The 72,089-nt window shown below is 47.3% G+C and overlaps 1 long non-coding RNA gene across 1 annotated transcript; it reads right to left on the bottom strand.

Annotated features, from left to right (window-relative positions):
• Positions 1-37,982: 37,982 nt before the first annotated feature.
• LOC142923138 (uncharacterized) lies at positions 37,983-61,205 on the bottom strand. The gene is made up of 5 exons (XR_012940543.1): positions 61,034-61,205; positions 58,783-58,869; positions 53,117-53,316; positions 46,800-46,883; positions 37,983-46,522 (listed from the first exon to the last, which is right to left on the bottom strand). It is a non-coding gene; the product is annotated as an uncharacterized LOC142923138 (long non-coding RNA).
• Positions 61,206-72,089: the final 10,884 nt, after the last annotated feature.

Below are 72,089 nucleotides of genomic sequence, written 5' to 3'. Positions count from 1 at the left end.
CCCATCAAGGTGGTACTCGTACTGCTCGCCTCATCGAGAGGAATCCAAATATATGAGTGGTTACGCTATGGGATATGAAATGGACGAGCGACCAATAAAACAACATGTATTATGGGGTTGAATGCTTTTTGCTATTCACAAAATAAAACAAAAGCAGTCATGCAAACATCGAATTTAACACAGCACAGCAAACCAGTTGCACCATTCAATTCCGCTCGTCCAGGCGGGGAGAATTCAATCACATTTATTCGATGCGACGTTTCTTATGGGATTTAATAAGCGACAACATTTTGACCCCAAACCGAGAGGATTCTGGGATGTTTGTGGTTTTTTGGTAATAACTCTGGAAGGAAACGTCGCAGACCCATCAAAGTGGTACTCGTACTGCTCGCCTCATCGAGAGGAATCCAAATATATGAGTGGTTACGCTATGGGATATGAAATGGACGAGCGACCAATAAAACAACATGTATTATGGGGTTGAATGCTTTTTGCTATTCACAAAATAAAACAAAAGCAGTCATGCAAACATCGAATTTAACACAGCACAGCAAAACCAGTTGCACCAATCAATTCCGCTCGTCCAGGCGGGGAGAATTCAATCACATTCATTCGATGCGACGTTTCTTATGGGATTTAATAAGCGACAACATTTTGACCCCAAACCGAGAGGATTCTGGGATGTTTGTGGTTTTTTGGTAATAACTCTGGAAGGAAACGTCGCAGACCCATCAAGGTGGTACTCGTACTGCTCGCCTCATCGAGAGGAATCCAAATATATGAGTGGTTACGCTATGGGATATGAAATGGACGAGCGACCAATAAAACAACATGTATTATGGGGTTGAATGCTTTTTGCTATTCACAAAATAAAACAAAAGCAGTCATGCAAACATCGAATTTAACACAGCACAGCAAAACCAGTTGCACCATTCAATTCTGCTCGTCCAGGCGGGGAGAATTCAATCACATTTATTCGATGCGACGTTTCTTATGGGATTTAATAAGCGACAACATTTTGACCCCAAACCGAGAGGATTCTGGGATGTTTGTGGTTTTTTGGTAATAACACTGGAAGGAAACGTCGCAGACCCATCAAGGTGGTACTCGTACTGCTCGCCTCATCGAGAGGAATCCAAATATATGAGTGGTTACGCTATGGGATATGAAATGGACGAGCGACCAATAAAACAACATGTATTATGGGGTTGAATGCTTTTTGCTATTCACAAAATAAAACAAAAGCAGTCATGCAAACATCGAATTTAACACAGCACAGCAAACCAGTTGCACCATTCAATTCCGCTCGTCCAGGCGGGGAGAATTCAATCACATTTATTCGATGCGACGTTTCTTATGGGATTTAATAAGCGACAACATTTTGACCCCAAACCGAGAAGATTCTGGGATGTTTGTGGTTTTTTGGTAATAACTCTGGAAGGAAACGTCGCAGACCCATCAAGGTGGTACTCGTACTGCTCGCCTCATCGAGAGGAATCCAAATATATGAGTGGTTACGCTATGGGATATGAAATGGACGAGCGACCAATAAAACAACATGTATTATGGGGTTGAATGCTTTTTGCTATTCACAAAATAAAACAAAAGCAGTCATGCAAACATCGAATTTAACACAGCACAGCAAAACCAGTTGCACCATTCAATTCTGCTCGTCCAGGCGGGGAGAATTCAATCACATTTATTCGATGCGACGTTTCTTATGGGATTTAATAAGCGACAACATTTTGACCCCAAACCGAGAGGATTCTGGGATGTTTGTGGTTTTTTGGTAATAACTCTGGAAGGAAACGTCGCAGACCCATCAAGGTGGTACTCGTACTGCTCGCCTCATCGAGAGGAATCCAAATATATGAGTGGTTACGCTATGGGATATGAAATGGACGAGCGACCAATAAAACAACATGTATTATGGGGTTGAATGCTTTTTGCTATTCACAAAATAAAACAAAAGCAGTCATGCAAACATCGAATTTAACACAGCACAGCAAACCAGTTGCACCATTCAATTCCGCTCGTCCAGGCGGGGAGAATTCAATCACATTTATTCGATGCGACGTTTCTTATGGGATTTAATAAGCGACAACATTTTGACCCCAAACCGAGAGGATTCTGGGATGTTTGTGGTTTTTTGGTAATAACTCTGGAAGGAAACGTCGCAGACCCATCAAAGTGGTACTCGTACTGCTCGCCTCATCGAGAGGAATCCAAATATATGAGTGGTTACGCTATGGGATATGAAATGGACGAGCGACCAATAAAACAACATGTATTATGGGGTTGAATGCTTTTTGCTATTCACAAAATAAAACAAAAGCAGTCATGCAAACATCGAATTTAACACAGCACAGCAAAACCAGTTGCACCAATCAATTCCGCTCGTCCAGGCGGGGAGAATTCAATCACATTCATTCGATGCGACGTTTCTTATGGGATTTAATAAGCGACAACATTTTGACCCCAAACCGAGAGGATTCTGGGATGTTTGTGGTTTTTTGGTAATAACTCTGGAAGGAAACGTCGCAGACCCATCAAGGTGGTACTCGTACTGCTCGCCTCATCGAGAGGAATCCAAATATATGAGTGGTTACGCTATGGGATATGAAATGGACGAGCGACCAATAAAACAACATGTATTATGGGGTTGAATGCTTTTTGCTATTCACAAAATAAAACAAAAGCAGTCATGCAAACATCGAATTTAACACAGCACAGCAAAACCAGTTGCACCATTCAATCCTGCTCGTCCAGGCGGGGAGAATTCAATCACATTTATTCGATGCGACGTTTCTTATGGGATTTAATAAGCGACAACATTTTGACCCCAAACCGAGAGGATTCTGGGATGTTTGTGGTTTTTTGGTAATAACACTGGAAGGAAACGTCGCAGACCCATCAAGGTGGTACTCGTACTGCTCGCCTCATCGAGAGGAATCCAAATATATGAGTGGTTACGCTATGGGATATGAAATGGACGAGCGACCAATAAAACAACATGTATTATGGGGTTGAATGCTTTTTGCTATTCACAAAATAAAACAAAAGCAGTCATGCAAACATCGAATTTAACACAGCACAGCAAACCAGTTGCACCATTCAATTCCGCTCGTCCAGGCGGGGAGAATTCAATCACATTTATTCGATGCGACGTTTCTTATGGGATTTAATAAGCGACAACATTTTGACCCCAAACCGAGAAGATTCTGGGATGTTTGTGGTTTTTTGGTAATAACTCTGGAAGGAAACGTCGCAGACCCATCAAGGTGGTACTCGTACTGCTCGCCTCATCGAGAGGAATCCAAATATATGAGTGGTTACGCTATGGGATATGAAATGGACGAGCGACCAATAAAACAACATGTATTATGGGGTTGAATGCTTTTTGCTATTCACAAAATAAAACAAAAGCAGTCATGCAAACATCGAATTTAACACAGCACAGCAAAACCAGCTGCACCAATCAATTCCGCTCGTCCAGGCGGGGAGAATTCAATCACATTTATTCGATGCGACGTTTCTTATGGGATTTAATAAGCGACAACATTTTGACCCCAAACCGAGAGGATTCTGGGATGTTTGTGGTTTTTTGGTAATAACTCTGGAAGGAAACGTCGCAGACCCATCAAGGTGGTACTCGTACTGCTCGCCTCATCGAGAGGAATCCAAATATATGAGTGGTTAAGCTATGGGATATGAAATGGACGAGCGACCAATAAAACAACATATATTATGGGGTTGAATGCTTTTTGCTATTCACAAAATAAAACAAAAGCAGTCATGCAAACATCGAATTTAACACAGCACAGCAAAACCAGTTGCACCATTCAATTCCGCTCGTCCAGGCGGGGAGAATTCAATCACATTTATTCGATGCGACGTTTCTTATGGGATTTAATAAGCGACAACATTTTGACCCCAAACCGAGAGGATTCTGGGATGTTTGTGATTTTTTGGTAATAACTCTGGAAGGAAACGTCGCAGGCCCATCAAGGTGGTACTCGTACTGCTCGCCTCATCGAGAGGAATCCAAATATATGAGTGGTTACGCTATGGGATATGAAATGGACGAGCGACCAATAAAACAACATGTATTATGGGGTTGAATGCTTTTTGCTATTCACAAAATAAAACAAAAGCAGTCATGCAAACATCGAATTTAACACAGCACAGCAAACCAGTTGCACCATTCAATTCCGCTCGTCCAGGCGGGGAGAATTCAATCACATTTATTCGATGCGACGTTTCTTATGGGATTTAATAAGCGACAACATTTTGACCCCAAACCAAGGATTCTGGGATGTTTGTGGTTTTTTGGTAATAACTCTGGAAGGAAACGTCGCAGACCCATCAAGGTGGTACTCGTACTGCTCGCCTCATCGAGAGGAATCCAAATATATGAGTGGTTACGCTATGGGATATGAAATGGACGAGCGACCAATAAAACAACATGTATTATGGGGTTGAATGCTTTTTGCTATTCACAAAATAAAACAAAAGCAGTCATGCAAACATCGAATTTAACACAGCACAGCAAAACCAGTTGCACCATTCAATTCTGCTCGTCCAGGCGGGGAGAATTCAATCACATTTATTCGATGCGACGTTTCTTATGGGATTTAATAAGCGACAACATTTTGACCCCAAACCGAGAGGATTCTGGGATGTTTGTGGTTTTTTGGTAATAACTCTGGAAGGAAACGTCGCAGACCCATCAAGGTGGTACTCGTACTGCTCGCCTCATCGAGAGGAATCCAAATATATGAGTGGTTACGCTATGGGATATGAAATGGACGAGCGACCAATAAAACAACATGTATTATGGGGTTGAATGCTTTTTGCTATTCACAAAATAAAACAAAAGCAGTCATGCAAACATCGAATTTAACACAGCACAGCAAACCAGTTGCACCATTCAATTCCGCTCGTCCAGGCGGGGAGAATTCAATCACATTTATTCGATGCGACGTTTCTTATGGGATTTAATAAGCGACAACATTTTGACCCCAAACCAAGGATTCTGGGATGTTTGTGGTTTTTTGGTAATAACTCTGGAAGGAAACGTCGCAGACCCATCAAGGTGGTACTCGTACTGCTCGCCTCATCGAGAGGAATCCAAATATATTAGTGGTTACGCTATGGGATATGAAATGGACGAGCGACCAATAAAACAACATGTATTATGGGGTTGAATGCTTTTTGCTATTCACAAAATAAAACAAAAGCAGTCATGCAAACATCGAATTTAACACAGCACAGCAAAACCAGTTGCACCATTCAATTCCGCTCGTCCAGGCGGGGAGAATTCAATCACATTTATTCGATGCGACGTTTCTTATGGGATTTAATAAGCGACAACATTTTGACCCCAAACCGAGAGGATTCTGGGATGTTTGTGGTTTTTTGGTAATAACTCTGGAAGGAAACGTCGCAGACCCATCAAGGTGGTACTCGTACTGCTCGCCTCATCGAGAGGAATCCAAATATATGAGTGGTTACGCTATGGGATATGAAATGGACGAGCGACCAATAAAACAACATGTATTATGGGGTTGAATGCTTTTTGCTATTCACAAAATAAAACAAAAGCAGTCATGCAAACATCGAATTTAACACAGCACAGCAAAACCAGTTGCACCATTCAATTCCGCTCGTCCAGGCGGGGAGAATTCAATCACATTTATTCGATGCGACGTTTCTTATGGGATTTAATAAGTGACAATATTTTGACCCCAAACCGAGAGGATTCTGGGATGTTTGTGGTTTTTTGGTAATAACTCTGGAAGGAAACGTCGCAGCCCCATCAAGGTGGTACTCGTACTGCCCGCCTCATCGAGAGGAATCCAAATATATGAGTGGTTACGCTATGGGATATGAAATGGACGAGCGACCAATAAAACAACATGTATTATGGGGTTGAATGCTTTTTGCTATTCACAAAATAAAACAAAAGCAGTCATGCAAACATCGAAGGACAGGTGGGAAAGTTCTACCCTTTACGATGTGGACCAGACAGCACTTAAAGGGTACTCAGAAGATGCTCTGTTATATTAGTTTCAGTGGGCCATTCTCTAGCACAAGGCTTGCATCATCATCACCACCCATCAACATTGCCAGCTATCTAAAACACACTCACACACCCACACACTCACCATGATACTCACACACTCACCCTCAAAAACACGCCCCAACCATCCTACTCTCACACACATCATGAAAGTCACACATGCACCATTACTCACACACAAGCCTACAAACTCACGATGACAACAGCCGTAATTTGCCACTACATGACGGTGATGTCATCACAACAACCCAGGTGCCATGGGTTGATTGCTGTGCCAGGCTAGGTGCAAGAGGAGGTCATGGGACAGATACTGATGCTATGGGTTGCCTGCTGTGCGACAATCCCACTTGGGCGACAGCCAAGGCCAAAGGTCGGAGTGCAGCCAGAAAACTCCTGAACCTGCACCACCTAGAGAGAAGGGGACATGGAGACATGGGGAGAGAGAGGAGGGAGGGAGACACGGGGAGAGAGAGGAGGGAGGGAGACATGGGGAGATAGAGGAGGGAGACACGGGGAGAGAGAGGAGAGAGATACGGGGAGAGAGAGGAGGGAGACACGGGGAGAGAGTGGAGGGAGACACGGGGAGAGAGAGGAGGGAGACACGGGGAGAGAGAGGAGGGAGACACGAGGAGAGAGGGGAGGGAGACACGGGGAGAGAGGGGAGGGAGACACGGGGGGAGTGAGACAAAGGAGGCACCTGTGGGCCAGATGCCTCCTTTGTCTCCCCCCCCACCACCGCCACTGCTGATGTGTCCACACCGCGCTTGGTTCACACCTTCTGGCTGAGTCGACGTAGAGGAGGCCCAGCCAACGAGCCACCACTTCAGAAGCTCGCGAGCCACCGACGGTGACCGTGAGAGGGAATCCAAATCAGCCTCTCGCCACCCACAATGCACAGCGCAGCCTCCACTCGCCCCGGCCTCAGCGGAAGTAGCAGCGGGGGGAGGCGAGGGGGGTGTGGTGGGTGTGGGGGGTGAGGGGGGTGTGGGGGGACATGGGGGGTGGCGCAGGGGGAGTTATGGGGTTGAGGCGTTATGCATAATAAAGGTTTATTTGGGTTAGTCTCCAACACACCGATGTGCCAAAGTAGAAACTAATTGGCACTTTTGTTCACGTGACAAACTTTATTAATTGGCCGTGTCGGGTGGTGACGGGTTTTAAGACATTTATATTTACACGATCTTACCGCATAAAAAAGCGTTTATTATGGGATTGGAGAGTTGGGGGTTTAGAGGGTTACGGGTTTAGTGGTATAAGGGTTTGAGGGTTAGGGGGTGTTTAGGGTTTGGGTTGTAGGGGTATAGGGGTTTAAACGGTGAGGGGATTAGAGGGTTAGGTGTTGAGGGTTTGGGGTTAGTTAGATGTTGAGAGGGTTGGGGTTTAGATGGGTTGGGACTTAGGTTAGGGATTTAGGGTTGTAGAATGTTAAGGTTTCGAGGTTCACAAGGTTAAGGGTTCTGAAGTTTACGCTTTAGAAAGATATGGGTTTAGAGGGTCAGGGTTTTAGAGGGTTTGGTTTTTAAGGGTTTAGAAAGTTAGGGGTTTAGAAAGTTAGGGGCTCAAAGAGTTAGGGGTTTGGGTTCAGAGGGTTAGGGGGTTAGAGGGTGAGGGGTTTAGAGGGTTAGGGTTTTAAAGGTAAAGAGGTTTAGAGCGTTAGCGGTTTAGAGAATTTGTTTTTTAAGGGTTTAGAACGTTAGGGGTTCAAAGGGTTAGGGGGTTGGATTTAGAGGCATAGGGGTTTAGATGGTGAGGAGTTTAGAGGGTGAGGGGTTTAAGGGTTAAGGGGCTTAGAAAGTTAGGGTGTGAAGGGTGAAGGGGATTAGAGGGTTATGGTTTTCAGAGTATAGGGGTTTAGAGGATTAGAGGTTTATAGGGTTAGGGGTATAGAGGCTTAGGTGTTTATAGGGTTAGGGTTTTAGGAATCTATGGGTCTGTGATTAACACGAACCCTATGGGAGACCCAATGATTAACACTGAACCCTATGTGAGCCCCAGTGATTAACACTGAACCCTATGGGAGCCCCAGTGATTAACAATGAACCCTATGGGAGATCCAGTGATTAACACTCAACCCTATGGGAGACCCAGTGATTAATACTGAACCCTATGGGAGACCCAGTGACTAACACTAAACCCTATGGGAGACAAAGTGAGTAACACTGAATCCTATGGGAGCCCCAGTGATTAACACTGAATCCTATGGGAGCCCCAGTGATTAATACTGAACCCTATGGGAGACCCAGTGATTAACATTGAACCCTATTGGAGACCCCGTGATTAACACTCAACCCTATGGGAGACCCAGTCAGTAACACTGAATTATTTTAGATACCCAGTGATTAACACACGAACCCTATTGGATTCCCAGTGAGTAACACTGAATCCTATGGGAGCCCCAGTGAGTAACACTGAACTCTATGGGAGACCCATTGATTAACACTCAATCCTATGGGTGACCCAGTGAGCAACACTGAACCCTATGAGAGATCCAGTGATTAACACTTATCCCTATTGGAGCCCCAATGAGTAACACTGAACTCTATGCAACTCTCAGTGATTAACACTGAACTTTATGGGAGACCCAATGATTAACACGAACCCTATGGGAGACCCAATGATTAACACTGAACCCTATGTGAGCCCTAGTGATTAACACCACGAACCCTATGGGAGCCCCAGTGATTAACACTGAACCCTATGGGAGACCCAGTGATTAATACCAAAACCTATGGGAGACCCAGTGATTAATACTGAACCCTATGGGAGACCCAGTGATTAACACTGAACCCTATGGGAGACCCAGTGAGTAACACTCAACCCTATGGGAGACTCAGTGATTAATACTGAACCCTATGGGAGACCCAGTGAGTAACACTCAACCCTATGGTAGACCCAGTGATTAATACTGAACCTTATGGGAGACCCAGTAATTAACACTGAACCCTATGGGAGACCCAGTGAGTAACACTGAACCCTATGGGAGACCCAGTGATTAACACTTCATCCTATTGGAGACCCAATGAGCAACACTGAACTCTATGGAAGCCCCAGTGATTAACACTGAACTTTATGGGAGACCCAATGATTAACACCGAACTCTATGGAAGCCCCAGTGAGTAACACTGAACTCTAAAGCCACCCACTCCCGAGTGTGCTGATTCAGTCTTCATAGGTGCTCGCTAACAGCACATTCCCCAACAGTCTCTTCAGGCTAAAAGGGAATCTCAAACGGGGAATGTATTTGACTTTGTGTGAGAGCGAGTGAGTCAGAGTAAATTTGTGTGAGGGTGAGTTTGTGAGAGTGAGTGAGCTTGTGGGTGTGAGTGAGCTTGTGAGAGTGAGTGAGTTTGTGAGAGTGAGTGAGGTTGTGAGAGTGAGTTTGTGAGAGCGAGTGAGTTTGTGAGAGCGAGTGAGGTTGTGAGAGTGAGTTTGTGAGAGCGAGTGAGTTTGTGAGAGCGAGTGAGCTTGTGAGAGTGAGGGAGTTTGTGAGTGTGAGTGAGCATGTGGGAGTGAGTGAGTTTGTGAGAGTGAGTTTGTGAGAGTGAGTGAGCTTGTGAGTGTGAGTGAGCATGTGGGAGTGAGTTTGTGAGAGTGTGTCAGCTTGTGAGAGTGAGGGAGACTATGAGAGTGAGCGAGTTTGTGAGAGAGAGTGAGCTTGTGAGAGTGAGTGAGCTTATGAGAGTAAGTGAGCTTGTGAGAGTAAGTGAGCTTGTGAGAGTGAGTGAGTTTGTGAGAGCGAGTGAGTGAGTTTGTGACAGTGAGTGAGTTTGTGACAGTGAGTGAGCTTTTGGGAGTGAGTGAGCTTGTGAGAGTGAGTGAGTTTGTGAGAGTGAGTGAGTTTGTGAGAGTGAGTGAGTTTGTGAGAGAGAGTGAATTGGTGAGTGTGAGTGAGCTTGTGAGAGTGAGTGAGTTTGTGAGTGTGAGTGAGCATGTGGGAGTGAGTGAGTTTGTGAGAGAGAGTGAGTTTGTGAGAGTAAGTGAGCTTGTGAGAGTAAATGAGCTTGTGAGAGTGAGTTTGTGAGAGCGAGTGAGTGAGTTTGTGACAGTGAGTGAGTTTGTGACAGTGAGTGAGCTTTTGGGAGTGAGTGAGCTTGTGAGAGTGAGTGAGTTTGTGAGAGTGAGTGAGTTTGTGAGAGTGAGTGAGTTTGTGAGAGAGAGTGAGTTGGTGAGTGTGAGTGAGCTTGTGAGAGTGAGTGAGTTTGTGAGTGTGAGTGAGCATGTGGGAGTGAGTGAGCTTGTGAGAGAGAGTGAGTTTGTGAGAGAGAGTGAGTTTGTGAGAGAGAGTGAGCTTGTGAGAGTGAGTGTGTAGTATAGCGGTTAGTGTGTTGCGCTACGAACTTGGCGACCCAGGTTTGATTCCCTCTAATGGTCAACACTGGTGACGATTATCTGAACCAGGCATCCCGTAGGTCAACACAGCCTCAAATGAGTGTCTGGTGAGGTGTGTGCACCCCACCAGGCACTCATTTGAGGCTGTGTTGACCTACAGCCAACTTCGTCTCCCTAGTGGAGATGTGCACACACCTCACCACTAGGGAGACGAAGATGGCCGTGCGTGGTGCTGGCCACCCACCCCCTCGTGTTCCATGCTGGCTTTCATAGGTGCTTGCTAACAGCATTTGCCCCAACGGTCTGTTATGGCTATACGGGGGATCTTTATCATTGTTCCGTGGTTATTTCTGTTTGTGGGTGTTTTTGTGTGTGCGTTTGTGGGTGGGTGAATTATTGAGTAGATGAGTGGGTGACCAAGTGAGAATTGGTGGATGAGAGAGTCTGTGAGTGAGTGCATCTGTGAGTGAGCGGTTGAGCGAGTGGATGAGTGAGTAGGTGAGTGAGTAGGTTAGGGAGTGAGTTAGTGAGTGTGTACATTTGTGTGTGAGTGGGTGAGTAGGTGAGAGAGTGGATGATTTGATAAATGAGTGGGTGGGTGAGTGCATTTCTGAGTGAGTTAGTGAGTGGGTCAGTGAGTGGCTAATTGAGTGGGTGAGTGAGTTTCTGAGTGATTGGGTGGATGGGTGAGCAGGTAAGTGAGTGGATACGTGAATGAATAAGTTAATCATTGGCGAAGTTGCTGAATGAGGAAGTGACGGAAGGAATAAATGGGAAAATATGGGTGAGTGAGTGAGTGACTAATTGAGCAAGTACATAAGCGAGTTTGTGAGTGTGTGAGTAAGTGAATAAGCAGGTTATTGATTGAGTGGATGAGTGAGTGGGTGAGTGACTGATGGAGTGAGTGAGTAAGTGATGAAATTATTGGGAGGGTGAGTGGGTGATTGATATTCTGAGTTCGTGATTAAGGGAATGGGTGCTTGAATGAGTGGATAGGTAAGTGGGTGAGTGAGTGTGTGGGTGCGTGATTGAGTATGTGAGCTGTTGATCGATTGTGTGGGTGAGTAGGTGAGTGAGTTCATGAATGAGTGACTGATAGACTGGGCGAGCAAGTGAGTGAGTGGGTGAGAGAGAGTCTCCAAGTGAGTGGGTGAGTGGGTTGTTGAATGAGTGAGTGGGTGGTTGAGTGAGTGGATGAGCAATTGGATGAATGAATGAATGGGTGAAATTATTGAGTGGGCGAGTTAATGGTTGCGAGTGAGTCAGTGGGTGGATGAATGAGTTTCGGAGTGAGTGGATGAGTGAGCGAGTCTGTGAGTGAGTTGGTCAGTGAGTGGCTGAGCGAGTGGATGAGTAAGTAGGTCAGTGAGTGGGTGCGGATGAGCGAGGTAGTTTTTAAGTAAGTGGGTCGGTGGTTGAGTGAGTTTCTGAATAAGTTAGTGGGTGAGAGCTTTTGAGTGAGTCTGTGAGCGATTGAGTCTGTGAGCGAGTGAGTCTATGAGCGAGTCTATCAGAGAGGGAGTCTGTGAGCGAGTAAGTAAGTCGGCGAACCTGTGCGCGCATGGGTAAGTGGGCGAGTAAGGGCATGAGTGAGTGGGTAATGATTTTGTGAGTCAGTTTCGGAGCGTGTGAGTGGGTGAGTTTATGAGTGATTCTGTGAGTGGATGCACGAGTGGGTGAGCAAGTGGGTGGGTAAATGGGTGAGAGAGTTCTTGAGTTAGTGCCTGAGTGAGTAGGTGAGAGATTGGGTGAGCGAGTAAGCCTGTGAGTCGTTGAGTGGGTGGGTGCACGAGTGGGTGAGTAAGTGGATTAGTCTGTGTGAGTCTATGGGTCTTTGTGTAAGTATATTGTCTATGTTTCAACGGGTCTTTGTTTGAGCTAATTGGTTTCTGTGTGAGTCAATGAGTCTATGTAAATCTATGGATCTATGTGTGAGTTTTGGGTCTCTGTGCGAGTCTATGGGTCTGTGTGAGTCTATGGATCTATGTGCGAGTCTTTGGGTCTCTGTGTGGTGCACATAGCCTGGCATGTGAGTAGGGGGTACCGTAACCCTGTGTGTATGTGGGTGGGGTACCGTAACCCTGTGTGTATGTGGGCGGGGCACCGTAACCCTGTGTGAGGGGATCTTCCCCCCCCCCCCACCCGGGGCAGAGGGAGGATCTTGAAGGTGGACCCGGAAGCGCTCGGCTTGGGAGACAAACCTTCCTCTTCCTGCTTCGTGTTGTTGTGCTGGGGGGTAGGGGGTGTGGAGAGGGAGGAAGGGAGGAGGAAGAGAGGAAACTAAACTATTTATATTTTACCCAGTGAGGCCCACCGAGCTACACAGCTCTTCTTCAGAAGAGAAAAGGCCAAAAATTATCAGTCAACGAAGTGGCTTATCATTACGTCGACATTTATAGAAACCAAACACTCTGAACGCGACCACAGGGAGAGACACGCAAACTCAAAATATCTAGCAGGTGTGAGGGTAGGGATCGAACCCACGACCTCCTGTATTACAGGCAAGGTAGTTACGGGAGAAAGGAGAGGGATAGAGAGGCAGGGAAAGAGGGAGGTAGAGGGGGTGGGGGAGAGTGGAGGGAGAGAGGAAGGAAGAGTGGGTAGTGGGTAAAGGGAGGGGGGGGCAAATAAGTCAAACTCACAGTATTGCTTGCACTCACCATGATACAATCACCATCAAACTCACACTGCCACATACCATCACTCACATCCTCACCACGAAACTCACAGACCCACACACACTCACCCTCGTAAACACACCATTACCATCCAACTCACACACACGACATGATAGTCACACACTCATCACAATTACTTACACACAAGCCCACCAACTCACAACGACAATGGCCGCCATTCGCCACTACGTGGCGGTAATGTCATCACAACAAACCAGGTGCCATGGGTTGACTGCTGTGCCATGCTAGATGCAGGAGGACAGGGGACAGACCCAGGTGCCATGGGTTGACTGCTGTACCAGGCTAGGTGCAGGAGGTCACAGGACAGATCCGGGTGCCACAGGTTGACTGCTGTTCCAGGCTAGGCACAAGAGGTCACGGGACAGATCCTGATGCTATGGGTTGACTGCTGTGCGACAAATCCACTCGAGTGACAGCCAAGGTCAAAGGTTAGAGTGCAGCCAGTAAACTCCTGACCCCTAAACCTTGACCACCAAGAAATAAGAGGGGGATGGAGACACGGGGAGAGAGAGGAGGGAGACACGGGGAGAGAGAGCAGAGGTAGGAGGAGTGTGCGTGGAGGAAGCGAGAGCTCCTCTAGAGATGCAGGAGGTAAAGATGGCCCAGAATCAACGACGACTGCAAGGTATGCTGGGAGGCAAGGTCATGTGACCAACGCGGCACAGGGGCGGCAGTGCAGGCTGGAGCCATCGCTGTTGGAGCCGCATGGACAGAGGACCCAGAACGCATCCTTCATCCCAGCACCTGCAGCAACCACAATCACCATCACAACTATAACCAAAACAACCATAAAATAACCACAACTAAAACCACACCTCCAATTAGCACGGTTGGCTGGGTAAGGTGCGATAGAAGTTCAAAATACATACAACTACCAAAACAACCATCATAACCACCTACACCACAACTATGACCATTACAACCACCACCTACACAATTATAACAAATATAACCACAAAGACCACAACCGCACATTTAACCACAACCTACACAACCACAATTATAACCACAACCAAAACCACCACAAGCACCACAACCAGAGCCACAATTACCATAACAATCAATAAAACCACCTACAACACAACTGTAACCTCAACCACCACCACAACCACCATCATAACCATCGCAACCACCACCATAACCAAACAACAAAAATATTAACGCAGATACTACACAACCACTGCATGAAGGGTCTTTATCCCTCTGTGGGTGGGTGGGTGAGTGGCTGAGTGGGTGGGTGAGTGGATGGCTGAGTGAGTGGGTGGGTGAGTGGGTGGCTGAATTGGTGGGTGAGTGAGTGGCTGAGTGAGTGGCTGAGTGAGTGGGTGGCTGAGTGAGTGGGTGGCTGAGTGAGTGGCTGAGTGTGGAATGGACTCGAACCTGCACCTCTGCATTGCAAGTCCAGTGAGCTCACGGCCCGCGTGTGGAGGGGTAAAGTGTGGCTACGCCCAGCGTGGAAGAGGAGACCAAATACTCCACATCGCGGCCTCAAGTGGAGGCCATTTCTGCCACGACAACAAATCCGTCCCTCCAGAGATACAAAAAACTAAATTTAACTCATCCCATCAGCCGCAATCTGGCAGTGCCTCTCCTCATCATCATCATCAGCAGCAGCAGGGCCGTGAACTCAGCAGGCGCCTAGCGCGTGACGGCTGTGGGCCAGGCGCCTCCTCTGCCTCCCCCGCACCACCGCCACTGCTGCTGTGTCCACACCGTGCAAGCTTCTCGCCTTCTTCGGGCTGAGTCGACGTAGAAGTGGCCCAGCCAGCGAGCCGCCGCTTCAGAAGCTCGCGAGCCACCGACGGTGGCCGTGAGCGGGAATCCAAATCGGCCGCTCGCCACCCACAATGCACAGCGCCGCCTCCACTCGCCCCGGCCTCAGCGGAAGAAGCAGCGGGGAGAGGGGGCGGGGTGAGGGGGGTAAAGGGGTGGGGCGAGGGGGTGTGGCCATGGGGGGGAGGAGCTCCGGTGGGGGGAGGGGCTCAGGGCTGTTTACGTCGCAGTGGGCGTGGTCTCATGGTACCGCCCCCTCGTCTCGAGCCACGCGCTTCCCCCTGGCAGTTTGTCCGTTGGAGAGGCGGGGAGAGCATCTGGCGAAGGTGAGGAGCGGTGAGGTGGTGTGAGTCTGTGTGTGTGTGAGTCTGTGTGTGTGAGTCTGTGTGTGTGTGAGTCTGTGTGTGTGTGTCTGTGTGTGTGAGTCTGTGTGTGTGAGTCTGTGTGTGTGTGAGTCTGTGTGTGTGTAGTGGTTAACGCGCCGCGCTATGAACCCGGTGACCCCGAGTTGGATTCCCGCTCAAGGCCAACACCGGTGACGATTATGTGAACCGATCCTGGGCCTCCCCTAGGTCGACTCAGCCTCAAATGAGTACCTGGTGTGGTGTGTAAACGTCGCCACTAGGGAGACAAAGGCGGCCGGGCGTTGTGTTGGCCACCCACGCCCTTGTGTGCCGTTCTGGCCTTCATAGGTACTGCTGGCTAACAGCACTTGCCCCAACAGTCTATTTCATCTATAAGGGGGATCTTTATCTTTGTTGCTAGTGGTGTTGTTGGTGGTGTTGATGGTGGTGGTGTTGATGGTGGTTGTGTTGGTGGTGGTGGTGTTGTTGGTGGTGCTGTTGGTGGTGTTGGTAGTCGAGTTGGTGGTGGTGTTGTTGATGGTGGTGTTGTTGGTGTTGATGGTGGTGGTGTTGGTGGTGGGGTTGGTGGTGGAGGTGGTGTTGTTGGTGGTTTTGATGGTGGTGGTGTTGGTGGTGGTGTTGTTGGTGGTGGTTTTGGTGGTCGTGGTGGTGTTCGTGGTGTTGGTGGTATTGATTGTGGTGTTGTTGGTGGTTGTGTTGGTGGTGTTGATGGTGGTGGTGTTGGTGGTTTTGGTGATCGTATTGGTGGTGTTGTTGATGGTGGTGTTGATGGGGGTGGTGTTGATGGAGGTGGTGTTGATTGGGGTGGTGTTGTTGATGGGGGTGGTGTTGGTATTGTTGGTGGTGTAGTGATGTTTTTGGTGATGGTGTTGATGGTGGTAATATTCTTGTTGGTGGTGGTGCTGGTGTTGTTGGTGGTGGTGTTGTTCGTGGTGTTAGTGGTGGTTCCTACGATCCGTCTTGGCTTTAAACAGGCTGGATTGTGTGAGGGGCTCACAAATCCTTGAAAGATCTGGACACTTTCCCACCAGTAAGCTCCTCCGGCAGGCAAGGCTGCGTTGGCTGGGTCTTGTAGCCCGAATATTCAAGCAGTTTTTTTGGCCGCATAAAGGTGGCTAAACGGGCATGACATGGGCTGTCGAAAATATGCACTGATGCTGTCTGGGAGGATGTGGAGCTGAGTGGACTTGCAGAAGAGTGGTATCAGCGGTGTAAATAGCATCCTTCACGAGGAAGCTCGTGAAGGATGCTACTGGGCAGTTGGAGGCAGTCGCCCTCCAACAACAACTGAGGGCAGAGGAGTGACGCTCACAACGAGTGGCGGATAAAATTCAGCAAGTTGGCACAGTTTGGGATACAGCTGGTGTATCTACCAGTCATCTCAGCCAACCTTTGGAACCTGGGTCTATCCCGTGACGTCTTGACAGCCTTTGGCACTTGACGTGGCCTAAAAGTGCACCTGGCCCGGCACAGGCGCCGTGGTGACATTACCACTACTTTGTGGCGAATGTCGGTTGTTGTTATTTTTGTGTTTCGTGTTGTGAGTAAGTGGTGATGATGTGAGTCTGCGTTGATGATGTGGGTTCATGGTGAGGATGTGAGTCCTCGTGTTGAGATCTGGGTGCCGTCACGCCCCCTCGACTATTTGTGATCCTCGCCTTCGTCTCCTGCTCCGCATGCAGAGACCCGGACTGTGCGAGAGACGCTGCGAGTTCTGTGCACCCTGCTCTGCAAGTTGCCACCATGGAGGTACGTGTGGCTCCTCCACTCGTGTGGTGAAGTATGGATGGACGTGTGCTCTCCACTTTGCGTGTGGCTACCTGTCACCTATCCATATACCTGAGTGTGCATCTGCTTGCCTGCCTGAGTGTGTGTGCATCTATCAGAGTATCTCCCCCGAGATCCTGTGTACCTGCCTGTCTATACGTGAATAATCTACAGTACTTTTATCTATCCACTACTGGATGAAGGCCTCCTTCCCTGAGACCCTGCTACCACCCCTCATGATCCTGGGATTGAATAATCCACTAAGCGCCGATTTTGTCGCTCCATCTTTCCGGCAGCGGTCCTCTCAGACATGCTCCGATACTTGGCTGCAGCTCCGTTATTGTTCTTGACCATCGGCCATCGTTGTTCCTCCTGGCCGTGGCATTTCCTGGTCCAGGCCCACTTCTCTTAACAGTTTGAAGGATGCCATTCACCTGCGTGTGTCCTCTAAATCCACACGCGTCTCATTGTAAATGCAAGTGTGACATCAGATATCGGCCAAATATCCCAACGCTGAGAACTGACAACATCTTGGCAGGACCCTCCTGATTGTGTAGCCCAGGATCTCAGAGATCCTGGCTCAGTGCTCGCCTCCTGCGCTTTCCCCAACATCTTGCTAAAGCTTATGTGGTGGACCTTTGTCTTTATGTGCGTGTAGATGAGCCGAGCTGGAGAGGCGAGGAGTAAGGGCGAATCTTGCACCACGTGGAGTGCGCTGTCCCCAGAGGGCACCGCCTCCGCCTGCAGCAAATCACCGCAAGGTAAGAACGGTAATGAGGGATGTAACAGAGGGTCATGGTGAATGCTGTAACATCACGATGGCCATGTTGTATGGTGGATGTCACAGTGGCCATGATGCAGTGGAGATTTCATAGCGGCCATGATGCATGGGTGATATCCAGGTGGCCAAGTTGCATGGAGGACTTCATGCTGGCCGTGTTGCATTGGGGACTTAATGGTAGCCATGTTGCATGGGGGACTGCATCATGGTGGCCATGTTGCATGGGGATAATTATGTGTGCTCTGGCCTCAGCACATCACGCGCTTTCAGATGCGCTTCCGATATTAGGAAGCCACTGTAGCTGTTCACTTTTAAATCATCTAGATTGAAAACTACTTTCTTTAGAACTTCTTTTCATGTGTAGTTTATTGTCCTTCCCCCGAGTATCCATTTGCCACCATTGGCTACGTACGGTGCAAAAGAAGTTCAACATACATACAGACATAACGGTATTGGCCAAAACATCCCAATCCTGAAATATTTTCCTACAAATTGCTCAAATTTGGGATCACACGGCTGTTGTTGTTCTTCTCATGTCTGCAGAAATCATGGCTCTCTTTGGCCCTCACTTGACCAACCGTGAGAAGCTGGAACTCGCAGCCATGCAGGAAGTGTGGTACTTTGCACTCTACAACAAATCTGCTGGATGCAACAATGGTGGATACGACGACTACAAACGAAATTACATTGTGGTGAGGCTCGCCACAAAACACCAACTGTGGGGGCGGTCACAGGGTCCATCAGTAGCGGGGTTTGCGGCTTCTTGTTATTGCACCTGAAGTACCAACCAGGGCTATCACACACACACACCAATGCACTTCAGAATCAGAATTTGTATTTCCGAGTATAGCCCATTGTGCCAAGAAGCTATTTTTTTAAGGGTGACTGAGCCAGCAGACATCAGAATATTCCACAATGACAGATTTTAATAAAACTTAATAATTACAGAAAATATTTTAGAAAATTACATTCTCACTTAAATCTTGACTTAAAGCTTTCATGACTAGCAGGAATTCGTATTATTTGGGTCTTTCAGTAAAGTCACGTATATAGGTTCAAAGAAAATAACAAGAAACAAAAACTATGACGTTTCGATCACAGGAAAAGGGGGGTTAGCTTCCAAAGGCAAACTGTTTATGAGGGTTTAAAATGGGCGTAGCCCAAATGTCAGCAGCCAATATTAATTCAAGTGGTGGGCAGCCAACTCGGTAGGATCTGAAACACGGAATGGACCGATTCCTGGGCCGTGGCTGATCATTGTTTTAATGCGGTGGGCTCACACAAAATGTATTTCTCCAATACGAAGGTATTTTGCAAGCCCACTGGCTATCAACAAAGATTCGTTCATGAAGCCATCCATATACAGTATATAGACACAGACACAATTTCAACCGAGATGGATACAAACTGAGCAATCATTGGAACGATGTTATCAACCAGTTTAAGTCATAACTGGCTATGATCTTCCCATCCTACCACCTTCTGATGTTAGTTGTGCTTAATGCCCATTTCGAACTTGCGCTTTCACAGGATTCACAGGAACACAGCCACTTCGCGCGCCAACCCCTCGGTTGCGGCTCTGCAATCTTCAATTAACATGCTCATCTCTAATTAACATGCTAATCTCTCATTGACATGCTAATTTTCACCTGGCAGCCCTTTGATTTGTTTTAGTTTTTGTTATTTTCTTTGCATCTATCTACGTAACTTTACCAAAAGACCCAAATAATATACATTCTCACTTCTTAAACTTTGTGATTTGAATTATATTCACTTTAAATTATTGTACCTTTTGTGCAGTTCCGGCATGAGCACCTCCACTACCGCTATGAGGTGCTGAAGAAGATTGGAGAAGGAGGTCAAGGCCAGGTGATCCAGTGCCTTGATCACAAAAGGAACAACCTGGTGGCCATTAAGATCCTCGTGTCACCATCGAGGTAAGACTTCAGAGCCGCCCCGTCACGAGCCCGATGTTGTTAAGTTCGTTGCCACGGGCAGCCGTGCGATGCAGTGGTGACACTTGTGCATCAAAGTGAGAAGGGGGGCCTGGGTTCGACTCCTGATTCGGGTGCCCTCCTGTATGGAGTTTGCATGTTCTACCCCTGTTCTGCATCAGTTCCTTCTGGGTTCTCAGATTTTTCCTCCCTAAAGCTTAAAATACACACACAGTGTAAACTAATATTGGGGATAAAACATCCCATTGCTGAAGGATTACCTGCACATTACGGTAATTCCTCATTTAATGCTGTACATACATTCCTGAAAAGTTCCGCGTTCAGCAAAAAAGTATTGAGCGAAAATAATTTACCCATAAATAATGTAATAATAATGTTTGGCGAGATACAATGCACTCATACACCTTGAGATGACAAGACCAATAACTGAGGGTATACCGTCATGTTACTTTATCATTGCGAGCAATGTATCATTGCAGCTCAAGAAAGTAGTTCGTTGTTGTCTACTCACAAATAGTGTTATAACGGGCGGGTTCCTTGCTTTAACAGGCATGTTCCACGTTTTAACAAGTGTGTTTTGTTTTAAAACGAAAAGCGTTCCGTTATGCAATGGGCGCGTTCGTGTTATTACGGGCACATTCCGCGTTGTGCGAAAAGTGTGCCCTAATGGAAGAGCCACATTGAAGCGAAGATGCGTTGTGTTAACATGCGTTTGCATTTAGATTTCTCAAATGACCAATCCGATTTGAATGGCTCTTCACTTCCAAATCCTATCGGGTGCCCTACATCGGCTCCTGCTCCTACTGTGGTAGCTCCTCACCAATGATAGTCGAGTGTACTACTGGAACTCATGGTGCTGTTAGACCTGGTGAATTCATATGTAATTAATTTATTCTGACTAGAATTTGGCTCTGGATATCCCTTAAGCAAATATAGGATCTTCATTTGTGGACTTCCTCTGTGCAGCTCCAAGGAAGAAACATACCAGAAGATGGAACTCCAGATAGCTCTGGAACTTCAAGGCAAGGGCAGTGATGAAGATTTCAACGTCATCAAAGTCCTGAATAAATTTTATTTCAGAGGACACCACTGTATCGTCCTGGAGCTGTTGAAGTATGTACCGCATGCCGCCCCCCCGCCTCCGCCAATAATGTGGTTAACTAACTTAACAAACTTTTGTTATATTCTTAGTTTTTTCGGTAAAGTCACGTTGAAGAGAAACAACAAAATAATAAAATATATATAAAACAATAAAAAAATTCTCACGACGTTTCGACCATAACTCAAACGGTCATCTTCAGGTGTGTTGGTTTGCATAAATTTATTTGTAAACGGTGCATTTATTTAATTATAAAAAACGTTGGTGTCACGCGCAGCGATTTGGCAGTTTGCCCAGGACTAGTCCATCTATTTTTTTTGAAAAGAGGAGGGGGGAGACGAAATTTTTTATAATGTATGCTGTCTGAAAGCCACTGTAAGCGTGAACAATTAAGAACTGAAATGGTTTATCAAATCTTTCCAATGATTGCTAAGATAGAATCCATCTTCTCGGTTGAAATTGTCTCTGTGCTTGTATATGTGGATAGCCTCATGAACGAATCTCTCATGGAAGCCAGATGGCTTACAAAGAACCTCCGTCTTGGAAAAGTCAATGGCATGTGAGCCTACTGAATTAGAACAATGATCTGCTACGGCCGAGGTGTTGGTCCTAGAACAATGATCTGCTACGGCCGAGGTGTTGGTCCTACCGTGTTTAAGGTCTGCTTTATGTTCACGAATGCGGTCCGAGACATGGCGTTTGGTTTCTCCAATGTAACTACTACATAAAGCAGACCTTAAACACGGTAGGACCAACACCTCGGCCGTAGCAGATCATTGTTCTAATTCAGCAGGCTCACATGCCATTGACTTTTCCAAGACGGAGGTTCTTTGTAAGCCATCTGGCTTCCATGAGAGATTCGTTCATGAGGCTATCCACATATACAAGCACAGAGACAATTTCAACCGAGAAGATGGATTCTATCTTAGCAATCATTGGAAAGATTTGATAAACCATTTCAGTTCTTAATTGTTCACGCTTACAGTGGCTTTCAGACAGCATACATTATAAAAAATTTCGTCTCCCCCCTCCTCTTTTCAAAAAAATAGATGGACTAGTCCTGGGCAAACTGCCAAATCGCTGCGCGTGACGCCAACGTTTTTTATAATTAAATAAATGCGCCGTTTACAAATAAATTTATGCAAACCAACACACCTGAAGATGACCGTTTGAGTTATGGTCGAAACGTCGTGAGAATTTTTTATTGTTTTATATATATTTTATTATTTTGTTGTTTCTCTTCAACGTGATTTTACCGAAAAAACTAAGAATATGAATTACTGCAGTCACGAAAGCTTTAAATCAAAACTTTCGTTAGTTTTTTAGAAGCGACCTGGCCACAAATAAAAACTTAACAAAGTAACATGTATATTCTTGGTTCTTCGGTAAAGTCACGTAGAAGGGAAACAATAAAATAGAAATATAAAACAATAAAATTCTCATGACGTTAAAAATAACCGCCACTTTTTTCAAATTTTCTTGTTGTGGTTTTCACACCTGATGATTGCTTGTGTTGCAGTCGAAACATCGTGAGAAATTTATTGGTTTATATTTTTATTATTTTATTGTTTCCCTTCTTCGTGACTTTACCGAAAGAAGAAAAAGAATATGAATCCCTGCAGTCACGAAAGCTTTAAATCAAAATTTAAAAAGTAGTATGTAGTTTCTAAATGTGGAGGGGAAAACCAGTGAACCCACAGAAAAATCCACGTGCCCACGGGGAGAACATGCAAACTCCAAATGTACAGGCGTCACGGTGGGGATCAAACCTACAACCTCCTCTATACCAGGCGGGGGAGATGTCATCTCGCCACCGCGGCAAGCTGTTAATTTTGAGATTGCCACGCCACCCATGCATTGCAATACTGTGGAGCTGCCATGTGTCATGGGTGCATTGGAGGCCACTTCTCTTTTCTCCATTAGCCCTGCCACTTTTACCAAGCCACGCCTCCACTCAATCAGCAGGGTGGCTGGATGGCAGTGGTGATGCTTGTGTCTCTCGGCGAGAATCCGAGCTTCTTTTCTGTGTGGAGTTTTTTTATCTTCTCCCAATAGATAGCCCTCCACCACCCGGCAACAAAGCCAATGATATAAAGTTGTCAAGTTGGCATATATGCCAATTTAATTGGTCTATTGGCAAACTGACGACCTCAACCCACACGGAACTATAACTCTTAATATTGGTCATGAACGTGCACATGAACGTACAATATTAACATGATTTTCGTTATCAGAATCAGTGCAGCATTGTAGGGGATGGCACTGATGCTGTGTTTTTGTTGCTGCTTCTGCCTCTCTCGCAGGGAGAGCCTTCATGAAGTGATTAGAAAAGCGGGGCTCCGGCGGTTGGACATGGCGATGGTGAAAACCTACACCAGGGGCATCCTCAAGTTCTTGTGCCACATCAATTCCAGGAAAATCGTCCACGCGGACATCAAGCCAGTGAGTGGACACAGCGTTCAGCTTTCACTTTGGTGCAGAGGTGTATCTTTATTGGGGACTCGTTCCACAGAGAAATCCGGCCATGTTGGTCACAAGGTTGATACGTTAGCTCTGCCCTTCTCACTGGAAGGAGGCAGGGTCATGCTACCTCTGGTGAAGATGATCTGGTATGAATTAAACTATAGTGTAGAGTCGTGTCGCTCTTGGGGACTCACCAAAGACAAAACCGGCAACGTTGATCAGCGTTGCCCCAAACCCTGGGAGACACAAAACGGAGTCAAAAAGAATAATTTTCAAGACTTGCGAAACTTACATTTTGGCCTGACAACTGCTCGTTATCGAATTCCAATCTGCAAATTGAAAACGTCCAAAGACAAAGGTGCAGTGGAAAGCATCACGGAATCCTTGCACTCTCTTGTGAGTGGCTTTTTGTCTGTAACTCGTTAACGGGCACTCATCCGGCTGTGAGCTCCATGCAGCTCTCCTGTTGGAGCAACGGCAATCGGTTGTCAATAGAGCCACCCCCTTTACTTTGATGGTGCCTGAGAGTGCTTTGAACGTGACACGCCTCTACTCACATCTCCAATTTTGACGCACTTGAAAGGGGCACCGCCCAGTGACAGCTGTCAGAAAACAGCGAATATTGCACTTGACTGACGCTAGTCGACAGCGCTATGCCTCATCTAGTTCCCCTGTTTAGTGCGTGTCGTGGTATGTGATTGATCCACTGCTGGCTGAATGATATTGGCGTAACCTCTGAGTTTGTATTCATTCTACCCCTCCTGCAGCAAAATGTTCTCGTCAAAGACACCGTGACTGGCACCGTGAGGATCACGGACTTTGGCATGAGCTTTTTCGTGGAAAATCAACGTGAGTGACCTCACCTGGGTGTGTGAGTGTCTGCGTGTGTGTGTCTGTATGGCTGTCTTTATGCATGGGTGTCTCTGCGTCTGGGTGAGTGTCTATATGTTAGTGTTTGTCTGAGTGTGTCTGTGTGTGGGTATCTGAGTGTCTGTACATGTGACTGTTTATGTGTATAATGATGATGCTGTTTAAGACAGTGTGTACACACGCACCAATGTTTGTTGTTCTTGTGATTATTGTACAGCTATGAATGTTGGTGGGACCCTAGAATACTTGGCTCCGGAGCTGTTGCTGGGTTATAGCTTGACATGTGGAGTGGATATGTGGGCGCTGGGCTGCACGGTGGCAGAGTTGGCGACGGGCAGGAAATTATTTCGGTCCAACAGCCACGGAGATCACCTCCCGCGCTGCATAGAGGTATTTCCCACACGGCGTCTGTCCGCTCGTGATCCCCCTCTCTTTCCGTGGAGTCGTGGGCTATGGGGGTGGCAGGAGGGGGGGTGGTCACTTGGTGATCTGTGAATAACGGCCGTCATATGTTGTGTGTACACGTGTGTGTCTTGTATGTGTAGGGGAGCGGTAGTGTAGCGGTCAGCCTGCTGTGCTAGAAACAGAGTTCGATTCCAGCTCATGGCCAACACCAGTGACGATTGTCTGAACTGTCCTGGGCCTCCTCTAGTTTGAGTCAGCCTCAACTGAGTACCTCGTGGAGTGTGTGAAGTACCTGGGTCAATGTGGCCCGCCACTCCTGTCTCTGTGCGCCACAGTGCTGGCCCTCAACAAACGCTGCTGCTTTTGCTACTCGATCTAACAGCACTTGCCCCTACAGTTTACGGGTGACCTTTGTCTTCATGTCAACCATGTGCAGATTCTGGGGATGCCTCCAAGGTACTTGGTGAATGCAGCACCCGACAGAATGCAGTTCTTTGGTGAGTTGAAGCGTGGGGTGAGTGACAGACCGGATTCAGTTTTAGGGAGTAGCCTCAGGCTGTTGTTATTTTGTTTTGGAGGGGGCATTTTTGTATTTTTAATTCCTTGGGTGTGTGGGTGGGTAAATGGGTGTGTGGGCAAGTGGGTGGGTATGTGGGTAAGTAGGCGAGTAGGTTGGCGGGTAATTGCGCGAATGGATGGGTGAGTGTGTGAGTGAGTGGGTCAGCGGGTCAGTGAGAGGGTGGGTGAGTGGGTGGGTAGATGAGTGGGTGAGCAATTGGGTAGGTGGAAGAGTATGCGTGGGTAGGTGGATGAGTGGGTTGATGGATCGGTCAGTAAGTGAGTAGGTGGGCGACGTGGTGGTTGGTGACTTCGTCTCTCTCGCTGTGCATGGCTCCTGCAGACCATCGGGGGAAGATGTTCTGCCCAGGCATTAAAAGGGTGCCGGGGAGCTTCCCACTGCGCAAGGTGCTCAAAAGCGACGACCCGGAGTTTGTCAAATTCATCAGCTGCTGTCTGCGGTAAGAACCACCCACCACTCCCCCCCCCCGCTCCCCACGAGGATTCCCTCCTCCAATTGATCGGCGACCGCTCTGCACCGATCACCAGGAAGATGTGGAGCTGAGTGGACCTGCCAATAAGCGGTGCCACTGGCCCTCTGTTGAAGTTAGCCCTCTGTGGAGGAGTGGGAGGTCTGTGCAAGCCACTGCTGGGTATCAGAGGGCACCCACTGCTACTGCGGCTTCCGCTGCTGCTGTGCGTTCCTGGACCTCGTGGGAAAAGAAAGGAACATCAAAGCTCTCAGCATGCCTCTCTCACCACATGGCCGCGTGTGTCCCCCGTGCATCTCTCAACAGATGGGATCCGAATTGTCGCATGACGCCAGCGCAGGCGTTGGCTCATAGCTGGCTCCGGACCGCAGCCACCAGCACCACCACGGCCAGCAAAGCCACCACCACCGCTGCTGCTCCTGGCAGTGTGAAGCGCTCTGGAGCTGCTAAGCGACGGTAAGCCACTATCTGCTTGTCCAGTGGTCAAGGCAGTCTATAGGAGGGTGCGGGGCCTGAGGCAAGTTACACCGTGTGGACTTTCGAATCGCGGAGAAATCCTCCTCTTTCGGTCTTAAATAGAAGGATGAATGTAATGTCATCACTTGTGAGCCAATCCGGAGCGAGAGCCTATGTGTTAAACGGAAATATCATGTCTGACACCGTGACATCGTAGCGCAGGGCCCCCCAAAGCTCAGGGCCCGGGGTCCTCACCCCCATACACCGTACCCGGGGGACGACTCTGGTCCTGTGTGTGTTTAATATCGATTTCTCTTCATTCTACTTCTACGCTTATTTAGCCAGCAATAGCCTCACTCAGTCTCAAGACTCTTTTTCAGGAGGGTCCTGCCAAGTTGTTTGCTGTACAGAACAAATCTACTGCTACTGCTGCTGTACGATCCCAATTGAGTGATTTGGAGGTGCAATTTACAACACTGGCGGAGATGTCCATCCAACACTGGTTGCACGGCGTGTTTCTGAGGGTTCAGTTGCCAAACCCAGAGGAATGGAAGTTAAATTTTAATGTGCAATTTTATTGAAGGATTGTCTTGGTGTGGTGTGAGGCTGTTTTTGTTGCTGTTGAAAAACGACAGGATTTTATTGACTTATGCCATTTGTATTTATACACTTTATTATTATTTTTAGTGACTCTTATAGACTTTGTACTCCTTTTGTTTTGTTTGTTGTTGTAACTTGCTGACTCTGTGCCTTGATGGGACATCTGTGAAAGAAGAGCTTCATAGCTCATCAGACTCCTCTTCATCCAGTCTAAATAAATATTCTGATTCTGGAAACCCATGCGGGGGGGGGGGGGTGCAGGGTAGAGGGGTTGGTAGAACACACTCCACATTCCACATGGAGAAAGTGGCCCATGTATGGGAATCAAACCCAGGTCCTCTCTGGCTGTGAGTTCCAGCCATAAAGAACGTGTAGATTCCATAATTGGTTTCTGGGTGAGGACAGATAATGAAGCGGCAATTTCTTTGCCATGTTGCCCTGCATCCACTGAGACACCGCCAGACTAATGCCCATTTCGTAACCAGACTCACGGTGGGCAAAGCTGTGCTGCATTATTGCGGCACTGTTAATTATCTGGGTTAATCTTCTGTGGCACAGAGTTAGTCCACCCATGGACGATGGGGGGGAGGAGGGGGGGGGGGGACTGATCTCTGCTGGAGCAGGAAGTTGGAACGGTGTCGTGCGCATCTCTTCACAGAGTGGAGCCGGCACAGCGCCCATCCTGCTGGCTCGCCCAGACCTCTAAAGCGAAGTTGAAGGTTGTGGAGGAAGAATGGACCCTGGTGGAGGAGCTGGTGGTGCAAGAGGAAGAGGAGACACTGGTGGAGGAACTGGTGGTACAGGAGGAGACCCTGGTGGAGGAGTTGGTGGTACAGGAGACCCTGGTGGAGGAGTTGGTGGTACAGGAGGAGACCCTGGTGGAGGAGTTGGTGGTACTTGAGGAGACTCTGGTGGAGGAGTTGGTGGTACAGGAGGAGACCCTTGTGGAGGAGTTGGTAGTACTTGAGGAGACCCTGGTGGAGGAGTTGGTGGTACAGGAGGAGACCCTAGTGGAGGACCTGGAGGTACTGGAGGAGACTCTGGTGGAGGAGTTGGTGGTACAGGAGGAGACCCTAGTGGAGGAGTTGGTGGTACTTGAGGAGACCCTTGTGGAGGAGTTGGTAGTACAGGAGGAGATCCTGGTGGAGGAGTTGGTGGTACAAGAGGAGAAGAGGAAGCAAGGGAGCCTGGCCCGCATAGGGAGAGCCATCCGCTCACTCCTCCGACGCGTGCTGCTTTGTGGTGGCCGGTCCACTTCACAGTATGCGTGGTGTGAACCATGACCACGTTCACCACACTCACCACACACACCCTGCACTCACCCACCCTGTGATACCCTCCACCCACCACCCACACCCTGCACCCACCACACACACCCTGCACCCACCCAGTCTTTGATACCCCGCATCCACCACATGCCACACACACCCTGCACCCACCACACACACCCTGCACCCACCACACACACCCTGCACCCACCACACACACCCTGCATCCTCCACACACACTCTGCACCCACCACACACACCCTGCACCCACCACACACACCCTGCACCCACCCACAGCGTGATATCGACTACTCAACATACTCCACACAGAGGGTTAGTGGTTTAAGAGGGTTAGTGGTTTAAGAGGGTTAGTGGTTTAAGAGGGTTAGGGGTTTAAGAGGGTTAGCGGTTTAGGGGTATAGGGGTTTAGAGGGTTGGAAGTTTAGATGGTTAGACATTTATTGGACTAAGAGTTTAGGGGTTTACAGGTTTAAAGGATGATGGGTTTAAGGGTTTAGAGGGAGGGGTTAAAAGGGTAAGGGATTTAGAGGGTTAGGGTTTTAAGGGTAAAGAGGTTTTAGGGATTTAGAGGGTGAGCGTTTTCAAGCGTAAGGGGTTTAGAGGGTTAGGTGTTTAGATGGTTATTGTTTTCGGGGTTTCGGGATTTAAAGGGTTTGGGGTTCAGAGGGATAGGGTTTTAGAAGGTTAGGGTTTAGAATATTATGGGTTAAGAGAGTTAGGGATTTAGATAGTTAGGTGTTTAGAGGTTTAGAGGCTTTATGGGTTTTGATATGTAGAGGTTTAGGGGGTTAGAAGTTTAGTAGTTTATAAGGTTATAGGTTTTAGAGTTTTGGGGGTTTTTAGGGGTTTAGACGGTTAGGGGGTTAGAGGTTTAAGGTTTTATGGTATAGGTGCTTAGTGAGGGTTTTAGAGGGTTAGGGGTTCATTGGGTTAGGGTTTAGAAGTTTATGAGTTTAGAGAGTTAGGTGTTTAAGAAGTTTAGAGAGTTTATGGGTTTCGATTGTTAGATATTTATTGGTTTGGAGGGTTTGACATTTAGAAGGTTATAAGTTTAGGGGTTTAGATGTTTGGGGGATTAGAAGATTTGGGTTTTCAAAGTTTAGGGGTTTTGAGAATTAGAGTTTTATAGGGTGATGAGGTTTAGGGGTTGAAAGGGTTAGGGGTGTAGAGGATTTAAGACCTAGACTTTCACAAGTAATATTATTCATAATAAAGGTTGTTTGGGTTAGTCTCCAACACACCAGTGTGCTAAAGGAGAAACTAATTGGCAGGTTTTGTTAATGTGATAAACTTTGTCTGTTTAGAAATAAAATAAAACAAATCACAACGTTTCGATCGCAACACAAGCAGTTGTCATCAGGCAGAGGAGTCAGCCTCTAAAGGCAAACTGTTTATAAGGGTTTGGGGATAGACGTAGCCCAAGTGTATCAACAGCACTAGGAGCATGGACGGTGCACGAGCGCCAATGCAGCAACAATGCCAATGCAGCAACAATGCCAATGCAGCAACAATGCCAATGTAGCAACAATGCCAATGCAGCAACAATGCCAATGTAGCACCAATGCCAATGTAGTGGGTGAGAGAGCTTCCGTGGCAAGAGGTTAGATAGGTAAGAAAGAGGAGAGGAGCAAGGGGGGAGAGAGGGAGGGGGGAGTGGGGTAGGGGGATGGGGGGGGCTGCGTGAGCGCTAAGGGGAGAGAGGACGTGAAGCTGGGGGGGAAGTGGGCGGGGCTGCAAGTGGGAGGCTGGGAACGTTGGGGATGCAGGCTGAAATTAACTCGGAAAAATAGACTAGTACCCGGCAGATATGATGGAACAACCATAAACAGTTAAGGTTTTACTTGGTTAATAACATCCTTCCAATGATTGCTCAAGTTGTATCCATCTTCTTGGTTGAAGTTATGTCTATGTTTATATATCTGGATGGCTTCATGAACAAACCTATGATAGCCCGAAGGTTTGCAGAGTACCTTGGTCTCGGAAAAAACAATATCATGCGAGCTCACAGCGTTATAGCCACGGCAGAGGAATTGGTTCTGCCGTGTTTCAGATCTGCCTTGTGTTCGCGAACACGGTCCGAGACGTGTCGTTTCATTTCCCCAATGTAATTGCTACCGCAGGTACAACTCAGTTTGTAGACTCCAGAAGGGATTAGATCACGGATTTTGTGTACTGTATTGAATCGGACCTGGATCTTGTGTTTGTTTACGATTTTGGACATCTTTTTGGTAACACCTTCTATGTATGGTAATGTAATGGTTTTGATTGGCTTCTCAGGGGGTTGTTTCTCCAATGGTTGGAGAAACAGCTTTGCGAATAATGCGGTCCGAGAAACCATTCATCTTGAGGGCCTGGTGTACGTGTTCCAGTTCACTTGCTCGATGGTGTTGGTCGGAAATGCAGTGGGTCCTATGGTGTAGTGTTTTGATGAGGGAATTCTTCTGTGGCGGATGGTGGTGGGAATTAGGTTTCAGATAGGAATCTGTATGGGTGGCTTTCCTGTAGACAGAGTATCCCAACGAGCCGGTCAGGTCTCTTCTCAAACAAAACATCCTGGAATGGTAGCTTACCATCCTTCTCCACTTCCATGGTGAATTTGATGGATGGGTGTATGTAATTTATGTGGTTGAGAAATTGGGTCAATGCTGGCAAGCCATGTGCCCAAATGGCGAAAGTGTCATCTACATATCTCTTCCACAAGGAAGGATCTAGGGTGGATGTCTGGATGCCATCTGTTTCACATTTCTCCATGAAAACATTCACTATCACTGGTGATGAGGGGGAACCAATGGGGGTACCTTCATTTTGTTTGTAGAAAGTACCATTCCAGGTTAAGTAAGTGTTGGTAAGGCAGTGCCTAACCAGAGTAGGTACATCAAGATTCAGTCCATGTTGGACTAAATCTTCAATTATTGCTAAGGTTTCAGGTACAGGAACCGTGGTGAACAGAGAAACTACATCAAAGCTGACTAGCAAATCATCTGGGGACAGTGAAATTCTCTTGATTAGAGAGGCCAAGTGAGCTGAGTTACGTACTGCTGAGGTAGTCTTGCCCGTGAATGGAAGCAAGTTATCAGACAGAAAACGGGCCAGTTTGTAGGTAGGTGAGTTGATAGTGGAAACAATTGGCCGAAGTGGAGTACCTTCTTAATCCGTGATCTAATCTCATCTGGAGTCTACAAACTGATTTGTGCCTGCGGTAGCAGCTACATTGAGGAAACAAAACGACATGTCTCGGACCGTGTTCGCGAACACAAGGGACATCTGAAACACGGCAGAAGCAGTACCTCTGCCGTGGCTGACCATTATTATAATGCTGTGGGCTCGCATGATATTGTTTTTTTCCGATACCAAGGTACTCTGCAAACCTTTGGGCTACCATCAAAGGTTTGTTCATGAAGCCATCCAGATTTATAAACATAGACATAACTTCAACCGAGAAGATGGATACAAATTGAGCAATCATTGGAAGGATGTTATTAACCAAGTAAAACCTTAACTGTTGATGGTTGTTCCATCACATCTGCCGGGTACTAGTCTATTTATCAGAGTTAATTTCCCTCCGCATCCCCAGCGTTCCCAGCCTTCCACTTGCAGCCCCGCCCACTTCCCCCCCAGCTTCACGTCCTCTCTCCCCTTAGCGCTCACGCAGCCCCCCCCCCCATCCCCCTACCCCACTCCCCCCCTCCCTCTCTCTGACCTCCTTGCTTCTTACCTATCTAACCTCTTGCCACGGCAGCTCTCTCACCCACTGCATTGGCATTGTTACTGCATTCGCATTGTTGCTACATTGGCATTGTTTCTGCATTGGCATTGTTGCTGCATTGGCATTGTTGCTGCATTGGCACTCGTGCACCGCCCATGCTCCTGGTGCTGTTGATACACTTGGGATATGCCCATCCCAAACCCTGATAAACAGTTTGCCTTTAGAGGCTGACTCCTTTGCCTGATGATGACAGCTTGTGTTGTGATCGAAACGTCATAATTTATTTTATTTCTAACTACTTGACTTTACCGAAAAAAACCAAAGAGTATGGATTCCTGCAGTCACGAAAGCTTCAAATCAAGATTTACTAATTGGCTGTCGCATGGTGGCGGGTTTAACGACACATTTATATTTACACAATCTAACCCAACAAACCATTATTATGGTATGAGAGGGTTAGGGCTGTAAAGTGTTATGGTTTTATTGGTTTAGGGGTTTAGAGGGTGAGTGGTTTAGAGCAGCGGTCCCCAACCTTTTTGGCACCAGGGACTGGTTTCGTGGAAGACAATTTTTTCATGGACCAGAGGTGGGGGGGTTCATCATTGGGTCTTTCCCCTGTTTCAAAGAAACTCTCCAGCGATGTTTGTTTTTTACTTATTTTCGGCTAGGGTTAGCTTGTGGGCTTACCAAAACTGCGCAGTGCGGGAAAGAGGCGCGGACGGAAGTGGTAAATAAAATGGGCAGGCCACGCGCGGATTAAAATAAGTGTCGGATTCTGACTTTTCATAAGGAGTGCGCAACCTAGATCCCTCGCATGCGCAGTTTACAGTAGGGTTCGCGCTCCTATGATAATGTAATGCCACCGCTGATCTGACAGGAGGCGGAGCTCAGACAGTAATGCGAGCGATGAGGAGCGGCTCGCCCACCGCTCACCTCCTGCTGTGCGGCCCGGTTCCTAAAATGCCAGGGGTTTTGAGGGTTTAGAGGGTTGGTTTTTAAAGGTTTAAAAGGTTAGGGGTTGAAAGAGTTAGAGGTTTAAAGCGTTCGGGGTTTAGTGGGTTAGAGTTTCAAGGGTAAAGGGGTTTAGAGGGTTAGTGTTTTAGATGGTGAGCGGTTTATATGGTTAGGGTTTTAGTAAGTTAGGTGTTTAGAGGTGTAGAGGGTTTATGGATTTAGATTTTTAGTGGTTTAGAGGGTTAGGACTTTAGTCGTTTATAAGGTTATGGGTTTAGGAGTTTAGAGATTTCGGGGTGTTTAGGGAACTAGGGATTAGAAGGTTATGGGTTTGAGAATTTTCCAGGGTCTAAAGGATTAGAGGGCCAGGGATGAGAGGGTTTAACACCTACACTCAACAATATTATCTGTAATAAAGGTTTTTTTTGGGTTAGTCTCCCAACACACCGGTGTCCTAAAGTAGAAACAAATCGGCATTTTTTAGTTACGTGATAAAATTTATGAATTGGCTGTCGTGTGGTGGCGGGTGTAACGACACATTTATATGAACTTACCCCAAAAACCCTTTATTATGGGATTAGAGAGTTACATGTTGAGAGGGTTAGTATTTAGGGTTATAGAGGTTTAGAGAGTTAGGGGTTTAGAAGGTTAGGTGTTTAAGAGGATTGGGGTTTAGATGGTTTGGGATTTAGAAGGTTAGGGATTGAGGGTTTTAGAAAGTTACGGTTTTGAGGATGAGAAGGTTAAGGGTAGAGTTTTAGGGTTTAGAAGGTTACAGGTTTCGAGGGTTATAGGTTTAGAGGGTTAGGTGTTTAGAGGTTTAGCGGGTTTATGGGTTTCGATTCTTAGAGGTTTAGAGGGTTAGTAATTAAGGAGTTTAGGTTTCTTTGAGTCTAAGGGGTCTGTGATAAGATAAAAAAAATTGTTTAGTTTCATTTGTATATTTGTAGATAATTTGTATACCTCTCCTGTCGTGTTTTGTATTCTATTTTTGTTGTCACATTTTGACCCCCCTGACTGGACATCTGTGAAAAATATCTTTATCGCTCGTTAGATTCCTGCAGTACAAATACATATTTTTTATTCTTATTGGCCTCGAGTCTATGGATTTCGGTATAAGTTTTTGGGTCTCTTTGAATGGATAGATCTCTGTGAGGCTATGGGTCTGTGTGTGAGTCTATAAGGTCGCTGTGTGAGTCTATAAGGTCGCTGTGAGTCTATAAGGTCGCTGTGTGAGTCTATGTGTGTGTGTATTGCAGTGTGTGGATGTCTGTTGGAATCTATGGGTCTCTGAGTATGGATGCTTTTGTGAGTCTTACATGTGTAATGAGCGATTTCCGCGACATGTCGTGTAGAGGGTATTTCTTTTATTCATATACGTTCACAACACCGTATCTCTTACTCTGAATACAACACTGGATGTTAGTATCTCTACGGGCTACACACACACATGGCCGATCACTCGGCGTGGTTCCACCATCCGCGCTCGGCCAGGCCGCTGGCTGGTGGCGTGCCGGGGAGGGTGATGGAAGACGCAGGAGATGTTCCACGTGGTCGGACGACAAAGAGAGATGACGGCGAGCAGCGACACAGTCCGGACCCAAGAGTCCTTCTCCGCCCCCGCTTATATCACCGCAAGCGCGGCTGGGCTCCGCCACTGGCCACGCCCTATCGTGAAACCTTCGAGTGGGTTCCCGGAGCATCCCGGCCAGCCCCACCCATTACCTTTGGCCCAGATGCCTCTCCCTTTCGGATTGGATGTTGTTTCAGCGGTGCCCGTACCCGTGCTTCCCTTTTTGTAACCAGCAGGTGTCATCATGTCATTGGACATGCACAAATTGAACTTAAAAAGGGCATTGAGGGGTGCGGAATCAGAATTGAATATTAACTTCCTGTAATGTTTTATAATAATATATTTACTCCAGGAAAGCCACACTGAGTCATAGTAAGGTCCTGAATTGAGTTTTCTTTTTAAGATATTTCGACCAATGAATGACGAGCGCTTACACAAGTGGGGGGAAACCGGAGCACCCAGAGAAACTCCACGGTTACGAGGGGGAAACACTGTAAACCGTGGAGGGGATCGTCGTGGCGGGAGCTGGGCGATTGACAGCCGCAGTCGATCGCGTGGTGGAAACCGCGCGATGAACAGTCTCCTGGGGTCATTACACATGGATGAGTGAGTTTCTTAGTGAGTGACAGAGTGAATTTGTGAGTGAGTCCGTGAGTGAGTGGGTGAGTGAGTAGTGAGTAAGTTTATAAGTGAGTGGGTGACCGAGTTTGTATATGAGTGAGTGGGTGAGGGAGTAGAGTGAATGAGTGGGTAGGTGAATGATTGAATAATTGAGTTTTTGAGTAAGAGGGTGGGTGGTTAACTGAGTTTGTGAGTGCATTTGTGAGTAAATCATTCTTTAATGATTGGCTGAGTTGCTGAATGATTGACGGAGGGAATAAATGGAAAAAAATATTGAGTGAGCGAGTGACTGCTTGAGCAAGTGGATGAGCGAGTTTGTGACTGAGAGGTTGAATTATTTTCTGAGTGAAGGAGCAGGTTATTGAGTGAGTGGGCGAGTAAAACGGTCCTTTTATGAGTAAGTGAGTGTCTGAGCGAGTTGGTAAGTGAGTTTCCGATTGAGTGGCTGAGAAAATGGGTGAGTAAGTGAGTACTTTAATGAGTGAGTGAGTTATTGGATGAGTGAGTGGGTGAATGGGTGGGTGAGTGAGAAGGTGAGTTTTTGAGTGAATGGGTCGGGGTTTGTAGGAGTTTCTGAGTGAGTGGATGAGTGAGTGAGTTGGCCAGTGAGTGGCAGAGTGAATGTATGAAGAAATAGGTCAGTGAGTGGGTGCGGATGAGTGAGGGAATTATTTGAGTCGGTGGTTTGGTGGTTGAGTTAGTTTCTGAATTAGTGGGTGAGTGAGCTTCTGAGCAAGAAGTGTGAGTGAGTGTCTGAAAGCGAGTGAGTCTGGGAGCGAGTGAGTCTGGGAGCGAATGAGACTGGGTGCGAGTGAGTCTGGGCACGTGTCGTTGAGCAAGTGGATGAGTGGGTAAATGTTTGGGTGAGCGAGCATTTGAGTGTGTGAGTGGGTGATTTTCTGAGATAGTCTATGAGTGAGTGAGTGGGTGAGTGAGTGGCTGAGTGGATGTGTGAGTCGGTGAGGAATCGAGTGAGCGAGTAAGCTTGTGAGGGAGTCGGTAAGTAAGTGGGTGGGTGCACAAGCAGTGAATAAGTGGGTGAGCGAGTGGATGCGTCTCTGTGTGAGTCTTTGGGTCTCTGTGTGAGTCTTTGGGTCTCTGTATGAGTTGATGGGTATCAGTGTGAGTCGATGTGTATGTCTATGGGTCTCTGTGTGAGTCTTTTCTCTGTGAGAGTCCATTGTCTGAGTCTGTTTGTGAGTCTATGTGTCTTTGTGTAAGTATATTGTCTCTGTGTTTCGATGGGTCTCGGTGTGAGGCTATATGTAAATATAGGGGTCTCCATGGTCCCAATGCCTCTGGGTCTTAGCGTGAGTGAGTTTGAGTGTGAGTCTATGTCTCTCTGTGTGAGACTTGTCAAGACTTTTGGGCGACCCTGTATAATAACCAATTGTCTTTTGACTTTTGGGCCACCCTGAACAATAAATCAATGTGTCCTGACTTTTAGGCCACCCTGTACAATAACCCTATGTGTCTTGGCTTTTGGGCCACACTGTACAACAATAACCCCGATGTGCCATGACGTTTTGGCCACCCTGGACAATCACTCAGTGTCCTGACTTTTGGGCCACCTTGTAAAAAAATTACCTTATGTGTCCTGACTTTTGGGCCACACTCTACAATAATAACCCAATGTGTCCTGACTTTTGGGCCACACCGTACAAAAAAATAATGCGGGAAGGAATCATCCTTAGGTAATAAAGAAGTTTAGACAGACTCAGCTTCTTAATCAGTCCGGAGCTCCGGACTTCAGGAAGCCTCCAGAGAAAGATGCTGAAGGAAAGCGCTGGCGAGTTCACGAAGGATCGCAGCTTCCCGGGTCCGCTTGCAGGCTCACCTTGTAGGGGAAGTGTGGCCACCGAATGGAGAACTTGGGAACTGGTGAGGAGACGGAGCATTGTGGGAGCGGAGAGCAGGGAGGGGCATGGAGGTCAGACGTTCCACGGGAGGAGGCGAGTCTCGTCCTAATGCCTACGGGATGGAGGAGAGCACCGGGCTCACTGAAACGGGGGCTTCCATACAAAAGAATCGACGAGAATAAAAAAAAAACAAGGAAAGAATCGAGCATGTTGTGAGCATTGATAGACAGTGAAGTATCCAGAGGCGTGAGAAGGGAGGCTTGCTACAAGGGGTAGGAGCGGTCCCCTTCATCGCTCCTTCTTCTCTCGTGATTAGACTGCTCTTTCTCTCCATCGCGCCGCTCAATGTTTACTTTCAGCCGGAACGGCTCCGGATCGCTGCACCGGGAATTATTTTGCCACGCCACATCAATCTCTCTTAATTTGGTCCTCATAATTTTGTATAAACCTGTTTATAGACTTATAAGATTATGAGGACGATAATGAAACATTATTATGGAAAGGCATACCTTACACTCTAGTGGTAGTGCCTTACGCCGATATTTCCCACTCCGAGCCAGCCTACAGTAGCATCCTGGGGGGAATGTAGAGCGAGGAATGTAAAGCCCTGCATCTACAAATGTGCAAAACGTCTCGAGGCTGTGAAATGGAGATTTGGGGGTGTGCCTGGCGCTGTTTAAAAGATACCACCCCGCCCCCATCAGAAACCTCTTCCCTGCAGCTGTCCCATGAGAGTGCTATGGTGAGCGAGTGGATGACTTGAGCACCTGCCAGCAAGGGGATCCAGAGAAGCGTCATAGCAATTGTAAGAAAGGAGGACATGCGAGTGTGCCAACACTTGTTTCGCACAGTACAGGTACATGGTGCAATACGTGCGTTTGGGAAGCGGTGATGCAGTGCTACGCGCATCACGCTACAAACCCGTCGACCCGAGTTCGATTCCCACCCACGGCACGCATCAGTGGCGAGCGACATCTGGACTGACCGGCACCCACGCTTTCCTAACTCGCACTCACCAGCGTGGTGAAATATGGTTAAATGACCCCCCATTATGAAGGCGATGTACGGGAGGGGCCTTCATCCGTTGTTGTGCTGAGAATGACTGCAATGGATTTTATTTTTGACCAATGTTGCAATATCATGCATTCAGGGAGTGGCGGTGCAGTGATTGGTGGTCTCAAGCTGCATTTCCAAGAGGGTCCTGAGGGCGAGGGCAGGAGCTGAATTGGTCATCGTGTGTAGCAGCAAACTGGAGTGCCCGAACAAAGCCTACGTATATGGAGGGGATTACACTCAAGGAACTAATTTTATTTGTGTTCATCACGGACAGTCCCAAAGACCCAAACACACAAAACAGCCAGCAAAAATCATGACTATTAAATGTGTCACTGATAAAGAGGTAATAAGTGTCTTGAATCAAGCACGGTTATAGGAATATTGGAAAGTACAGGGGGTACATTTTACGTGTGTCTGTGCGTATATTGTGTCATGTCGGATGTGAGGAAATTCTTCTTCAGCCTTTGCAGTCTGTCACGAGAATGATAAAATGCACCACGTGACACCCAAGTGTTCACCAAAAGCTGGTAACGAGACAACGACACGCACAAATCTGCAGCCTTCTCTCTCAAGTGATATAATTTTGCCGAGTTCATTCCGAGCCGACGTTGCTCCCCCATTGGTTGTGTAAACACGGCGGCGTCTCCCAAGAACTTGTAAACAACCCGCCGAGCCCTCCCAGCCACAGTCCTGTTCCGAACGAGCCTGACGGCACGCGGCTCGTCGACGCGAGCCTTCGATTGATAACGGGGCGCAGGAGCTCACTCAGCAGACTCCCTGGCGGCATCGCGGCGATGACTACAGCCTCAAGCTAAACAAGCGCAGAACCTGCAGATCGCTGTGACATGGAAAGCGCGGCTCATCATAAAGACAAAACCGTGGGAGCGCAGCGTGCGCTGTGCACATTTTCCTCGGAGTAGCCCTCGTTTACAGGAGAACATAACTACGTGTAATGCACGTACAGGAGAACATACGTCCGTGTCACTCGACCACTTCGAGCATGCCGATTAAGGAATTCCCCTCCTCACGGTGTGTATTAATTTGTAAAAATGTCAGGATAGTTTTTCAACTGGTCTTGTGCATGATTGGTTTTAGTCAAATCCATTGGTGCTAAACTAGTTTTGCGCGGAGGGAGCCACGTGGTCCCCGACCCCGCCTGCAGATGGGCCACTGCCGGTAAGTGTGGCCCATCTACGGCACTACACAATTACCGTTACAAAAACACGTCCAAAATATAAAACGTGCAAAATATTGAACACATACACAAGAGTATACATACGCACCGAAGACGAAAAGGTGATGATTGATTTTGTTGCGGTACATTATATTAGACCACGCTTACAAGCTAAAGCATACAGATGATTATTCAAAGTGTGTGACTGAAATTATAACATAACAACCTCGTTTTCTAGAAACATTCCGCTCAACACGAGTGTCCTTAAATGCGTTCATAAAACAAAGTCAGTGCAATATAAATTTGCAAATCTTAGTCCAAATCAAACTGGACATCACCATTTTGATACTTTAGACTGTATGTCGCTGTTATATCCTCTAAACTTTCAGCAGTTTAATGGACATAACCGGGTGAATATTTGCAAATTAACAGGAAGCACGGAATTATGCATGGAGATGTACATCTGTATTCAAACAGAAGCATACAACGATGCAGTGAGATGTACATACATATTAAGGTGTAATTACAATGTCCAGATTAGCTAAGCTATGTTGATTCATATGCGGATTGTAAATGTTAAAATTAACAATTGAATGCAAAGTCCATGATAGGCCAAGTCGAGAACAAAGGATTTGGATGCTACAGGGGAGTTATAAGGGGCCTAAAATGAGACCTCAAGACCATTTGGAGAGTAATTTTACTGAGGATAGACGCTCGACTCCTCGCTCTGTAGATTACTCTTCTCCTGCGAGACCCAGCCTGGCGCGCACAATTGCGTGGCGTCTGGTTGGCGACTTTGCTTCGGGAAAGTTAGTGGCGATCTCTTCAGACGGGTTACAGGGACATCGATACGCCATGCATCAACACATACTTGACTTTGTTAGTGGATGAACTTGAAATCGCGTGTAGTCCGATTTACGGGACGCTACTGTGTCTCGGTTAGACGTTAGTGAGAGTTTGCTTTTTGGCGATTTGATCCAGACATCAATGTCGGGATGAGTCACCCTGCGGTGTATTGCGAGCGTATCGGGTGGTCTCAGAGAAACGCAGGGTGGGTGATCTAAAATATTCAAAACAAACCAACCCTCTTGAAATGCCTCAAGTTTTGGCTGATTAAAAATGTAACAGTGGCGGCGATAAAGTGAGCCTGCAAAAGTAGGCACGTACCAAAAGCGCCGCATTTACATCCCCGCTCTAACCCCACAGTCCTGCCGAGCTGCTACTTACAGCTGGAAGCTTTCATGAATTCAACAGTTAAAAAAACAATACGTAAACGTCAAATAATCATACTGTGTATATATGAATCCGTTGAGAGGGCAGATCCAGCAGTGGATAGTGTGATTTTAATACGACCACAATGTGATGCTAGTGATAATGCAATTCAAATCCCACAGCATGCAGTTTGCATATATACATACAACATGTATTCATTCGAGCACAGTGTGATTCTAATACAGGTAATTACGAAAGGCACTTGACTTATCGGCCTTGCCTGCATCCCAACACCGATGTTCACCTTCAGTGCAGGCATGAACAACCACCATTCCACGCTTGGGGCATACAGCTTCCTACAGCTCACCGATGTTCACCTTCAGTGCAGGCAGGAACAACCACCACTCGACGCTTGGGGCATACAGCTTCCTACAGCTCACCGCCACGGTCCCATGCCCCCTATATTGCTTTGTTCAGAAGAAGAGCCACTGCCACTCTCCCTGTTGTTTGGCATTCCCCTGCCACGAGTAAAGTTCTGTAAAAACAACCCCATACTTCATCGGCGGTGGCAGACGGTAAAGCTGTTGTAAATGTGAGGAATCGCCTAGAGGGAAGGCTGATAGCCATCACAGCGGCCCACGAGGTCTCCGGACTGTTGCGAGGGGCTTTTAACCCCTCAACATTCAATGCACTTACCGTGAAAACGCGTAGACAATATATACACACATACGTACACACAGCACTGTACATACACCACAGTGTAAGTACACACGATACTTTCTGCTATAGGCTGACAATGGTTATAATAATCTACAACACTTACAAACTATACAATCCAAATGGGTAAGCACAGCAATTATAACCATTTAAAATGATCGAATATAACAATTCACCTTCGTTGTCTAGACACACAGTGATCAACAAGAGTCCTTACATATATTCATAAAACCACGTCAACACGCTATGAAGCATGCACCTCTTAGTTTAAGTATATCTCGATAAACATTGTAATATTTTAGACGGTATTTCACAGTTTGGGCCGATGAATTGATAGAAGTTTACTGGCCAAAATAAATTTGCAAACTAACAACATGCACATGATTATGCAAGGAGATGCTTATTCGTATTCAAACTAAAGCGAAAAATGATGCAGTGAAATGCACATTACTATTTAGGCTTAGCAGAATGGCCACATGAGCGTAGGTATGTTGCTGGATATAAGGAGCGTTACTTCATAAATGGGAAGAATAATCCGAACCAGTGTGCCGAAGCAAAGGCAAAACATTGAAGTATGAACTTGAAAAAGACTTCATGCAAATCAACTAAACGAATAACTTCACTACTCATTAAACATGAGGTCAATATTCTTGATATTGTTAATAATTCCAAACGTTTGTAGTGGAAACAGAGAATGAATTAGAATGGCACGCTTTTTTTTCAATACCATAACGTACTTCAGTGTTGTGGGGCATATAAGATTCATATCGTCAGTTTAACCTTTGAAAATAATCACAAAACCTTGCTATCCTAGTCTACTACTGTTCGTATGTACATGAATCTGTATTGCTGTGTATGTCCACGCGTGTGTTTATTTACACTCGTTTATGTGGATATGTACATGCGTGAATGTGTGTATAGGTATGTACAATCATTTGTTCGCACATTTGTTCGTGTAGTAGAACGCAATCCCGGTGTACGTACACTGCAGTGTATGTACACTCGTGTGTGTATGCGCACTCTTGTATGCATGTGCACCCGTGTGTATGTATGAAGCGGTGTGTATGTACATTCGTGTATGTTTTTACAGCGCTGTGTATGTCCACTCGTGTATGGGTGTACATGGGAGTGTATATGTGTACTCGTGTATGATTGTGAATTGGAACAAACAAATTATTTTTCATTGTGTCGTACAAAGAATTGAGGGGCAACGTGGTAATGAATGCGCCACCACGACAGGGAACTACAGGGATGAGACTCCCCGCTCGTGGTGCTAAATTAATGAAAACAGCGCCAGAGCAGACAGAGCCCCGCCCCTACAGCTCGTGAGTGTGACGTAAGGAGTGTGACGTAGTGAGTGTGACCAGCGGACCGCCACGATGCTACCAGGTAAGGGTAAACTTGTGTGATGGAGATGCTTCACCTGAAACTCGCCTCCACACGTGTTCGCTATGAACATTGTAGCAATAAGGGACGATCAGTCATCTTTAACATAGCAGGTCTTTATTGTTCTGCAAGTATATTAACGTTAGAACTCGTAGAAACACATGCACACTCGTGTGTGAATGCACACCGCTTTATAGATAGTCGTGTTTGGATGCACTCTCGTGTGTGTATGTCTACTCGTCCGTGTTTTTTTAAGGAAGGATATGGTAGCAATAACGTACGATTAGTCATCGTTAAAAAAAATTAAGGTCTTGATTAATATGCAAGAAAATTCACGTTAATACTCGTATCGAAATCTTTATTAATACGCATGCTCAAACAGGAAAGGAACTAGGCAAATTATTTCCCAATAGGAATTCAACAGTTAAAACATAATCTCAAAATCAAAGACGTAAACGTCGATTTCCCCAATTGACATCCTTTTCGACTGAAGCCATTCGTCTAGAAGTCCAAGCCATCAAACACAGGAACAACGAACGTACAATCCACGCACACTCTGAAGCCTATTATTTGAAGTGATTTAATTGATTACACAATGATGAAAATTAAAGAACATGTTTAAAATATTGAGCAAAGTTGTAACCACAGACTTTCTCCAACTTTTGCTCAACAAGACCACTTAACCGCGAGAGTAAAATCAGGAATTGAACCACCTCACAACCACTGCGTATCACACCACATCAACAAGTAATCCGATAGGACTACAAAGCACCACCTTAACATGACGAAGTCTAGAATAAACTTCAACACTCACAAGACGGAATTCAACACAAACACCACCACAAAATGAATAACAGGAATGGACAAATCATAAAACAAGACGGCCTTATTAATTGATCTAACATGCACATTCCAGGACTTTAACAGAAGTACTCAATACTTTGATTATCCAGCCACTCCAGCAGCCATTTCTCAGTATCAACCTGCATGGGGTCGAAAGAGGAATTGTCGTCAGGGCTCATTACATCCACTACATCCACGCATCTCTCCGGATCCACCTGTATAGGGTCGAAAGATGATTTTGTTCCAGGACTCATTGCAGCACCTTGTATTTCACCTTTTGATTTCACTTCGCTATCATTGCGGATCTTCTCATGCTTGTTTCGGGGTGATGACCGTGAAAACGTCCTCTCCAAAGGAGAACAATTCTACGGTTTCTCGCCCGTGTGAGTTTTCTGGTGAAGATGTGGTTTATGTGCAAATGCCTTCCCACACACAGCAATTGAACGGCTGCTTACGCGTGTGTGCGTGGCACTGTGGAGAGTTTATCTTTTCCATTGTTGATAATTAAAGGCAAACTCTAAGCAAATTCTAAATAACGTCTAACCGAGACAGAGTAACGTCTCGTAAGTCGAACTACACGCGATTACCAGATTATCCACTAACAAAGAAACTTACCTGTTGATGCACGGCGTATCGATATCCCTGATGAGATCGACACGACCTCTCCCGAAGCAAAGTCGCCAACAAGTCGCCACGCAATCGTGCTCAACACGCTGGGTCTCGCAGGAGAAGGGTAGTCTGCAGGGCGAGGAGTCGAGCGTCTATCCTCAGGAAAATTCCTCTCCAAATGATCTTGATGTGTAATGTTAAGCCCCTTATAACTCCCCTCTAGCATCCAAATTCTTTGTTCTCAACGTGGCCTATCATGGCCTTGGCATTCAATTGTAAATTTTTACATTTACAATCCGCATTCCTAGCAACATAGCTTCGTTAATCTGGCCATTGTCCTTCAAATATAATAAGTATGCACATCTCACTGAATAATTCTGTACTTCGTGTTAATTTGCTAATATTCACGCCCGCAATGTTCTGTAAACTTCTGCAGATTTAGAGGATTTAATAGCGACATACAGTCTGAAGGATCAAAATGATGTCGAGTTCAATTTGGACTAAGAAGTGCAAGTTTATGCTGTGCTGACCGTGTTTTATAAATATATTTAAGGACACTCTTGTTGAGCAGGGTGCTTCGAGAAAACGAGGGTGGTTATGCTTCCAATTTCTGTCATAAACTTTGAATAATCATCTGCATGGTTTAGCTTGTAAGCATGGTTTATAATAACGTAACGCCAAAAAAAACAATCGTCACCTTTTAGTCTGTAACATACGACATTCGGTGTGTGTATACACCAGTGTATGTATTCAATATTTAGCACGTTTAATATGTTGGACGTGTTTTCATGGTAATTACATTCAATATTGAGGGGTTTACCAGCCCCTTGCACCCGTCCAGAGGCCTCGTGGGCCACTGTGGTGGGGGAAATTGCTCACATCCACCACAGCGTTACCGTCCGGCACCGTCAATAAAGGAAGAGGGTTGTTTTTGCAAAACTTTACTCGTGGCAGGGGAATGACAAACAACAGGGAGTGCCTCCTTCTGAGAAACAAAAAACGAATGAAGGGGGTGTGGGAGCGTGGCGTAAGGTGTAGAAAGCCGTAAGTCACAGGTATTATTAGAATTGAGACAATGACACCAGCACACAATGGTGGGGTCGTTTGGAATGATGTTGCAATGATGAAAGATGGAGTTCTCGACTTTGCATTTCATGAACTTTACATTCCATTGTTATTTTTTGAATTTACAATATGCATATCTAGCAACAGAGCTTCGCTAATCTGGCCATTGAGCTTAAGCCTGAATACGTATGTTCATCTCACCGCATTATTCGCGTTAATTTGCTAATATTCACCCTGCAATGTGCTGCAAACTGCTGCCAATTCAAAGGCGTTACCAGGAACATGCAGTATTCAAATTGTGATTTGGAATTTGAGGTGCAAGTTTATACCGTGCTGACCTTGTTTTATAAATATATTTATGGACACTCGTGTTGATAATTGTTTGTCAGAACAACCAAGGTGATTTGTCCACGAATTTTTTTACAATTGCTGTAATACACTTTTAATGATCATCGAAATGGTATGGCTTGTAAGAGTGTATTTACACTGCTGTGTATGTACACTTGACTTTGACTCGTGTGTGTGTGTACAGGTGTTTGTTGTAAGCATTGTACAGTTAACGAACGATCAGAAAACTTAAAAAAATCTGATTTGTATTCATCTGCAAAAAAATATTAACGATAATATTGCTGTGCATGCACACTCGCGCGTGTGTACACTGCTGTGTATGTACACTCACGTGTGTATATATGTACTTCTGCGTGTATGTATAACAAACCATAATATAGGAAACACCACAAGACGAGCACTCGTCTGTGTATGTACACGTTTGTGTGCATATGTAGGTACAATCGGTCGTGTTCGCAGTGGAACGCAATCCTTGTGTACATACACTGCTGTGCATGTACACTGCATTGTATCTCTGTATGTATGTACACCCCTGTATATGCACACTCGTAAGTGAATGCCCACCGCTGTATATATATAGTCGTGTTTGGATACACACTCGTGTGCATGTCTACTCGTCCGTGTTTTTTTTTAAGGAAGAATATGGTATCAATAATGTACGATCAGTCATCTTTAAAAACAAATCAGGTCTTAATTCATCTGCAAGAATTTTAATGTTAAAACTCGCATCAAAATCTGTATTAATTAGCTTGGTCAAACAGTTAAGGAACTAGGAAAATTATTTCACTTTCAGGAATTCAACAGTTATAAAATATTCTCAAATCAAACACGTTAACGTCGATTAATCATTTCCAATTGACGTCCTTTTCGATTTAAGATATTCGTCAATAGGACTACAAAGGACTACAAAGCACCACCTTAACGTGACGAAGTCTAGAATAAACTTAAACACTCAAGAGACGGAACTCAACACAAAACACCACTACAAAATGAAAAACAAAAATGGGCCATTCCTAAAACAATACAGCACACATAGGCATAAGTATAATGACCACATTAGCTTAGGAGCGCTGATTAATATGCGGATTGTAAATTTACGAAATCAACAAGTGAATGCAACGTTCATGAAAGGCGACGTCTAGAACCGAAGATTTGCATCCCCAGGGGGGATTATGAGAGATATTTTACAAATGCGCAGGATAATCTGACCCAGTACGTTGCGGCAAAAGGCAAATAAATGGAAGTATGGACTTGAAAAAGACTTGACGCACATAAACAATATTATTTACTGAACCTGAGGCCAAGCTGAACAAGAGGCCAAATTTCTCAATATCAGTAGTAATTGAATGCAGAATGCATTAGAATGGTGTGCATTTTTGTCATCGTCATGAAGTCCTTCAGTGTTCTTATGTTTAACCTGTGAAAATAATCACAAAACGCTGTTATCCTATTACACTGCTGTGCGTATGGACATGCGTAGTGTAGTGTACTGGTAGGGTAGTGGTAGTGTAGTGGTAGTGTAGTGGTAGTGTAGTGGTAGCTTAGTGGTAGTGTAGTGGTAGTGTAGTGGTAGCTTAGTGGTAGTGTAGTGGTTAGCGCGCTGCTCAATTCTCTTTGGTTCTATTCGGTAAAGTCACGTAGGTAAAAAATTAAAACAACAAAAATCACGGCCTTCATCAGGTGAAGGGACCAACCTGTCCAGCGGACAGCGTTGGAGTGAAGAAAGCCAAGCGCTGGTCGCCTCCCTTTAAGCTGTGAGGGGGCAAACAGCAAACGCCCTGACAAAGAAAATTAGCATCAAACGCACCACTGACAAAGCTTGGAATTAGCACAAGATGATAATACACCACCCTGGGAGTTTGGAATACCACTACTAGAATAAATATACTGTACCATTGAAATTTAGATTTGAAGCTTTCGTGCCTGCAAGGCTCCATACTCATTGGTTCTATTAGGTAACGTCACGTAGGTAAAAAATAAAACAAAAATCACGACCTTGGAAGTTTGGAGTGCCACTATTTGAAATAAATATACTGTACCATTGAAATTAGTTTAATGTTTGGTCTTTCCAATTGTTGCTTAATTTGAAACCATCTTCTCGGTTGAAATTGTGTCTGTGTTTGTAAATCTGAATTGCCTCGTGAACAAATCTCTGATGATAACCTGTCGGTTTGCAAAGGACCTTGGTATCGGAGAAAATTATATCGTGATCACCCACAGCGTTGAAACAATTATCAGCTACGGCAGAATTCGTTCTGCCGTAGCAGAATTCGTTCTGCCGTGTTTCAAATCTGATTTGTGCTCGCGAATTCGGTCAGAGACATGTTGTTCCGTCTCCCCGATATAGCAATCACCACAAGTGCAGCTCAATTTGTAAACCCCGGAGTACTGTAAATCAAGAATGACATCCTTCACGGATGGGATCAGGTCACGGATTTTGTGTACTGTATTGAACCGGACCAGGATCTTGTGTTTGTTTAGAATTTTGGAGATCTTTTTAGTAACGCCTGCTATATATGGTAGTGTGATGGTTTTGACCGGAGTATCAAGTGGTTGTTTCTGTATGGAGGGAGAAACAGCTTGGCAGATGGTATGGTCAGAGTATCCGTTTCTCTTGAGGGCCAGATGTACGTGTTTAAATTCACTGGCCAGGTGGTGTTGGTCCGAAATACAATGAGCCCTGTGGTATAACGTTTTGATGAGATAATTCTTTTGAGTCGGGTGGTGGTGGGAATCAGGTTTCAAGTAGGAATCTGTGTGGGTGGGTTTCCTGTGGACAGAATGTCCCAATGAGCAATCAGGTCTCCTCTCAAACAGAACATCCAAGAACGGCAACTTGCCATCTTTCTCCACTTCCATGGTGAATTTGATGGCGGGACGTCTGGAATTGATGTGGTGTAGGAAGAGGTTCAAAGCTGGGAGGCCATGTGGCCAAATGACGAAAGTGTCGTCTACATATCTCTTCCACAGAGAAGGTCTGAGGGTGGAAGTCTGGATGGCGTCTGATTCAAATTTCTCCATGAAAACATTGGCTATCACTGGTGATAAGGGAGAACCCATGGGGGTACCCATGGGTTCTCCCTTATGTAGACACCGTGATATTTTGGCAGACTTCTTACGACTGTTTCCAGGCCAGCTGCCAAGTTGCCTTGGAATGCACAAAGACAGCTACCACTGGGAGGGGTGTCCAATTTCAAATGCGTTGAGATGCGAAATGTGAGTGGCTCATCGCGCTCAATGCACTCTGAGATGCCTTTGACGTCAAGGGAGGCGGCTTTGTCGACCTCAAATCACTGTCGGATATTTTATCGAAATCTTTGGATGGGTTGAAGCAGCCAAAGGGTCGCACACTCATCGCTCACCGCTTACAGTTCAGATCTTGCTTCCCGCCCTGGTTATTACTGCCGCTGCATTAACCACAAAGATACACACCCATTCCGTCACAGCGGATGTTCAGGATCTCCACCGATGTAATTTTAAATGCTTAGGCCACTATGTCCAAGGGGAGAATGACACATAAAATATCACTAAAAATGAATCAGCTAAATTTACACAGCAACGCCACCCACTACTGTGAAACTACAACAGTCTGTGTGAGACACAGCTGCACCTATCTCAAGGATAGCCTTGCCCCATGAGAATGACAGCACCAATACTAAGCACACTCACTGGCCATGTCGTTACTGCTGTTTATATTAAGCTCGAATGAATCCACCACACATTCCACCCACGGATGGGGAGATGGCGATGTCTGCCGTAGCAGGAAGGTGAAACGGTGTCGTGTTTGTCTCTTCACTGATCTAAGCCAGCGCAGCCCTCCTCCTCACTCGTCCAGGCATTTGAATTGAAGTCAGAGGTTGTGGAGGAGTCGAAAGAAGAGGTGGAGGAGATGATGGAGGATGAGGTAGAGACGGAGGAGGAGAAATCGGAGGAAGAGAAGGCAAAGGAGGACGAGATTGTGATGGTGACAATGGAGGAGAACACGGAGGGAGAGGATAAAGACAATACGGAGACGGAAGGCAAGGAGACAACAAAGGATGAACAGATGGTCGTGGTGGAGGAGATGGAGACGACGGACAAAGCGGAAACAATGGTGGTGGTGGTGGAGGAAGAGAAGAGGGTGGAGGAGATGGTGGTGCTGGAGGGTGAGGAAAAGATGAAGGAGGAAGAGATGGTGCTAGTGGAGGAGCAGAAGGTGGAGAAGACAGAGGTGGCGCAGGAAGAGGATGAGGAGGTAGAGGAGAAGACGGTGGTGGAGGATGAAGAAGAGGGGATGGAGGAGGATGAGACAGAGGAGGAGAAGATGGAGGAGGTGCAGGTGGAGATGCACGAAAACAAGAGGAAGCGAGGGGGCCTCGCTCGCGTGACGACAGCGTTCACCTCACTCCTCCGCCATGTGCTGCTTTGTGGTGGCAGGTCCACCGCCCAGTAGGCGTGGTGGCGGTGGTAGTGGATCGGTGCCAACAATGACCGCTATCACCATACGACCCACCCACCCCGTGACACACGCCACACACACACCGCACGGTTCCCCAGAGAGACTGTGCCACTGTGACCACAGCTGGGGAATGAAGATGAGCAGAAGATGCCAGGACTACAGGGGAGAATGACTGCTACCAGGACACCTCACATCACACATACACACAGGACTATTCCATAAGCATAGCCGGCCCCACACTGGGCCCCTTCCATGCTGGTTTTCATCCAGGCAGTCCTCATGGGATGACCTTGCCATGGTTTCCAGGACGTGGAAGGGGCAGCTGACCCAGTGTGAGAGAGCTGGAGGGGTCTGGTGCAGACAATGAACAAAACCTGCACGTGCCAAGTCTCAAGGCCACCCTGTTAAGAATTAGGATCAATATATTTGTTGTTGGTGTTACTATAAACTTTGTGAAATCAACCCATGAGGACACAACGTAACGTTGCATTGCTTGCGAGTGCTGCCTGGGTTGGTTAAATGTGCCTTGGCTCGTGTGTGCGCTGTCCCGGCTATGTTTGTGGCGGTACAAGGACAAATAGATAATAAGAGACGTTTTACGAAATGGTTCTTCTTCAGAGTACATACAAGCGGTGGTGGGAAAACATTCAGGTGATTCGCCTTCTTCCCCACAAATAATCCCATTCTCTGCCCCACAGCTACACTACCCCACCACTCCATTGGCCCTCTGCCCACTGCCCCTCTGCTCCACCATCTGCCACAGCAGTTGAAACAAATGATTGAGTATCTTAAATCCACCTGCCTCTGTGCACCAACCAGTGAAAATGGGTGCGCAACAATCAAGCGGCAAGTTGCGTTTGGTGGATTAAAGAGAAAGCAAATGCAGGACTGTGCCACTGCTCCACAATCCCAATTGCTTTGGCAAAATATTCAAAGAATGCTGCTGCTCACTAAACAGGTTGCTGCTTATGTCTTTAACGTGGGGGGTGTTTAGAGGCGGCCCATGGACCTAGTGGTCAAAGCACTGAATTGGCACAACGGAGTACCTGGGTTTGAATCCAGGCAGCAGCCTGTGATCAAAGCAGATTCTCAAGTCTAGCGAGTTAATGGTCTCAGCCCGGTCATCATTCACTGCACAACACAAACTATCACATGGCTGCAATGTGGTTCTCCATGTACTTAGGATAAATTCCAGCTGTAAGAAGTAACAACATTGTTGTGACCAACGTTGCTCTTAAATAAAGAACAGGTGGGAAAGTCCTGCCCTTTACGATGTGGACCAGACAGCACTTGAAGGGTACTCAGAAATAGCTACGTGATATTAGTTTCAGTGTGCCATTCTCTAGCAAAAGGCTTGCATCATCATCACCACCCATCAACATTGCCAGCCATCTAACACACACGCACACTCACCATGATACTTACACACCCACACAACAACAACCGCCATTCGCCACTAAGTGGCGGTGACGTCACCACGACGCTTGTGCCAGGCTATGTGCACCCTGAGGCCACGTGAAGTGTCGAACGCCCGCTGGCAGGAGATCACGGGGCAGACCCAGGTGCCACGGGTCGACTGACTGAGATGACTGGCTGATGCACCACCTGTGCCCCCAACTGTGCCAACCTGCTGTGCTTTAGCCACCCGGCGCTCCGCTCGTTGTTGTGAGCGTCGCTCCTCCGCCCTCCGTTGTTGTTGGAGGGCGACTACCTCCAACTGCCCAGTAGCATCCTTCACGAGCCTCCTCCACAGAGGCCGATCTTGACACCGCTGCTACCAGTCATCGGCAAGTCCACTCAGCTCCACGTCCTCCTGTACCACATCACTCCATCTCTTCTCTAGCCCGTGCCGCGCCCCCTTTGCCCCCTCAATCCGGCCGAACAAAAGCTGTTTCGGCATGCGGTGGCTGGGCATGCGGGCTACATGACCCAGCCATCGCAGCCTTGCCCGCCGGAGGAGCTCACCGATGGGGGACCTTGCCCAGATCTTTCAAGGATTTGTGAGCTCCTCACACAATCCAGTCTGGTTAAACCCAGGATGGATCGTAGGCAGGCCAGCCTAAATGTTTCTAACCGGCGAAGATGTTCCATTAGGGGGGTCCACGTTTCGCAAGCGTAGAGAAGGGAGGGAATGACCGTGGCCGAGAAGACCTGAAGCTTAGTGCGGAGCGACAGACCAGGTAGCTTCCACACAGCGTTACACAACCGATGAAAAGATATTGCCGCTCGACTGATTCGGAGTGAGACCTCTGCTGTTAAACTGGAGCCAGTCATAAGCACACTGCCCAGGTATGGGAAACTCTCCACTCTCTCCACAACTGCCCCATCACCGATCATGAGTTGTGGGGGTGGAGTGTCCGATGGTACAAAATACCCAGGCAGGTACTTAGTTTTGGTGGGGCTGATGGTAAGGCCCCACCTCTTAGTGGCACGCTCCAGGCTCAGCAGCAGCGTCTCCAACTCCTCCTCTGACTGAGCAGCTATTACCAAATCATCAGCATACATAACGTAGTTGAGCAATAGGGAGCCATCCCTTGACCGCACCCGGGCATCGATCAGCCTCCCATTATATCTGTACCATATGGAGATTCCCCCGGTACAGCTATTGAAGGCTTCACGAACTACGTGGTCAAAATAGATGTTAAATAATGTGGGAGCCAGAGGACATCCCTGTCGCACCCCAAGGTGTACAGGGAATGGCTCTGACTCCCGGCCACGTAGTTTTACCCGGGCCCGCTCACCATCATGAAGGTCCTTAATAATCGTGAGCAGAGGGTCAGGTACTCCAAAAGCACGAAGAACGACCCAGAGCCCAGGCCTACTGATGGTATCATAGGCCTTGACCAGGTCACTCACCATGATACTCACACACCTACACACTCACCATGATACTCACATACCCTCACACTCACCATGATACTCACACACTCACACACTCACCCTCAAAAACACACCCCTACCATCCTACTCTAACACACGTCATGAAAGTCACACATGCACCATTACTCACAAGCCTACAAACTCACGATGACAACAGCCGTAATTCGCCACTACATGACGGTGATGTCATCCCAACAACCCAGGTGCCATGGGATGATTGCTGTGCCAGGCTAGGTGCAGGAGGAGGTCACGGAACAGAGCCAGGTGCCATGGGTTGACTGCTGTGCCAGGCTAGGTGCAAGAGGAGGTCATGGGACAGATACTGATGCTATGGGTTGACTGCTGTGTGACAATCCCACTTGGGCGACAGCCAAGGCCAAAGGTCGGAGTACAGCCAGTAAACTCCTGAACCTGCACCACCTAGAGAGAAGGGGACATGGAGACATGGGTAGAGAGAGGAGGAAGGGAGACACGGGGAGAGAGAGGATGGAGACACGGGGAGATGGAGGAGGAAGGGAGACACGGGGAGAGAGAGGATGGAGACACAGGGAGAGAGAGGAGGGAGACACGGGGAGAAAGAGGGAGACACGGGGGGAGTGAAACAAAGGAGGCACCTGTGGGCCAGGTCCCTCCTTTGTTTCCCCCCCCCACCACCGCCACTGCTGATGTGTCCACACCACGCTTGGTTCACACCTTCTTCTGGCTGAGTCGATGTAGAGGAGGCCCAGCCAGCGAGCCGCCACTTCAGAAGCTCGTGAGCCACCGACGGTGACCGTGAGAGGGATTCCAAATCAGCCTCTCGCCACCCACAATCCACAGCACCGCCTCCACTCGCCCCGGCCTCAGCGGAAGTAGCTGCGGGGGAAGGCGAGGGGGCGAGGGGGGTGTGGGGGCTGAGGGGGACATGGGGGGTGGCGCAGGGGGAGTTATGGGGTTGAGGCGTTTTGCATAATAAAGGTTTATTTGGGTTAGTCTCCAACACACCGATGTGCCAAAGTAGAAACTAATTGGCACTTTTGTTCACGTGACAAACTTTATTAATTGGCCGTGTCGGGTGGTGACGGGTTTTAAGACATTTATATTTACACGATCTTACCGCATAAAAAAGCGTTTATTATGGGATTGGAGAGTTGGGGGTTTAGAGGGTTACGGGTTTAGTGGTATAAGGGTTTGAGGGTTAGGGGGTGTTTAGGGTTTGGGTTGTAGGGGTATAGGGGTTTAAACGGTGAGGGGATTAGAGGGTTAGGTGTTGAGGGTTTGGGGTTAGTTAGATGTTGAGAGGGTTGGGGTTTAGATGGGTTGGGACTTAGGTTAGGGATTTAGGGTTGTAGAATGTTAAGGTTTCGAGGTTCACAAGGTTAAGGGTTCTGAAGTTTACGCTTTAGAAAGATATGGGTTTAGAGGGTCAGGGTTTTAGAGGGTTTGGTTTTTAAGGGTTTAGAAAGTTAGGGGTTTAGAAAGTTAGGGGCTCAAAGAGTTAGGGGTTTGGGTTCAGAGGGTTAGGGGGTTAGAGGGTGAGGGGTTTAGAGGGTTAGGGTTTTAAAGGTAAAGAGGTTTAGAGCGTTAGCGGTTTAGAGAATTTGTTTTTTAAGGGTTTAGAACGTTAGGGGTTCAAAGGGTTAGGGGGTTGGATTTAGAGGCATAGGGGTTTAGATGGTGAGGAGTTTAGAGGGTGAGGGGTTTAAGGGTTAAGGGGCTTAGAAAGTTAGGGTGTGAAGGGTGAAGGGGATTAGAGGGTTATGGTTTTCAGAGTATAGGGGTTTAGAGGATTAGAGGTTTATAGGGTTAGGGGTATAGAGGCTTAGGTGTTTATAGGGTTAGGGTTTTAGGAATCTATGGGTCTGTGATTAACACGAACCCTATGGGAGACCCAATGATTAACACTGAACCCTATGTGAGCCCCAGTGATTAACACTGAACCCTATGGGAGCCCCAGTGATTAACAATGAACCCTATGGGAGATCCAGTGATTAACACTCAACCCTATGGGAGACCCAGTGATTAATACTGAACCCTATGGGAGACCCAGTGACTAACACTAAACCCTATGGGAGACAAAGTGAGTAACACTGAATCCTATGGGAGCCCCAGTGATTAACACTGAATCCTATGGGAGCCCCAGTGATTAATACTGAACCCTATGGGAGACCCAGTGATTAACATTGAACCCTATTGGAGACCCCGTGATTAACACTCAACCCTATGGGAGACCCAGTGAGTAACACTGAATTATTTTAGATACCCAGTGATTAACACACGAACCCTATTGGATTCCCAGTGAGTAACACTGAATCCTATGGGAGCCCCAGTGAGTAACACTGAACTCTATGGGAGACCCATTGATTAACACTCAATCCTATGGGTGACCCAGTGAGCAACACTGAACCCTATGAGAGATCCAGTGATTAACACTTATCCCTATTGGAGCCCCAATGAGTAACACTGAACTCTATGCAACTCTCAGTGATTAACACTGAACTTTATGGGAGACCCAATGATTAACACGAACCCTATGGGAGACCCAATGATTAACACTGAACCCTATGTGAGCCCTAGTGATTAACACCACGAACCCTATGGGAGCCCCAGTGATTAACACTGAACCCTATGGGAGACCCAGTGATTAATACCAAAACCTATGGGAGACCCAGTGATTAATACTGAACCCTATGGGAGACCCAGTGATTAACACTGAACCCTATGGGAGACCCAGTGAGTAACACTCAACCCTATGGGAGACTCAGTGATTAATACTGAACCCTATGGGAGACCCAGTGAGTAACACTCAACCCTATGGTAGACCCAGTGATTAATACTGAACCTTATGGGAGACCCAGTAATTAACACTGAACCCTATGGGAGACCCAGTGAGTAACACTGAACCCTATGGGAGACCCAGTGATTAACACTTCATCCTATTGGAGACCCAATGAGCAACACTGAACTCTATGGAAGCCCCAGTGATTAACACTGAACTTTATGGGAGACCCAATGATTAACACCGAACTCTATGGAAGCCCCAGTGAGTAACACTGAACTCTAAAGCCACCCACTCCCGAGTGTGCTGATTCAGTCTTCATAGGTGCTCGCTAACAGCACATTCCCCAACAGTCTCTTCAGGCTAAAAGGGAATCTCAAACGGGGAATGTATTTGACTTTGTGTGAGAGCGAGTGAGTCAGAGTAAATTTGTGTGAGGGTGAGTTTGTGAGAGTGAGTGAGCTTGTGGGTGTGAGTGAGCTTGTGAGAGTGAGTGAGTTTGTGAGAGTGAGTGAGGTTGTGAGAGTGAGTTTGTGAGAGCGAGTGAGTTTGTGAGAGCGAGTGAGGTTGTGAGAGTGAGTTTGTGAGAGCGAGTGAGTTTGTGAGAGCGAGTGAGCTTGTGAGAGTGAGGGAGTTTGTGAGTGAGCATGTGGGAGTGAGTGAGTTTGTGAGAGTGAGTTTGTGAGAGTGAGTGAGCTTGTGAGTGTGAGTGAGCATGTGGGAGTGAGTTTGTGAGAGTGTGTCAGCTTGTGAGAGTGAGGGAGACTATGAGAGTGAGCGAGTTTGTGAGAGAGAGTGAGCTTGTGAGAGTGAGTGAGCTTATGAGAGTAAGTGAGCTTGTGAGAGTAAGTGAGCTTGTGAGAGTGAGTGAGTTTGTGAGAGCGAGTGAGTGAGTTTGTGACAGTGAGTGAGTTTGTGACAGTGAGTGAGCTTTTGGGAGTGAGTGAGCTTGTGAGAGTGAGTGAGTTTGTGAGAGTGAGTGAGTTTGTGAGAGTGAGTGAGTTTGTGAGAGAGAGTGAATTGGTGAGTGTGAGTGAGCTTGTGAGAGTGAGTGAGTTTGTGAGTGTGAGTGAGCATGTGGGAGTGAGTGAGTTTGTGAGAGAGAGTGAGTTTGTGAGAGTAAGTGAGCTTGTGAGAGTAAATGAGCTTGTGAGAGTGAGTTTGTGAGAGCGAGTGAGTGAGTTTGTGACAGTGAGTGAGTTTGTGACAGTGAGTGAGCTTTTGGGAGTGAGTGAGCTTGTGAGAGTGAGTGAGTTTGTGAGAGTGAGTGAGTTTGTGAGAGTGAGTGAGTTTGTGAGAGAGAGTGAGTTGGTGAGTGTGAGTGAGCTTGTGAGAGTGAGTGAGTTTGTGAGTGTGAGTGAGCATGTGGGAGTGAGTGAGTTTGTGAGAGAGAGTGAGTTTGTGAGAGAGAGTGAGCTTGTGAGAGTGAGTGTGTAGTATAGCGGTTAGTGTGTTGCGCTACGAACTTGGCGACCCAGGTTTGATTCCCTCTAATGGTCAACACTGGTGACGATTATCTGAACCAGGCATCCCGTAGGTCAACACAGCCTCAAATGAGTGTCTGGTGAGGTGTGTGCACCCCACCAGGCACTCATTTGAGGCTGTGTTGACCTACAGCCAACTTCGTCTCCCTAGTGGAGATGTGCACACACCTCACCACTAGGGAGACGAAGATGGCCGTGCATGGTGCTGGCCACCCACCCCCTCGTGTTCCATGCTGGCTTTCATAGGTGCTTGCTAACAGCATTTGCCCCAACGGTCTGTTATGGCTATACGGGGGATCTTTATCATTGTTCCGTGGTTCTTTCTGTTTGTGGGTGTTTTTGTGTGTGCGTTTGTGGGTGGGTGAATTATTGAGTAGATGAGTGGGTGACCAAGTGAGAATTGGTGGATGAGAGAGTCTGTGAGTGAGTGCATCTGTGAGTGAGCGGTTGAGCGAGTGGATGAGTGAGTAGGTGAGTGAGTAGGTTAGGGAGTGAGTTAGTGAGTGTGTACATTTGTGTGTGAGTGGGTGAGTAGGTGAGAGAGTGGATGATTTGATAAATGAGTGGGTGGGTGAGTGCATTTCTGAGTGAGTTAGTGAGTGGGTCAGTGAGTGGCTAATTGAGTGGGTGAGTGAGTTTCTGAGTGATTGGGTGGATGGGTGAGCAGGTAAGTGAGTGGATACGTGAATGAATAAGTTAATCATTGGCGAAGTTGCTGAATGAGGAAGTGACGGAAGGAATAAATGGGAAAATATGGGTGAGTGAGTGAGTGACTAATTGAGCAAGTACATAAGCGAGTTTGTGAGTGTGTGAGTAAGTGAATAAGCAGGTTATTGATTGAGTGGATGAGTGAGTGGGTGAGTGACTGATGGAGTGAGTGAGTAAGTGATGAAATTATTGGGAGGGTGAGTGGGTGATTGATATTCTGAGTTCGTGATTAAGGGAATGGGTGCTTGAATGAGTGGATAGGTAAGTGGGTGAGTGAGTGTGTGGGTGCGTGATTGAGTATGTGAGCTGTTGATCGATTGTGTGGGTGAGTAGGTGAGTGAGTTCATGAATGAGTGACTGATAGACTGGGCGAGCAAGTGAGTGAGTGGGTGAGAGAGAGTCTCCAAGTGAGTGGGTGAGTGGGTTGTTGAATGAGTGAGTGGGTGGTTGAGTGAGTGGATGAGCAATTGGATGAATGAATGAATGGGTGAAATTATTGAGTGGGCGAGTTAATGGTTGCGAGTGAGTCAGTGGGTGGATGAATGAGTTTCGGAGTGAGTGGATGAGTGAGCGAGTCTGTGAGTGAGTTGGTCAGTGAGTGGCTGAGCGAGTGGATGAGTAAGTAGGTCAGTGAGTGGGTGCGGATGAGCGAGGTAGTTTTTAAGTAAGTGGGTCGGTGGTTGAGTGAGTTTCTGAATAAGTTAGTGGGTGAGAGCTTTTGAGTGAGTCTGTGAGCGATTGAGTCTGTGAGCGAGTGAGTCTATGAGCGAGTCTATCAGAGAGGGAGTCTGTGAGCGAGTAAGTAAGTCGGCGAACCTGTGCGCGCATGGGTAAGTGGGCGAGTAAGGGCATGAGTGAGTGGGTAATGATTTTGTGAGTCAGTTTCGGAGTGTGTGAGTGGGTGAGTTTATGAGTGATTCTGTGAGTGGATGCACGAGTGGGTGAGCAAGTGGGTGGGTAAATGGGTGAGAGAGTTCTTGAGTTAGTGCCTGAGTGAGTAGGTGAGAGATTGGGTGAGCGAGTAAGCCTGTGAGTCGTTGAGTGGGTGGGTGCACGAGTGGGTGAGTAAGTGGATTAGTCTGTGTGAGTCTATGGGTCTTTGTGTAAGTATATTGTCTATGTTTCAACGGGTCTTTGTTTGAGCTAATTGGTTTCTGTGTGAGTCAATGAGTCTATGTAAATCTATGGATCTATGTGTGAGTTTTGGGTCTCTGTGCGAGTCTATGGGTCTGTGTGAGTCTATGGATCTATGTGCGAGTCTTTGGGTCTCTGTGTGGTGCACATAGCCTGGCATGTGAGTAGGGGGTACCGTAACCCTGTGTGTATGTGGGTGGGGTACCGTAACCCTGTGTGTATGTGGGCGGGGCACCGTAACCCTGTGTGAGGGGATCTTCCCCCCCCCCCCCCACCCGGGGCAGAGGGAGGATCTTGAAGGTGGACCCGGAAGCGCTCGGCTTGGGAGACAAACCTTCCTCTTCCTGCTTCGTGTTGTTGTGCTGGGGGGTAGGGGGTGTGGAGAGGGAGGAAGGGAGGAGGAAGAGAGGAAACTAAACTATTTATATTTTACCCGGTGAGGCCCACCGAGCTACACAGCTCTTCTTCAGAAGAGAAAAGGCCAAAAATTATCAGTCAACGAAGTGGCTTATCATTACGTCGACATTTATAGAAACCAAACACTCTGAACGCGACCACAGGGAGAGACACGCAAACTCAAAATATCTAGCAGGTGTGAGGGTAGGGATCGAACCCACGACCTCCTGTATTACAGGCAAGGTAGTTACGGGAGAAAGGAGAGGGATAGAGAGGCAGGGAAAGAGGGAGGTAGAGGGGGTGGGGGAGAGTGGAGGGAGAGAGGAAGGAAGAGTGGGTAGTGGGTAAAGGGAGGGGGGGGCAAATAAGTCAAACTCACAGTATTGCTTGCACTCACCATGATACAATCACCATCAAACTCACACTGCCACATTCCATCACTCACATCCTCACCACGAAACTCACAGACCCACACACACTCACCCTCGTAAACACACCATTACCATCCAACTCACACACACGACATGATAGTCACACACTCATCACAATTACTTACACACAAGCCCACCAACTCACAACGACAATGGCCGCCATTCGCCACTACGTGGCGGTAATGTCATCACAACAAACCAGGTGCCATGGGTTGACTGCTGTGCCATGCTAGATGCAGGAGGACAGGGGACAGACCCAGGTGCCATGGGTTGACTGCTGTACCAGGCTAGGTGCAGGAGGTCACAGGACAGATCCGGGTGCCACAGGTTGACTGCTGTTCCAGGCTAGGCACAAGAGGTCACGGGACAGATCCTGATGCTATGGGTTGACTGCTGTGCGACAAATCCACTCGAGTGACAGCCAAGGTCAAAGGTTAGAGTGCAGCCAGTAAACTCCTGACCCCTAAACCTTGACCACCAAGAAATAAGAGGGGGATGGAGACACGGGGAGAGAGAGGAGGGAGACACGGGGAGAGAGAGCAGAGGTAGGAGGAGTGTGCGTGGAGGAAGCGAGAGCTCCTCTAGAGATGCAGGAGGTAAAGATGGCCCAGAATCAACGACGACTGCAAGGTATGCTGGGAGGCAAGGTCATGTGACCAACGCGGCACAGGGGCGGCAGTGCAGGCTGGAGCCATCGCTGTTGGAGCCGCATGGACAGAGGACCCAGAACGCATCCTTCATCCCAGCACCTGCAGCAACCACAATCACCATCACAACTATAACCAAAACAACCATAAAATAACCACAACTAAAACCACACCTCCAATTAGCACGGTTGGCTGGGTAAGGTGCGATAGAAGTTCAAAATACATACAACTACCAAAACAACCATCATAACCACCTACACCACAACTATGACCATTACAACCACCACCTACACAATTATAACAAATATAACCACAAAGACCACAACCGCACATTTAACCACAACCTACACAACCACAATTATAACCACAACCAAAACCACCACAAGCACCACAACCAGAGCCACAATTACCATAACAATCAATAAAACCACCTACAACACAACTGTAACCTCAACCACCACCACAACCACCATCATAACCATCGCAACCACCACCATAACCAAACAACAAAAATATTAACGCAGATACTACACAACCACTGCATGAAGGGTCTTTATCCCTCTGTGGGTGGGTGAGTGGCTGAGTGGGTGGGTGAGTGGATGGCTGAGTGAGTGGGTGGGTGAGTGGGTGGCTGAATTGGTGGGTGAGTGAGTGGCTGAGTGAGTGGGTGGCTGAGTGAGTGGGTGGCTGAGTGAGTGGCTGAGTGTGAAATGGACTCGAACCTGCACCTCTGCATTGCAAGTCCAGTGAGCTCACGGCCCGCGTGTGGAGGGGTAAAGTGTGGCTACGCCCAGCGTGGAAGAGGAGACCAAATACTCCACATCGCGGCCTCAAGTGGAGGCCATTTCTGCCACGACAACAAATCCGTCCCTCCAGAGATACAAAAAACTAAATTTAACTCATCCCATCAGCCGCAATCTGGCAGTGCCTCTCCTCATCATCATCAGCAGCAGCAGGGCCGTGAACTCAGCAGGCGCCTAGCGCGTGACGGCTGTGGGCCAGGCGCCTCCTCTGCCTCCCCCGCACCACCGCCACTGCTGCTGTGTCCACACCGTGCAAGCTTCTCGCCTTCTTCGGGCTGAGTCGACGTAGAGGTGGCCCAGCCAGCGAGCCGCCGCTTCAGAAGCTCGCGAGCCACCGACGGTGGCCGTGAGCGGGAATCCAAATCGGCCGCTCGCCACCCACAATGCACAGCGCCGCCTCCACTCGCCCCGGCCTCAGCGGAAGAAGCAGCGGGGGGAGGGGCGGGGAGAGGGGGCGGGGTGAGGGGGGTAAAGGGGTGGGGCGAGGGGGTGTGGCCATGGGGGGGAGGAGCTCCGGTGGGGGGAGGGGCTCAGGGCTGTTTACGTCGCAGTGGGCGTGGTCTCATGGTACCGCCCCCTCGTCTCGAGCCACGCGCTTCCCCCTGGCAGTTTGTCCGTTGGAGAGGCGGGGAGAGCATCTGGCGAAGGTGAGGAGCGGTGAGGTGGTGTGAGTCTGTGTGTGTGTGAGTCTGTGTGTGTGAGTCTGTGTGTGTGTGAGTCTGTGTGTGTGTGTGTCTGTGTGTGTGAGTCTGTGTGTGTGAGTCTGTGTGTGTGTGAGTCTGTGTGTGTGTAGTGGTTAACGCGCCGCGCTATGAACCCGGTGACCCCGAGTTGGATTCCCGCTCAAGGCCAACACCGGTGACGATTATGTGAACCGATCCTGGGCCTCCCCTAGGTCGACTCAGCCTCAAATGAGTACCTGGTGTGGTGTGTAAACGTCGCCACTAGGGAGACAAAGGCGGCCGGGCGTTGTGTTGGCCACCCACGCCCTTGTGTGCCGTTCTGGCCTTCATAGGTACTGCTGGCTAACAGCACTTGCCCCAACAGTCTATTTCATCTATAAGGGGGATCTTTATCTTTGTTGCTAGTGGTGTTGTTGGTGGTGTTGATGGTGGTGGTGTTGATGGTGGTTGTGTTGGTGGTGGTGGTGTTGTTGGTGGTGCTGTTGGTGGTGTTGGTAGTCGAGTTGGTGGTGGTGTTGTTGATGGTGGTGTTGTTGGTGTTGATGGTGGTGGTGTTGGTGGTGGTGGTGTTGGTGGTTTTGGTGATCGTATTGGTGGTGTTGTTGATGGTGGTGTTGATGGGGGTGGTGTTGTTGGTGGTGGTTTTGGTGGTCGTGGTGGTGTTGTTGATGGGGGTGGTGTTGGTATTGTTGGTGGTGTAGTGATGTTTTTGGTGATGGTGTTGATGGTGGTAATATTCTTGTTGGTGGTGGTGCTGGTGTTGTTGGTGGTGGTGTTGTTCGTGGTGTTAGTGGTGGTTCCTACGATCCGTCTTGGCTTTAAACAGGCTGGATTGTGTGAGGGGCTCACAAATCCTTGAAAGATCTGGACACTTTCCCACCAGTAAGCTCCTCCGGCAGGCAAGGCTGCGTTGGCTGGGTCTTGTAGCCCGAATATTCAAGCAGTTTTTTTGGCCGCATAAAGGTGGCTAAACGGGCATGACATGGGCTGTCGAAAATATGCACTGATGCTGTCTGGGAGGATGTGGAGCTGAGTGGACTTGCAGAAGAGTGGTATCAGCGGTGTAAATAGCATCCTTCACGAGGAAGCTCGTGAAGGATGCTACTGGGCAGTTGGAGGCAGTCGCCCTCCAACAACAACTGAGGGCAGAGGAGTGACGCTCACAACGAGTGGCGGATAAAATTCAGCAAGTTGGCACAGTTTGGGATACAGCTGGTGTATCTACCAGTCATCTCAGCCAACCTTTGGAACCTGGGTCTATCCCGTGACGTCTTGACAGCCTTTGGCACTTGACGTGGCCTAAAAGTGCACCTGGCCCGGCACAGGCGCCGTGGTGACATTACCACTACTTTGTGGCGAATGTCGGTTGTTGTTATTTTTGTGTTTCGTGTTGTGAGTAAGTGGTGATGATGTGAGTCTGCGTTGATGATGTGGGTTCATGGTGAGGATGTGAGTCCTCGTGTTGAGATCTGGGTGCCGTCACGCCCCCTCGACTATTTGTGATCCTCGCCTTCGTCTCCTGCTCCGCATGCAGAGACCCGGACTGTGCGAGAGACGCTGCGAGTTCTGTGCACCCTGCTCTGCAAGTTGCCACCATGGAGGTACGTGTGGCTCCTCCACTCGTGTGGTGAAGTATGGATGGACGTGTGCTCTCCACTTTGCGTGTGGCTACCTGTCACCTATCCATATACCTGAGTGTGCATCTGCTTGCCTGCCTGAGTGTGTGTGCATCTATCAGAGTATCTCCCCCGAGATCCTGTGTACCTGCCTGTCTACACGTGAATAATCTACAGTACTTTTATCTATCCACTACTGGATGAAGGCCTCCTTCCCTGAGACCCTGCTACCACCCCTCATGATCCTGGGATTGAATAATCCACTAAGCGCCGATTTTGTCGCTCCATCTTTCCGGCAGCGGTCCTCTCAGACATGCTCCGATACTTGGCTGCAGCTCCGTTATTGTTCTTGACCATCGGCCATCGTTGTTCCTCCTGGCCGTGGCATTTCCTGGTCCAGGCCCACTTCTCTTAACAGTTTGAAGGATGCCATTCACCTGCGTGTGTCCTCTAAATCCACACGCGTCTCATTGTAAATGCAAGTGTGACATCAGATATCGGCCAAATATCCCAACGCTGAGAACTGACAACATCTTGGCAGGACCCTCCTGATTGTGTAGCCCAGGATCTCAGAGATCCTGGCTCAGTGCTCGCCTCCTGCGCTTTCCCCAACATCTTGCTAAAGCTTATGTGGTGGACCTTTGTCTTTATGTGCGTGTAGATGAGCCGAGCTGGAGAGGCGAGGAGTAAGGGCGAATCTTGCACCACGTGGAGTGCGCTGTCCCCAGAGGGCACCGCCTCCGCCTGCAGCAAATCACCGCAAGGTAAGAACGGTAATGAGGGATGTAACAGAGGGTCATGGTGAATGCTGTAACATCACGATGGCCATGTTGTATGGTGGATGTCACAGTGGCCATGATGCAGTGGAGATTTCATAGCGGCCATGATGCATGGGTGATATCCAGGTGGCCAAGTTGCATGGAGGACTTCATGCTGGCCGTGTTGCATTGGGGACTTAATGGTAGCCATGTTGCATGGGGGACTGCATCATGGTGGCCATGTTGCATGGGGATAATTATGTGTGCTCTGGCCTCAGCACATCACGCGCTTTCAGATGCGCTTCCGATATTAGGAAGCCACTGTAGCTGTTCACTTTTAAATCATCTAGATTGAAAACTACTTTCTTTAGAACTTCTTTTCATGTGTAGTTTATTGTCCTTCCCCCGAGTATCCATTTGCCACCATTGGCTACGTACGGTGCAAAAGAAGTTCAACATACATACAGACATAACGGTATTGGCCAAAACATCCCAATCCTGAAATATTTTCCTACAAATTGCTCAAATTTGGGATCACACGGCTGTTGTTGTTCTTCTCATGTCTGCAGAAATCATGGCTCTCTTTGGCCCTCACTTGACCAACCGTGAGAAGCTGGAACTCGCAGCCATGCAGGAAGTGTGGTACTTTGCACTCTACAACAAATCTGCTGGATGCAACAATGGTGGATACGACGACTACAAACGAAATTACATTGTGGTGAGGCTCGCCACAAAACACCAACTGTGGGGGCGGTCACAGGGTCCATCAGTAGCGGGATTTGCGGCTTCTTGTTATTGCACCTGAAGTACCAACCAGGGCTATCACACACACACACCAATGCACTTCAGAATCAGAATTTGTATTTCCGAGTATAGCCCATTGTGCCAAGAAGCTATTTTTTTAAGGGTGACTGAGCCAGCAGACATCAGAATATTCCACAATGACAGATTTTAATAAAACTTAATAATTACAGAAAATATTTTAGAAAATTACATTCTCACTTAAATCTTGACTTAAAGCTTTCATGACTAGCAGGAATTCGTATTATTTGGGTCTTTCAGTAAAGTCACGTATATAGGTTCAAAGAAAATAACAAGAAACAAAAACTATGACGTTTCGATCACAGGAAAAGGGGGGTTAGCTTCCAAAGGCAAACTGTTTATGAGGGTTTAAAATGGGCGTAGCCCAAATGTCAGCAGCCAATATTAATTCAAGTGGTGGGCAGCCAACTCGGTAGGATCTGAAACACGGAATGGACCGATTCCTGGGCCGTGGCTGATCATTGTTTTAATGCGGTGGGCTCACACAAAATGTATTTCTCCAATACGAAGATATTTTGCAAGCCCACTGGCTATCAACAAAGATTCGTTCATGAAGCCATCCATATACAGTATATAGACACAGACACAATTTCAACCGAGATGGATACAAACTGAGCAATCATTGGAACGATGTTATCAACCAGTTTAAGTCATAACTGGCTATGATCTTCCCATCCTACCACCTTCTGATGTTAGTTGTGCTTAATGCCCATTTCGAACTTGCGCTTTCACAGGATTCACAGGAACACAGCCACTTCGCGCGCCAACCCCTCGGTTGCGGCTCTGCAATCTTCAATTAACATGCTCATCTCTAATTAACATGCTAATCTCTCATTGACATGCTAATTTTCACCTGGCAGCCCTTTGATTTGTTTTAGTTTTTGTTATTTTCTTTGCATCTATCTACGTAACTTTACCAAAAGACCCAAATAATATACATTCTCACTTCTTAAACTTTGTGATTTGAATTATATTCACTTTAAATTATTGTACCTTTTGTGCAGTTCCGGCATGAGCACCTCCACTACCGCTATGAGGTGCTGAAGAAGATTGGAGAAGGAGGTCAAGGCCAGGTGATCCAGTGCCTTGATCACAAAAGGAACAACCTGGTGGCCATTAAGATCCTCGTGTCACCATCGAGGTAAGACTTCAGAGCCGCCCCGTCACGAGCCCGATGTTGTTAAGTTCGTTGCCACGGGCAGCCGTGCGATGCAGTGGTGACACTTGTGCATCAAAGTGAGAAGGGGGGCCTGGGTTCGACTCCTGATTCGGGTGCCCTCCTGTATGGAGTTTGCATGTTCTACCCCTGTTCTGCATCAGTTCCTTCTGGGTTCTCAGATTTTTCCTCCCTAAAGCTTAAAATACACACACAGTGTAAACTAATATTGGGGATAAAACATCCCATTGCTGAAGGATTACCTGCACATTACGGTAATTCCTCATTTAATGCTGTACATACATTCCTGAAAAGTTCCGCGTTCAGCAAAAAAGTATTGAGCGAAAATAATTTACCCATAAATAATGTAATAATAATGTTTGGCGAGATACAATGCACTCATACACCTTGAGATGACAAGACCAATAACTGAGGGTATACCGTCATGTTACTTTATCATTGCGAGCAATGTATCATTGCAGCTCAAGAAAGTAGTTCGTTGTTGTCTACTCACAAATAGTGTTATAACGGGCGGGTTCCTTGCTTTAACAGGCATGTTCCACGTTTTAACAAGTGTGTTTTGTTTTAAAACGAAAAGCGTTCCGTTATGCAATGGGCGCGTTCGTGTTATTACGGGCACATTCCGCGTTGTGCGAAAAGTGTGCCCTAATGGAAGAGCCACATTGAAGCGAAGATGCGTTGTGTTAACATGCGTTTGCATTTAGATTTCTCAAATGACCAATCCGATTTGAATGGCTCTTCACTTCCAAATCCTATCGGGTGCCCTACATCGGCTCCTGCTCCTACTGTGGTAGCTCCTCACCAATGATAGTCGAGTGTACTACTGGAACTCATGGTGCTGTTAGACCTGGTGAATTCATATGTAATTAATTTATTCTGACTAGAATTTGGCTCTGGATATCCCTTAAGCAAATATAGGATCTTCATTTGTGGACTTCCTCTGTGCAGCTCCAAGGAAGAAACATACCAGAAGATGGAACTCCAGATAGCTCTGGAACTTCAAGGCAAGGGCAGTGATGAAGATTTCAACGTCATCAAAGTCCTGAATAAATTTTATTTCAGAGGACACCACTGTATCGTCCTGGAGCTGTTGAAGTATGTACCGCATGCCGCCCCCCCGCCTCCGCCAATAATGTGGTTAACTAACTTAACAAACTTTTGTTATATTCTTAGTTTTTTCGGTAAAGTCACGTTGAAGAGAAACAACAAAATAATAAAATATATATAAAACAATAAAAAAAATTCTCACGACGTTTCGACCATAACTCAAACGGTCATCTTCAGGTGTGTTGGTTTGCATACATTTATTTGTAAACGGTGCATTTATTTAATTATAAAAAACGTTGGTGTCACGCGCAGCGATTTGGCAGTTTGCCCAGGACTAGTCCATCTATTTTTTTTGAAAAGAGGAGGGGGGAGACGAAATTTTTTATAATGTATGCTGTCTGAAAGCCACTGTAAGCGTGAACAATTAAGAACTGAAATGGTTTATCAAATCTTTCCAATGATTGCTAAGATAGAATCCATCTTCTCGGTTGAAATTGTCTCTGTGCTTGTATATGTGGATAGCCTCATGAACGAATCTCTCATGGAAGCCAGATGGCTTACAAAGAACCTCCGTCTTGGAAAAGTCAATGGCATGTGAGCCTACTGAATTAGAACAATGATCTGCTACGGCCGAGGTGTTGGTCCTAGAACAATGATCTGCTACGGCCGAGGTGTTGGTCCTACCGTGTTTAAGGTCTGCTTTATGTTCACGAATGCGGTCCGAGACATGGCGTTTGGTTTCTCCAATGTAACTACTACATAAAGCAGACCTTAAACACGGTAGGACCAACACCTCGGCCGTAGCAGATCATTGTTCTAATTCAGCAGGCTCACATGCCATTGACTTTTCCAAGACGGAGGTTCTTTGTAAGCCATCTGGCTTCCATGAGAGATTCGTTCATGAGGCTATCCACATATACAAGCACAGAGACAATTTCAACCGAGAAGATGGATTCTATCTTAGCAATCATTGGAAAGATTTGATAAACCATTTCAGTTCTTAATTGTTCACGCTTACAGTGGCTTTCAGACAGCATACATTATAAAAAATTTCGTCTCCCCCCTCCTCTTTTCAAAAAAATAGATGGACTAGTCCTGGGCAAACTGCCAAATCGCTGCGCGTGACGCCAACGTTTTTTATAATTAAATAAATGCGCCGTTTAAAAATAAATTTATGCAAACCAACACACCTGAAGATGACCGTTTGAGTTATGGTCGAAACGTCGTGAGAATTTTTTATTGTTTTATATATATTTTATTATTTTGTTGTTTCTCTTCAACGTGATTTTACCGAAAAAACTAAGAATATGAATTACTGCAGTCACGAAAGCTTTAAATCAAAACTTTCGTTAGTTTTTTAGAAGCGACCTGGCCACAAATAAAAACTTAACAAAGTAACATGTATATTCTTGGTTCTTCGGTAAAGTCACGTAGAAGGGAAACAATAAAATAATAGAAATATAAAACAATAAAATTCTCATGACGTTAAAAATAACCGCCACTTTTTTCAAATTTTCTTGTTGTGGTTTTCACACCTGATGATTGCTTGTGTTGCAGTCGAAACATCGTGAGAAATTTATTGGTTTATATTTTTATTATTTTATTGTTTCCCTTCTTCGTGACTTTACCGAAAGAAGAAAAAGAATATGAATCCCTGCAGTCACGAAAGCTTTAAATCAAAATTTAAAAAGTAGTATGTAGTTTCTAAATGTGGAGGGGAAAACCAGTGAACCCACAGAAAAATCCACGTGCCCACGGGGAGAACATGCAAACTCCAAATGTACAGGCGTCACGGTGGGGATCAAACCTACAACCTCCTCTATACCAGGCGGGGGAGATGTCATCTCGCCACCGCGGCAAGCTGTTAATTTTGAGATTCCCACGCCACCCATGCATTGCAATACTGTGGAGCTGCCATGTGTCATGGGTGCATTGGAGGCCACTTCTCTTTTCTCCATTAGCCCTGCCACTTTTACCAAGCCACGCCTCCACTCAATCAGCAGGGTGGCTGGATGGCAGTGGTGATGCTTGTGTCTCTCGGCGAGAATCCGAGCTTCTTTTCTGTGTGGAGTTTTTTATCTTCTCCCAATAGATAGCCCTCCACCACCCGGCAACAAAGCCAATGATATAAAGTTGTCAAGTTGGCATATATGCCAATTTAATTGGTCTATTGGCAAACTGACGACCTCAACCCACACGGAACTATAACTCTTAATATTGGTCATGAACGTGCACATGAACGTACAATATTAACATGATTTTCGTTATCAGAATCAGTGCAGCATTGTAGGGGATGGCACTGATGCTGTGTTTTTGTTGCTGCTTCTGCCTCTCTCGCAGGGAGAGCCTTCATGAAGTGATTAGAAAAGCGGGGCTCCGGCGGTTGGACATGGCGATGGTGAAAACCTACACCAGGGGCATCCTCAAGTTCTTGTGCCACATCAATTCCAGGAAAATCGTCCACGCGGACATCAAGCCAGTGAGTGGACACAGCGTTCAGCTTTCACTTTGGTGCAGAGGTGTATCTTTATTGGGGACTCGTTCCACAGAGAAATCCGGCCATGTTGGTCACAAGGTTGATACGTTAGCTCTGCCCTTCTCACTGGAAGGAGGCAGGGTCATGCTACCTCTGGTGAAGATGATCTGGTATGAATTAAACTATAGTGTAGAGTCGTGTCGCTCTTGGGGACTCACCAGAGACAAAACCGGCAACGTTGATCAGCGTTGCCCCAAACCCTGGGAGACACAAAACGGAGTCAAAAAGAATAATTTTCAAGACGTGCGAAACTTACATTTTGGCCTGACAACTGCTCGTTATCGAATTCCAATCTGCAAATTGAAAACGTCCAAAGACAAAGGTGCAGTGGAAAGCATCACGGAATCCTTGCACTCTCTTGTGAGTGGCTTTTTGTCTGTAACTCGTTAACGGGCACTCATCTGGCTGTGAGCTCCATGCAGCTCTCCTGTTGGAGCAACGGCAATCGGTTGTCAATAGAGCCACCCCCTTTACTTTGATGGTGCCTGAGAGTGCTTTGAACGTGACACGCCTCTACTCACATCTCCAATTTTGACGCACTTGAAAGGGGCACCACCCAGTGACAGCTGTCAGAAAACAGCGAATATTGCACTTGACTGACGCTAGTCGACAGCGCTATGCCTCATCTAGTTCCCCTGTTTAGTGCGTGTCGTGGTATGTGATTGATCCACTGCTGGCTGAATGATATTGGCGTAACCTCTGAGTTTGTATTCATTCTACCCCTCCTGCAGCAAAATGTTCTCGTCAAAGACACCGTGACTGGCACCGTGAGGATCACGGACTTTGGCATGAGCTTTTTCGTGGAAAATCAACGTGAGTGACCTCACCTGGGTGTGTGAGTGTCTGTGTGTGTGTGTCTGTATGGCTGTCTTTATGCATGGGTGTCTCTGCGTCCGGGTGAGTGTCTATATGTTAGTGTTTGTCTGAGTGTGTCTGTGTGTGGGTATCTGAGTGTCTGTACATGTGACTGTTTATGTGTATAATGATGATGCTGTTTAAGACAGTGTGTACACACGCACCAATGTTTGTTGTTCTTGTGATTATTGTACAGCTATGAATGTTGGTGGGACCCTAGAATACTTGGCTCCGGAGCTGTTGCTGGGTTATAGCTTGACATGTGGAGTGGATATGTGGGCGCTGGGCTGCACGGTGGCAGAGTTGGCGACGGGCAGGAAATTATTCCGGTCCAACAGCCACGGAGATCACCTCCCGCGCTGCATAGAGGTATTTCCCACACGGCGTCTGTCCGCTCGTGATCCCCCTCTCTTTCCGTGGAGTCGTGGGCTATGGGGGTGGCAGGAGGGGGGGTGGTCACTTGGTGATCTGTGAATAACGGCCGTCATATGTTGTGTGTACACGTGTGTGTCTTGTATGTGTAGGGGAGCGGTAGTGTAGCGGTCAGCCTGCTGTGCTAGAAACAGAGTTCGATTCCAGCTCATGGCCAACACCAGTGACGATTGTCTGAACTGTCCTGGGCCTCCTCTAGTTTGAGTCAGCCTCAACTGAGTACCTCGTGGAGTGTGTGAAGTACCTGGGTCAATGTGGCCCGCCACTCCTGTCTCTGTGCGCCACAGTGCTGGCCCTCAACAAACGCTGCTGCTTTTGCTACTCGATCTAACAGCACTTGCCCCTACAGTTTACGGGTGACCTTTGTCTTCATGTCAACCATGTGCAGATTCTGGGGATGCCTCCAAGGTACTTGGTGAATGCAGCACCCGACAGAATGCAGTTCTTTGGTGAGTTGAAGCGTGGGGTGAGTGACAGACCGGATTCAGTTTTAGGGAGTAGCCTCAGGCTGTTGTTATTTTGTTTTGGAGGGGGCGTTTTTGTATTTTTAATTCCTTGGGTGTGTTGGTGGGTAAATGGGTGTGTGGGCAAGTGGGTGGGTATGTGGGTAAGTAGGCGAGTAGGTTGGCGGGTAATTGCGCGAATGGATGGGTGAGTGTGTGAGTGAGTGGGTCAGCGGGTCAGTGAGAGGGTGGGTGAGTGGGTGGGTAGATGAGTGGGTGAGCAATTGGGTAGGTGGAAGAGAATGCGTGGGTAGGTGGATGAGTGGGTTGATGGATCGGTCAGTAAGTGAGTAGGTGGGCGACGTGGTGGTTGGTGACTTCGTCTCTCTCGCTGTGCATGGCTCCTGCAGACCATCGGGGGAAGATGTTCTGCCCAGGCATTAAAAGGGTGCCGGGGAGCTTCCCACTGCGCAGGGTGCTCAAAAGCGACGACCCGGAGTTTGTCAAATTCATCAGCTGCTGTCTGCGGTAAGAACCACCCACCACTCCCCCCCCGCTCCCCACGAGGATTCTCTCCTCCAATTGATCAGCGACCGCTCTGCACCGATCACCAGGAAGATGTGGAGCTGAGTGGACCTGCCAATAAGCGGTGCCACTGGCCCTCTGTAGAAGTTAGCCCTCTGTGGAGGAGTGGGAGGTCTGTGCAAGCCACTGCTGGGTATCAGAGGGCACCCACTGCTACTGCGGCTTCCGCTGCTGCTGTGCGTTCCTGGACCTCGTGGGAAAAGAAAGGAACATCAAAGCTCTCAGCATGCCTCTCTCACCACGTGGCCGCGTGTGTCCCCCATGCATCTCTCAACAGATGGGATCCGAATTGTCGCATGACGCCAGCGCAGGCGTTGGCTCATAGCTGGCTCCGGACCGCAGCCACCAGCA

Source organism: Petromyzon marinus, unplaced genomic scaffold (assembly GCF_048934315.1).
Source record: "Petromyzon marinus isolate PM22_M1 ecotype Great Lakes invasive population unplaced genomic scaffold, UKy_Petmar_22M1.pri1.0 PM_Scaffold_30, whole genome shotgun sequence".
NCBI lineage: Eukaryota > Metazoa > Chordata > Hyperoartia > Petromyzontiformes > Petromyzontidae > Petromyzon > Petromyzon marinus.
The sequence above is the reverse complement of the archived record's forward strand: the minus strand, read 5'-3'. Positions and strand labels throughout refer to the sequence as shown.